The 72089-nt window shown below is 39.5% G+C and overlaps 2 protein-coding genes across 2 annotated transcripts; both read right to left on the minus strand.

Annotated features, from left to right (window-relative positions):
• Positions 1 to 21703: 21703 nt before the first annotated feature.
• Positions 21704 to 36901, minus strand: LOC145446017 (CD320 antigen-like). The gene is made up of 5 exons (XM_080324206.1): positions 36758 to 36901; positions 36228 to 36364; positions 32478 to 32568; positions 30226 to 30356; positions 21704 to 22579 (listed from the first exon to the last, which is right to left on the minus strand). The coding sequence occupies exons 1-5, from the start codon at positions 36832 to 36834 to the stop codon at positions 22410 to 22412; spliced, it is 606 nt and encodes a 201-aa protein (XP_080180332.1). The 5' UTR covers positions 36835 to 36901; the 3' UTR covers positions 21704 to 22409.
• Positions 36902 to 42081: 5180 nt separating this feature from the next.
• On the minus strand, positions 42082 to 51024 carry LOC145445826 (uncharacterized). Its single transcript, XM_080323972.1, has 5 exons — positions 50868 to 51024; positions 50159 to 50249; positions 48620 to 48759; positions 42808 to 42898; positions 42082 to 42408 (listed from the first exon to the last, which is right to left on the minus strand). The coding sequence occupies exons 3-5, from the start codon at positions 48636 to 48638 to the stop codon at positions 42135 to 42137; spliced, it is 384 nt and encodes a 127-aa protein (XP_080180098.1). The 5' UTR covers positions 48639 to 48759; positions 50159 to 50249; positions 50868 to 51024; the 3' UTR covers positions 42082 to 42134.
• Positions 51025 to 72089: the final 21065 nt, after the last annotated feature.

The raw sequence follows: 72089 nt of genomic DNA on the forward strand, positions 1-72089 counted from the left end.
ATTTTATAAGCACTATACTTCGCAACTGCGATTGAAGTGGATTTGGCAAATTACACGCGATTTTGATAAATAGTTTATGTCACATATGTGCGCTATTCAGCGAACTAAGGGAAGTAACTATCAAATAACTCTTAGAGCAGCTCAAACGCAGTGACAAGATCGTTCATCCTATACCCAGAGGTGGTCAACGTGGTCATTGTTGGGAACCGAGTAAAAGTAATGCCTTAATTTATACTCCAGTACAAGTAGCACTAATTACTTCCAGGGCATGTCCAAAGTACTTCAAATGGAAGTAGAAATGAATTTCTGAAAAGTAGTCAAGAAATTCGTTACATGAAGTAGATTTGGTTGAGGGTCACTTAGTTCTAGAAATTGATGCCATGTGACAACTGTAAACATTGTATGTTGCATCTTCCTGATCAACGCGAAAGGTGATGACACCAGAAATAGGTGCAATTTTCAAAAATTATTTTAGTTACCGTGGTACTGGGGCTATTTTGCCCAGTTGTTATGACAACCTCTCGCTTGAAGGGGATGCAATCATGCGCCAAAGCTACTTTCTAGTTGACAAAATCATAAACCTAACAAAAAAGTACTACCTAAAAAGTGTCAAGTAGAAGTGGAAGTAGCCTAAACTCATAATGACGCTAGTACTCGGGTAAAATAGTACTTCGTTGCTGACCCCCTCTGTGTATTGGTTCAACCAACTCAGAAACATCCTCTAAAGACGAGTAACATTGTTTCTTTTGCATTGACTTCGTGATATTCTGAACTTATGATATTATTTGATTCATTGAATTTACAAATAAACTTGCAAAGAAGTGCAATTTAATAATTTTTGTGCATTCGATACCCAGAGCATAAGAAATAATTGAAGAAAAATGCATGTTAACCTTATCAAGTTCAATAACTGCCGAGATTCTTATACATATGTATTTTCCTCTATCTCCATAGCCACTTGTCTTGACATATTCATAGCATCCACGGGAGAGCGCTTGTCTTGCTGTACACAAATGAAATATCATTTTCAAAGCAAACATCAACATCGGGAAAGAATTTCAGGACAGCTAGTTAGTGGTCAGATCATATGCTGACATTTTCTGTAGGCATGAAACCACGCTGCCTTCTAACGCATGACCGAATTTTATGTGGTGATAGTAATTGGCTCCAGGCTGAATTCTTGGCGAGGGCATCATCAATTGCTTAGTTGCCTATGTTCGCCTCTCTTGGGATAATCCATCAGATCATTAATTCGTATACATGTGGTATAGCCATGTCTTGAAACTCAAGATATTTGCACTGTGCCATAGAGTGAAGTAATCCAATCCAGGCAATCAATCAAGTAATCCAGGCCTCGGGACAGTTTGTTGCACCCTCAATTGGAGTTGATGATCATTTTTCTTCGGGTAGTGGCACTTGGCAGCATGACAGAATGATCAATAACTTGTAATATAGGTGTAGAGGTCTAAATATTTTGAATTGTTTAACTGAGAAGCCATACAATAGCATAGGATGTTTAATATATATATGGTATGTAGCACATTGCATGAATTCATAACACATCAACGTACTGACACTGGCAGTCATTGTCCCTAGGCTTAAAAATAGCAGTATCCTATATATATATTGCAATCGATATCAATTATCAAAATGCTGCAATGATTACTAACTACCACTACAATACAACTATAGTATAGTATACTATCCACACCTAACTTAATGCTGCAATAAATATCACGCAGTCAATGTCCTGCAATGTCGAATTTTGTGTCATAAAATCATAGTTGACTACCAAATAACGGCTACAATGTCGATCATTTTGACGCAAGGAGTTTACATAGATCATGAATCAAAGACATCCAACATATTTGAATCCCTGTGCATTTCCATGACACTTGCGTTTTATATAAAACGTTTACAGCCCGAAAACGATAATATACTGTATCCGAAGTACGGCTACGTTAACGACGGATTTCTGCGTAATTCTGACGATATCATTCTATGTGCTTTGTACAGGATTGACATCTAGCATAGGTAAATATCTGATGACTTCTACAACAAATTTCTGAAACGTTTACAACCAGAAATCAACAGTACACTATGCGATATTTAGAACTAAAGCAGGTGCGCGAGAAAGTAGCTTATTGCTACCCAATTTGTGGTTGCTATGCGTATCTAGTCACGTGATCGAAGTCCCGCAAAAGGCCTATCTGACTAAACACGTGTTTCACAACCATTTTCAGAAGACGATTGTTAAAGAAGAAAGTTATTTCGTATTCAAGAAAGCTCGCCAAATTCAAACTCCAGCAGTCGCACTCAACTTCATTTGAGCAAATTTTTGATATTCTTTGAAGATTTAGACTAGTAATTCCGACGTGTAAGTCATTCATTACTTCATAGATTTGGCAGTAGCCTAAAGCTCAGTGCGCCGGGTAGCTGTTAATAATAGCTGGCGAACTGCACTGCTTAAGACAGACTTATATGCAATATAGGTTGCTATGCGGCGGCTATGCCCTGGAATGCAGCCTTAGGCTACCTAAGTAAATTGAAATGTGACCGTGATTAGCAAAAAGGTTGCCTATCTCTGTATTAGATAATGTGCTCTTTTTGACGTGACGATAAGTGTAGGGGGGCGCAAACTTTTTGGCCATCGCCGAGGGTGGTGCATTTCCAAAAAGGTTAAGAACCGCTGCATTAGATAAAGTAAGTCATGAATCTCTGCTATATCATGTAAAAGGCGGAGCCGACATCACACAATGTACCAGTACCGGTACTTCAAAAATTGTTATATTTTTGTTAGCATATTTGTCTTAGTAGTTATTGTCATGTCTAGGTTAGGAACTTTGCTTAACATAGCGACTTACTTTTTTTTTAATGGAACTGCAAGATACTAGTCATACAGAAGTAATAAAGATGGGAAAAAGAAACAATTGGAAGTTTATCCGGTGGTGGAATTAATTCACCTTGTCTTGGGACCACTTGTGCTATATTTGCATTCCTCCTAAAGAAGAATTAGACCCCCAGCAGCAATACTTTTTCATCGTGAATCATGAATGAATATACAGTTGTCCCAATGTCGTTTTTAGAGCGTGAAGAAACTTTTGCGGTATTTTGGCATCGCGTTGCTTTGGGATAGGTATGGATGTACGTTAATTTAGATTATTTTAGAAGCTGGCATGTAATCTGATTTACAAAGGACAGCAAGTAGGGTTGTAGGTACTAGGTAGCCCGTAAAATCACAGTCTCGCTCGTAAATGTACAGGAGAGAATGTAGATTGAATGTACCAGAGGTGACTGTAACATTACAGTCTGGCGTGTAAAGCTAGATGACCGGACGGGTGTAAGATGAGTCACATTGAGTGACGGTAATGTTATATTACTGCCAAGTGGCTGGCCACCCTGCTTCCAGACATTTCGCGGTAAATTTGTTTTGTGTGTATATGCGCAGCAGCTATGAAGGTTGCAAGCGTGTTTGGTTTAACTTATCGTTGTGAATTAGCATTTACGAACATGAACTTCATCATCAACAAGCACGGAACACGCCTCACTAATCTACATCTGGAACACTCACTCAGAGTTGCAGTGTCAAGTTACATACCAGAGTACAACGCACTAGTTCAGGGGCGGGCAACATTCGGCCCGCAAAGAGATTTTGACCGGCCCGCAGAGAGTTTCTACCGTGAAAGTTAAATTCTTATCTGAAAGTACAATAGGATGTTATATTCATTTCGAAATGAACCCGAATATTTTCGGCTGACACTCGTCAGGGGTAATCGTCAGCAGCCAGCAGGGAATTGGAAAGAACATTGTATATCATCATCATCAGTGTATATTGTATATATGTGTGTCCAATAAATCAAAAAATTCGGTGTCCTGAACATAAAATATATACGGAACCTCCAAATTGCAAAGTTTATGTATTAGTTCCTCTGCGGCCACTGCCCCGAAAACTTCAATGACTTCTTTACCTCGATCGTTATCAAAAGTGCATAAGTACAACACCCGCGCGTCCACGTTGTCCAACTATAATCTAGTCGACTAAAAATATCATCGCTTTATCAAATATGCCGGACCTGAAGTGTGGAACAATATCTCGCCGACTATCCGACAGTCGTCAAGCATGTCCACATTCAAGTCGAAATAAAAGCAATTTCTGCTGAATGAATTCTAGTCAGTCCTCACCATTTACCGGACCACGACCTCACATATCGATTTCGCCTTCCGTCACTTGCCACCTGATTTTATCGCCTGCCACTTCATATATCTTCTTAGTTTAATTCAGTGTGCATGCCTCCTATTTACATCACCTAGGCATTGCCCAGTGGGAGTCTGATCTTAAGACTACTCTTAGTCGTTTCAGCATCTTCCTATCATCCATTGTATTGCAGTCTTGTGATGTTTTGAAGTGATGAAATTTTATGAATAAATTTGAACTTGAAATGTTCTTAAAATGGTACATTGAACGCTCTCTTATTTGAGATTACATTCCAAGCAGGTGACATCATATTTTGTGATAAGATTGTTGATATACAATGTTCTTTCCAATTCTCTACTAGTTGCTGACGATTACCTCTGACGAGTGTCAACCGAAAACATCCGGGTACATTTCAATATGAATATACCATTCAATTGTTTATTGAAGTTCTGTACCTCCAAGAAGTTCTTTAATCTGAAAGTATTGACAAATTTTATGCGTCACAGAATGAATCCAAGTTTGCCAACCAGGGAAAGATGGACAATTGGACATGAAACTACTTGCTCTGTTCGCAGTTGGTTAAACACTGCAGTCACGACATCGATGGTTGATGGTTCGAGTCTCGGCTCTGCCATGTTTCTATGTGTCGGAGGTTTATCTGGGCTCCTCATCGCCGATCCCGCTGTAATACAGCGCATTGAAATGCCCAGACGAAGAGAGAGCCGAACTCATGAAAGGAGGCAGCAAATGAGCCGAAAAAAAGACTCAACTTCAAGAAGACATGCCATTATGAAATGTATGAAATTTACTGTGTGGGCGCAAATAACCACGATGTTGCAAGCGCCAATTATATGCGTTAATAAAACAACAACAACAACAACAACAACTTGCTCTGTTCGGGTCTCAAGTGTATATATATTTTCGACCGTGAACATTACCGAGACAAGGCCACGTTCCAATATAACTGATGTTAACGTACAGTCTTTACTAAGGGTTTCTGCATACAACATGCCGCCAGCGTCCAAAGAACTTGTTGACAACTCTGACCGGGTTAAGATGTCCGATTGACTTCAACAGCTACTGTTAATAAATTCAATAAATAAGCTACTGTTTTGGTGTCTATGCTTTAAACCTAATGTTCACATTAAATACGATTTATTCCTTATATATAGGTGGATAAATACGCGAATAATGTATATATTCTGTAATCCGGCATGCCAAGTGCTTCATTTTCCCATAGCCAGCCCGCCGACCGGAGAAGTTACCCGCCCCTGCACTTGTTGATAATGTGTAATGCCAGGCTTTCCAGGGACTGATATAAAAACAGATAACGTAATGTCCGTTCTGAAGTGTGTCAGGATTTATTTTCAAATTTGAGTTGACTGAGAGAGAGAGAGAGTCTTTATTTTCATCGAACCAAAATACATAACAAACGGCAGTGATGGTGGTAGAGAAAATATGCGTGCACAGTATTCGGTATTAGATAGGAATGATCGATAAGACCGTGAAGGTCATCTAGTCTGATCACCCAGCATCAAACAGGTACACTTGACTCTGAACAGTCTGGCTGTAAAAAATGTTTAGTTAAGAAAGGAAAATAGAAAAAGAATTACACAATGGTAGCAAATGATCAATGAAGCAATGTCTGGACGAGGTAGGGCAACAGTGTTAGTGTAACGACAAGAGGTGATCAATTAGGGTTTTTTGAATCTATTATAAGGCAATTCACGGATATGTGGTGGTAATGCATTCCAGATGATAGGTCCCGAGTAGTCGATAGATCTCTTAGTTAGGTTGCTATTGGGTGGGGGTAAGTAGATGTTTCCTTTAGACGAGGATCTCGTGTAATGGGAATGGACATGTTTAGCAGGTATGAAAAAGTCATCAAACACAGGAGGCAGACTATTGGAAAAATATTTGTGAACAACTTTTGATACTTCGAAGCGATATAGTTCATCAACTCGCAAAATTCGATGCTTACCGTAGTAAGGCGATAAATTGGTACGTAAAGGTACAGATGAGATCAGCCGTATCGCACGGTTTTGCAGGGTTCGAATTCTGCACAAAAATGTTGTGCATGCATTTCCCCATACTACGATTCCATATTGCAGATGAGAGTGGAAAAGAGAGAAGTAGATGGTTCGTAGTACTGATCTGGAAACCAAAGATTGGAGACGGGTCATTATTCCCACACACCGAGCTCGTTTTGATATTGTGCATTCAATATGCTGCTTCCAAGACAATTTGGAATCAATGGTGACGCCGAGATATTTTGCTGAGTCACATATTGAGATTTGTTTATGATAGATGTACACAGTGAAATTATGACTGGCATTATTTAAAACGAGCATCTCGGTCTTATCTGCGTTCAAACTTAGTTTGTTTGTTTGGAGCCATCTCGACACTTTTGGGAGTTCCCTATTCACAGATACATGCAAACCATCGACAGTGTTGGAGGTTATGAAGAGGTGAGTAGCATCAGCAAATAGCGTTGTGCGGAAATAAGATGCATTAACAATGTCGTTAATATAAATGAGGAAAAAGTCTGTCCAAGGACTGAGCCTTGTGGCACTCCACAAGTTATATCTCTGGTAGTCGTTCTTAATGTCCCCAGTTTAACAAATTGTTTGCGGTTTGCCAGGTAGCTTTCAAGTAGAGTTGCTGCAATACCCCTGATTCCATAGTGTTCTAGCTTGTATCTTAAGATTCTGTGGTTAACTGAGTCGAAAGCTTCGCGGAGATCGATAAAAATGCTGCAGCCACTTTCTTTTTGCTTGATGGTTTTGTAATAGTCCGTTACAATTGATAGTATTGCATGGTTGGTGTTGTGGTTGGATCTGAATCCATGCTGAGTCGGAGACAGTACTGCATTCAATTCAAAAAAGTTCTTGAGTCGGCAGTCAATCAGTTTCTCAAAAACCGTGGCAAGATTTGGCAAATCAGATATTGCTCGGTAGTTCGAAATTAGCTTTTTACAGTCTTCCTTAAACACTGGCATTACTCTGGCAGTTTTCAGTGCATCTGGGAAAATGCCTAGACGTATCGACTCATTAAAGAAAATGCATATAAAATCACCAATAATATTTAGGACTAGCTTCAGAAAGTGAGTTGGGATGAGATCGGGTCCTACTGCTTTGTTACTTTTCATTTCAGATAATACGATCGCAACTTCTCCTTTACTTGTCGGCTCAAGAAAAATGGATTTCTGAGGGCCAGGACTCAAGTACGAGAGAAAGTCATCGGAGGAGTTTGGTATTGAAGCTGCAAGATCCGGACCAATGTTGCAAAAATACTGATTGAACTTTTCTGCTACTGCAAGCTGGTCTTCGATGATGCTGCCATTCTCGAGTAACTCGATGTCATCAGCACTCTTGGGAGCATTACCTTTAGTTAGGTTGATAATTTCTCCAATGGTTTTTAATGTGTTCTTGGGATCTTTGGAGCACTCTTCAAATTTTTTTTGGAAGTATGCTTTTTTGGCATTTTCTTTCATATGCGTCACTTGGTTTGCATATTTTTTGTATGCTTTTTTGCCTTCGATGGTGCCTTGCAGATAGTAGTGCTTATGCATCCAATCCCTTGTTTTGATCGCAACTAGTATGTCATGACCAATCCAGGGTTTCGATTTCAAGCGCCTTGCATTGCGGTTGACTTTCCTATTTGGGAAAGATGTGTCGAGGGCTGCCCGCAGTTCCTCAATAAATTTTTCAAAATGGCGGTTGTAGTTGTCAATTGTGAGTGGAGGAATTTTTGTAGTTGTTGAAGGTATTGCTGACAATTTCAATATACTCCTCAATACCGCGAGGGTTTAAGGGCGTTCGAGATTCAAATTCTTTAGCACAATGTGGCAGGCCCAATTTCATGTGGCAGATGACGGGATAGTGATCAGTCATACTGTGTTGGAGCACAAAAGGGGACAGGTGATATTGATGAGTGTTGCAGTAGAAGTGATCTAGTAGAGTTGTTGCATAATTCATACCAACATGGTGCGAAGTAATTCATGATTCTTTAAAAATGTTAATTGCTAGCTAGTTGAACTGATATGTTTTGATTTAAAAGACTTTCATCGAAGTCTACCACAACGTGATTCCTGCTCAGTGCTATAAATATCAAAGCGGAAATTCAGTCTGGTAGGGGTAAACGGCGGGAGTGAATGGTAGCCCGTCGCTTCAATCAGTACCCAAAAAGTAGCTATTGGATGCAAAAAGTTTGGTTACCCTTGTCTATAGATTTTCAACGAGTTTCATAGCGAGGAGTGGACGAGATTTCCTAATTATAAGTCTGTGCAAAGTGGCAAGGCTGTTATCCTGTGATAAGGGTAGTAATTTCGTTATCGAAGTCGAGTATGTACTATTTATGGGTGCACGCAACCTATTACCCATCCTAGCCTAGTCTAGCCTAGCCCAACCTAGAGCATAGCAGATTTTTCGCAAAAGCCGGTATCCGTCTATGTAGATTTCGACGGTGCTGCTTTCCAATATGTGCAAGTAACTATCGAATTGTATATCTTGATGACGTCATCTAACGCTGTAGCAAGTTTCAAGATTACCACCAACTCATTAGTATTAACGTATATTAGTAATTAACTACTAGAATAGTAATAATTTCGTTATCACAGTCGGATATCGATAATTGTGATATGCCATCTAGTAAAAGGTAAACTGTTTTGATTGTTGCGTTGCAATTGACCGAAACGGCTAGAAGTAGTCAAGCGTGACGTGGTAATTGGAAAACGGGAGTTGCTGTTCCATAGTCAAATTGGATAATGTCAATGACGATGTTACTGTAGCAAAATGATTTGTAAATATTTTATATTATCTTCGGTCATCTTAGAAGTTGGACGTATAGTTGACATCTTATATTGGTTTGGTATTCGTCAAATAACTGCCCTAAATTTTCATCTCGTATTATTGGGCTCCACAGACAACGTTTTGAGCCCGGGACCAATTTGTCACCACTGAGTCATAATATTATTTGCAGTTTTATATCGGAATGACTAACTCAGGAATCAATTCTGAGAGCCCGTTGTTAGACCAAGCATTTAGTGGTGACGTAAACGAGTCGTCAAAATATTCACCAGCTTGAAAAATGTCGATCGATAGAGCATGAGCATCAGTACCTGCAGTCTTCTGATCCGTCACAATAATCTGAAGCATCAAGGCAACCCGATCCATCGTGACATGTAAACTCTCCTTTGGAACATTTCAATCCTATGGAATTATTCAATTAGACGATTTTCGTAGCTAGGCAATTTTTGTCGAAACAATTTATTTACAAATATTTGAGTTATTCGCTACAATTTGCTATTCCCGGAAACTATAATTTTTATACTAAGCTTGTACTAGAAGCGGTAGTAGTTGTATGAATGATTTATTAAATTCCAAGTTCCTCTAACTTGTAAACTCTCATAACTTTGCTTCTATAAATTTCGTTTATCGTTTACCTCTAGCCAACGGATCGGAATCAGTGGAATTATTGTGCTATTATATTATACCGTTTTCAATTCTTAGTGATGTTATACCCGATAGGTCCCAAATGGCCACTTTACATTTACTATAGCTGCTTTCAAAAAGAAGATATGTAACAGTTTCATATTTACCATCTCTGCACAATCTCTTCCGGTCGTGTTCTAGGTATTGCGGTAGAATGCAAACTTGTGAAAGGCCTGTGGCTTTCTTTCTGCACATCGTCGCATTGTCAAATGTCATATTGTGTGGTTCGTCTGATCCATCGCTGTCAAAAACATTGATACTATAATATAATTCTTTAATTTAATTTTTTCATAAAATAATTTCGACAACGCTACCCTGGAAATATTAAACCATGGACCAAGCACCTCCCTACCCGTAACCTCGACTGAAACTTTTTTGTCAATTGCACGAACAGACCTAGTAAATACGTGCTATTCATGAATATTGACTTCGACGGCAGGAAACAATCATCACGGAAAAATAAAGTCTACTGAAGAGGTACTCATCTATTTGTAGCAAAGGTGCGTTTGCAAAAGTTTAAAATTTGCTTTGGTTAGTTATACCTCTCATGATATAATTTGTAGTCATACAAGTGTATTATAATACCATATAACGATATACAAATTCCTGTAAAGCAGGGCCGGCCAACCCGTGGCCCGCGGGCCACATGTGGCCCGCGAGAAGGTTTTGAGTGGCCCGCGAGGTAATTTCCGAAATTTCTAATCTCATGAAAACTGGATTGCACATATTGTGAACTTGCAAGGACAACGAAAAATTTGATTGGTCTGGTCGCAACACGTGAGATGTGATGACTAAAATATCAGTTTCGACTCATTGACAAATCCATCAACCATTCACATATTGGTATATCTTCGTACACAACAATAAATCAGAATAATTTGCGATAGATTTATCAGAGGTAACAATTTTCTACAAGCTTAGCGCAATATATTGTCACTCGATTTCTTGTTTTAAATATTGTTGCCCTTTTGTGAAAATTGAAGAACGCGTAATGTATCAGATTGAGTCTAACTATATTCACGATTACGAAACAAAGTGTCGTTCAACATATGCGACCTTGCGTTTGCGCTCGCAGTAAGACCGTCGATTATGAAACCTAGGCACGAAATAATTGACGCATGTTGGTCGCAGCTTTCGATATCGATATGTCCATGCGCCGAATAGCCCAGTCCTCGCAAACTTAGCCCAGCGATATACAGCAGGCCCGCAATATAGTCAAGTGATAACATTATTGACCTATAAACTTCAAAAAATTTTCGCGCTTCGCGCGGAAAGTGGCCCGCGCAAACGTTCGCCGATCGAATGTGGCCCTTTGGCTGAAAAGGTTGGCCAGCCCTGCTGTAAAGCGATAGTAGTAGGTGGAATGAGCGAAATGTAGACATATCTATTGGTCTATTCGTCACAGCAATGGGAAATATGGCATTATTCATTCATTGCTATTTCTTTATATTTTGGTTTTGAAGTGATGAGTGCGCTACTTTGCATTTATTCATAGGTTAAATACCGTAATAAATGATCAAACTGAAATACAAAAGAACAGTTGTTTAGACTAGCCCAATCTCAATCACTCCAACAACTCTCAAGAAGTGGGCGCTAATACATACATACACGCACGTCGCACAATGACAACAACAAAAAGACGGGATCGCTCATGCGTTTAAGGAAACTATTACAGAGAGAGAGGTAACAGTAAGAGACAACCACTTCTCCAACTCCCAACAAAATCAACGTCCATTGAGTTAGGAGGTCAAAATATCGCGTGTAGAGAACCTCCAATCAAATACTCCAATGGCGATCGAAGCGGGAATCACCATAACATTTGTGCCCTAATAACGTAGTCATTGTGTCATACTAGAGGGGTAATAGTTCTGCCTGAGCGCTGGGGTCTATCGTTAGACGATGTGGCAACAATACTGTCCTCGATCTGTACTTCAACTGGTTGATGATTTTCTGCACTCGATTCGGCGTATCTCAGCACGTCAGGGTCAACCTCATTTGACAGTCCACTTCTAGCGGGTGGCGAAACGACTTGAGGTGACGTAGCTGTGCCGGGAGACGAGACCATTGGCAGAAAAGATGGGTGCTTTTCGCTCGGGAAGTACGGCTCGATCTTGAACAGAAATTTCCTGTTACGCAGAGTCAATCTAACGGAACCGTCCACTTTCACGAGGTACTGGTCATGGCTCCAACGAAGGGGATACCGACCGTTCTGGTTTTGAATGTGACAGACATCACCTTCATGAAGGGGTGGTTGTGGTTTAGTGCTCAACGACAGAGATTCCAGCTGATTCGCATATCTAGTACGCAACGTGTGCTCGCCACTTTTCCAAACGTTTCGCAATAATGGCCGGATATTGAGCTGGGTGAAAACTGGGACCCATGCTTTGATCGGCAAACCTTCTTTCGAAGTCCTGCCAAATACTATTTCTGCAGGAGAGAGTTCGTTTGCAGGGTCGGGGCAGATCTGAAACTGTAGCAATGCCCGAGTAATTGTATCGGTCCGAATGCTGCCATCCTGCGATTTCTACGCAGCCTCCGCGCGGTCATTTGACATAGAGCGGTAAGTCGACGACAGCTTGTGGCGCATCCCCCCATTTCTGTGCTGTGCGCAGCAAAACTCAAGGCCTCCGTCGCTGCCAAGTTCCTCGGCCGCTCCAAGCATGCCGAAGTAACTTCGAAATTCATCTTTGAGTCCGAGGACTCCAGATGTTTGCCCACCGTGCTTTTCATGGAATATCACTGACCAGTTGCTGAAGCGGTCAGCAACGACTGGATAGTAGGTGCCTGCGGTGGTGCGATAATCGGCAGCAACAGCATGGAAAGGGTCGATCTGTTTGAATGGCTCGGCCGGAGACATGTATTCTTGACTTGGTGCCATTTACCGCAATCGTCACAACGTGCTCGTGTACTTGCTATACACTCAGTCATTCCAGGCCAAAATACTGTGGCCTACGCCTTCTGTGACATGGCGGCAGGCCCTTGGTGTGTTTAATGTAAGGCTTCACAAATAACGCCTCGCAGCGGCGGGGGAATGACAATCCAGTCATTATACATGGCAATGTCGTCTACAATCGAAAGGTTGTCGCGGTACCGCCAATATGATTGCAGTTGAAGAGGCAGTTTGTCCGATTTATCTTGGAATCCTGAGATGGTGTGATTTTTCATCTCACTGAGGACAGGGTCGTAGGTGGTATTTCGATTCACATCGTCCCAGGAGACAACTTCAATCGCATTCAATGATGCTCGGGAGGTGGCCACAATGCTGTTTTCAATCATATTGGTGTCGTCATGGGCAGCTATTATACTATCGCAGTAATCCAATGGCATGTCATCCGCGGGCGTCGAGGGAGCAGGGTGCCTGGACTGTGTTGTGAATATATTTGTAATATCGGCCCAATATTCGGTATTGCCAGTGTGTTACTTTACTTTTAAAAAAAAACTAATGACAGATCACAATTCGTCAGAATAAATGCTGAATTTCAACAAAAATGTGCGTATATATAGTTTTTTTGGCTATAACTCATTTTGTGTTCACAATAGAGAAAACTTTCTTCAGAAGACAGATAGAAACATGATGCTTCCGCAGATTTTGAGCTATATATCATGACTCTACGACCAGCGGTTGCCGAGATGGGCCATTTTACCCCCCCACGCGCAGAAATTGGGGGGTTGTCGGGTGGAAAATTGGGGCAACACCCTGAAGTCACTTTTAATTGAAGTTTTAGATCATTTGTCAGGATTGAGGAAGGCCTTTTTTGATTTAAAAAAAAAAGTCATTTTCACTCCACCCTAGTGTCCGTCTAACCTGTTTACGCACGGTCAAAGAGTGGTAACCATTCCAGGCATCTGCGACAGACCTGTAAGTGTTAGGAGGTATCGAGCGTGTTTGTTTGAAAGGAGGCACAACATGGTGTGTGTTTCTAGAGTAGACGTGGTTCAACGATTGGAAGGCAACAAATCTCCTCGGGCTGCCATCTGCCTTGCGTACCCACATGGTCCTATGACACTAGTTCGTTTGCGTGTACGACACTTTTTCACTCGCCCCTAATTTTACGTCCGCCTCCAACTGCTTCTCAATTACGTCTTTCCAGTGTAGTGGAATGGGAGCCGGTGTGCGGACTGCAGTCGGTGTTGCCGACGGATCGATATGAATGGAAATAGGCGGCCCAGTCATGGTTGGCAACGATCTGTGTTTGCACTTGTTGAATTTGGATGATACATACCTCTCAAGTAACCATTTCTTCATTTCATCAACATTATCCGCACAAGGCTTGAATGGTATACGCTGGGGGCGTGGAGGAGGGGTTGACCTCTGTGGGCAGCTACATAATTGATGCGAGTTACCCTCATGGGTTGACTCTCGTGACGCGTGGAGTGCGGCTTCGCCAATTTGAGGAAAATCAGACCCAATGAGGTTCAACTTATGCATGGAATCTCGACTAAGGTAGAAGAGTGTCGTAGAATCCGTAATGATATCACCAGAACCTGCTCCACCCGGAAGTCTCAGAAACGAAGCGCCCAGGATGCACTCATTATTAGCAGCACTCATCATTTGCAGCAAACATGCGTTTCTTCACCGTGATGCTAGAAACAGTTTCAATCCTATCAAGGATTATTTTGTACCAGTGTCCGACACCGCTTTCACCATCTTGGGCGATATTATGGGACGCTGGATATTGAACTGGGCATAATCGGCTTGCCGGGTGGAGACCAGAGTTGGATCAATTACATTATTTCAGTTCAATTACAATTACAATTACAATTACTTTCATGCATGTTTCAATTACATTACAATTACAATTATTCCATGCTAAAAATAACGAATTACAATTACAATTACAATTACTCCTTGCATGCTTCAATTACATTACAATTACAATTACAATTACAATTGCTGCTGTTGAACATGTAATTGAAAAATCATAAATTCAACCGTGCTTCTTGACAACCGTAGCGTCGTATTTAACAACAATTCAAGTCTAGTTCAGATTGTGTAGTAATAAATGCGTTTATGTGCGTACATAGTATGCTATGTAAGATGTCATTGTGACGTAATATAAGCGTGTTTTGTATGCTCGGTAATTATGGCTCACGTAATTGGAAATGTAAAATGTTATTTACCTAATTTCCTATGGGTTAGGATTAAGGATAGGGTGCAGTATGTCTTTGAAAAAGTATTATAATATATGCACGTGTTGGATTTGCGTATATAGTATATAATTAAAGAAATAATATTATTTTTATCGAGGGACGTAGGAATTAGGATGAGGAGTAAAAACAAAACCGTGCTTTGTCAGATAAGACGTTATATAATATCCAGTGGTCTGGTTAGTTAGCCAGACGAAGTAACGATGCAGCATAGTGATCTGAAATCGTATTGTAGATTGCCAACCCACGGATAGATGCGCAAGATGCGAGTCACGGATGAATGCACCGACAAACGTACTGCAGAGCCGGCTAAAAGCAGCAAACTTTGTAGTCCTAGAGCTGGCGATCCATGCGTACAAATTTGATGAATCTGGTCTTTATCGTAAGCTATTGATGTACTATTTCCGAAAATACAAAATAAAATCTCGTCAGGGCAATGTAGCTGCTCCAAAATAGCCGTTTAAGGCCGACTGTTCTGAAAAGTGAGAGCGCTGCAGCAGCATGACCACAACAATTACCAATTACGCCCAGCGATTGTTCAGAACAATGCCGATTCCCAAACTTTCACGACTATTTTGGGATGGTACCATTGCCTGGAAATATACTTTTATTGCGGAATCAGTGCGACACTAGCTTTCGATTAGGACCATACATATCAAATTTCGACGCTTAGATCGCCAGCTATGGGACTATCAATTCTGCTGCTTTTAGCCGGCTCAGCAGTTCGCTTCTCGGCGTATGCAATCGTGAGTCACGTGTTGCGAATCCATCCGTTGGTTAGTAATCTAAAAATTGTATACAATGGCAGCCGAGGCCAGCATAGCGGTAAAAAAAAAACTTCGCCCGCAAGGGCGCAGTCAAGGGCTTCCGCGAATGGATCCACCAAATTCCTTGTCGACATTTGAAGAGAATGCATTATAAGTCAATTATTTTATGTTGTGCTTGTCAGGTCTCAATAGCAATTTAATGTAATTGAAATTGTAATTGAGCAAAATTGTTGTCAAATACAATTACAATTACACAAAATAAAAATGCTTCAATTACAATTACATTACAATTACATTGAAAAATGTAATTAATTACATTCAATTACAATTACAAATTACAATTGATCCAACTCTGTTGGAGACTAAAAGATCAATGGTCGGTTGGGCCTTGCACTCTTTCAACAACCAACCGTATGTTCCATCGAATATATAGTGGTCTAAAATGGACTTCCGAAGCACGAGACTCGGGTTGTGGCTGGCGCATTGTACGGTTATTGGATTCGACGGTGTTATTGGTACGGTGTGATACTGAGGCGATGTTGCCACCAGAAGTGGAGCCAGTAACTATAGGCGTATCCGATTGTTTGCTTTTCCTTTCAGCAGGCTAGACATTGTTTGAACTCGCGCAACCTCGGCTTACCAAACTTCCCAGGCAAGAATTTATACTTCTTCATGACATTGCCACATCCGATACGTTTTATGACTTGAGAGAGATCGTGCGAAGGCGTGCCAGTTGAAGTGCTGGCTGCGACGCTAGCGTGATGCTGGTTTCTCATCGTGAAGGAGGTGGCTAAGAGAGCCATTTCCTTGTTTTCAATATTCTGGACAGTTTCGTCTAGCGATTTGGTATCGAGATTTGCAACACTGAGGACTTGCTGCTGGACCTCATCATCGGCCAGGCCGGCGATGACAATATGCTTATCAGAAAAGTCGTTGACTTGGGTGCAGTCATGCTTAGTGCAATTCATTTGGAACGGGCAAATTCTTGCAGACGCTTTCACCTTGGCCAGAAATGCACTGAATGGTTGTCCTTGATACTGCTGGGTCGCAAATAGAGCAACGGTACGCATGTTTGTGGCGATTTTGTCAACTGCTAGTGATTCAATAGTTTTCAGCAAATCACCTTCACTGACCTGATTGAAGTCACCGCCTATGTTGAAGAGGTCCTTCGATAAAGATATCTGACAGCATTGCCACAAATGGCACTTGATTAGATTGTCGGCCGTCTCGGTCCCTTTTCTAAAAATCGTCCCATTTTCTGAGGAATATTTTCCATTCCTCGGCAGTGAATCCACACGAAATGGCAGGTCGTTCCATGGCAGGGGGTCTCGAACGCGAGACAGAAGGTCCTGTTATGTGACCTGTAGCATGGATTGTGAGCTGCACGGCGGCGCCCGCCGCGTCTTTGGCTTCACTCTCATAATCGCAGTCTTGTAGTGGGCATGAAAGCTTCGGCATTGTTATTCCCTATTAAGTTTGATCATTTGCAACTTTGTATTTATTCATAGGTTAATTATCGTGATAAATGATCAATCTGAAATACCAAAAAAAAAGTTGCACGGACTAGCCTAATTCCTATCACTCTAACAACTTACAGGACGTGGGCGCTAAAGGCTAATACATACATGAACGCACGTCGCACAATTATGGCGTTTCCATGCACGGCCGCTGGGCCCATTTCCGAGAGACTCAGCCGACGAACGAGAGAATTTTGTTTCGCAAGCACACCCACGTCGGCCCACTCGTCGGCCATCGAGTGAATACTTCGGCTTGGCCGTTCGGCCATGCTTGCGCTGTGTCGTCGATTAGCTAAGTTGCTACTTACAATACACTTTTAGTGTCAAATTAACCATGGCTGCACTCCGGATGGATCTTGGACGCATTGAGAAACCAGGAATATAATTACGATTGCGACGGACGTTAGTCGTGTAGTACGCATATAGCTACGAATTACCCGTCGGCTACCGACAAGACAGCGTAATGGTTAAGCGTCCGGCTTCTTGATCGGTAGGTCGTGGGTTCGATCCCCGGCCGGGTCAGACCAAAGTCCTGATTAGTAAAACTGGTATCCATGGCTTCCCTGCTTGGCGCTCATGCATTACTGGGATAGCATGGAGGGGTGGTGCATGAGTCAGAAAGCCGTAAAGGCTATATCTGCACTTATGTCCAGCGGCATATGCACATCATGCACTCATGATATGCATATGCGCAGATCGTGTGTATGTGTATCATGAGTCGGTGTATATGCCGCAAAAACATCAAGGACAAAAAGAAACTACGTCCTCGTCCGAATATAAAAAAATACCGGCCGATGGGTAGACATGACCACCGTCTTACGAGAATGAATCTTCTTCGCAATCTACTTACATACAATGCTGCCACAATTCGAGGATTTGTGTTCTGGTGCATGGATACAATACAAAATACCGTTTGACCACAAACTTGGTGAACTTATTCACATTCCCCTGGTAAGCAAATCATCAACGGGACACTCGAAGTTCATGCCTGAATCACGACGACGAAACAGTAGTACCGGTAGACTACTGGACAAGTTACTATTCTGCGCTCGAAATTATCGGACCACGATATCCCATATCTATATCCCCCCATACTAAGATATGCCTCCTAATTTTCATTTTTTTTTTCATCTTATTTTATCTTCTGTTAGTTTTAAGCAAGTGGTTCATCATGACCATTTTACATGTTGGATGGATTTAGGCCTTCGTGCTCAATGTCAAAGCGGGTTGTTTGATTAAATGACCGCTACAAGTCATCTGGGCTCATTCCTACCGAGTCATTTATCGCAATGTTGTGATTATTATGAAATTATTACTGAGTAAGCCAAAAACGTCATCGCGATCGCTTCGCCCACCTAGTTCGGCCAAGTCACGGTCGGATTACGCCTGGTCATGGAAACACGGCCGACATGTACAACGCATGCGACATAGCCTTTCGGCCGTCCGTCGGCCGTGCATGGAAACGAAGTAAATGACAACAACAAGACTAGATCGCTTTTGCGTTCAAGGAAACTATTAGAGAGGGAGAGGAGATGTAGTAGTAAGTGATAATCACACAATGAGAGATAGTTGAAGAAAATAATTATTGTTTTCCCCGGTCTCGCAGATTCAAAATCCGTTCACAAAAAAGGGGTTTTCAACTTTTTCTCAATGTTTGCACCAGGGCTGTGGAGTCGGTGGAGTCGAAGTCGGGGTAATTTTCGCTTGATGGAGTCGGAGTCGTGAAAACTATAATAGCTGGAGTCGGAGTCGGTGGGAAAATAATGACTGGAGTCGGAGTCGGAGTTTGTGAGAATGACTATGACTTCGACTCCGACTCCGACTCCAACTTCTCTATCATGAAAACATTTTCTTACAAAGAATTTTCAATAGAATTTATATGTACCACCAATCACTGTTATTATTAACCATACAGATCAGGTGCGGCCAGCCCGTGGCACGCAGGCCAAATTTGGCACACGTGAAGGTTAGGTGTGGCTTGCGAAGTAATTCTCGAAATTATTTATGACATGCAGGTACAATTGCAAGGCCAACCAAAATTTGATTAGCATGACCGCGAAATTTGATGATGACTAAAACAACAGTTCTGACGCATTGACGTATCCAGGGGTCAGCCACATTTATCCCAGATCTTCGTATATGACCATGAAGTAGAATATTTCATAGTAGATTTATTTGACTTGAAATTTTTCTCGGTCCTTCGTATGATTCATTGTCACTAGATTTCTTGCATTCAGTATTTGAGCCCCCTCCTGAAAAATTGTAAATACATATTATTCACAGAATTGAGTTTAACTATATTCGCAATTAGGAGATACGGCTTCGCTTGTGCACTCGCAGCGAGATCGTCGACAAAACATTTGCACATAATGATAGATGCATGTTCATTGATACCGTCGATCATGCTATGTCTAAACGTCGAATAATCCTGTCCTTTTCAAATGAGCCTAGTGGTATACAGATGCGACCCCCAATGTATGTTAGCGACATATTTTTTGATATAGCTATAGCCTAATTCAATTGTTATTTTGCAAAAAAAATTTCGCGATTCGCGCGACCAGGGCCTGGTGGAGCGCACTGCACACTTGCATGACATATTGTTATCAATTTTAGAGCGTATTAATATAAGTCTTGTTTGTAATGTTACCTAATTCGGTTCGCTTCTATCGGCGACTAAAAAAGGTTATCAACATTCCAGTTGCCCGCGCAATGGTTCGTAAATCTCAGGTGGCCCTTTCGCCGAAAAAGTTGCCCACCCCTGATATAGATAAAATTAGACATTACTTGCAAATTACAACTCATTTGCACATGGGAAGAAAATCGCAATATGCGTTTTCGCGATGCAGTCAAAATTGATGCAATTTTTGGAATTATACCATGATACTGTGACAGAGAAAATGCATCAGCTGGTTTTGTAAAATTGTAAAAATGATGTAAATATGACCAAACGATGCTTCCCACTTGACAAAATTAAAAATATTTGTAGTGTAGCTTAGCTGTTTGGGTCGAACAAATGATTAAGAAAGACTGCAAGTCACGAGACATGATCTTTGACTACTTAACTAAATTCCATTTATGACCAATGTCTATTTATTAGTAGTAAGGGTGTTTGTGCTTGTAATCAGGATAGTGTGGAATGACAAAATTAGTAAGTTCAATTTCTTTATTAGTTGCTGAGTCATACACAAGAGCTACACTTGGATTTTTTATCTACATTTTTATTTTACAGGATTGGATATCTGCCATATTTGAATGAATCATACATTTCAGGATATTAGAGAGTCCATGTTATATAAATTTGAATAAGGAAGGATATTTAGCAAATCTTTATTTCTTGTTAATTGCATAGTGGAAAATTCGAGCTGTGCCACAATGCCACAGTTAATCATATGTTTGCATAATGCATATGTTTAATGGTTGTATGATAGTCATTCAACCGACAATGTGGCATATAATTTTCGAAGTAAATTGATAATAATGCTGGAGTCGGAGTCGGGAGTCGGAGTCGGTACGTTTAAAGACTCAGGAGTCGGAGTCGGTATATTGAAAATGTGTGGAGTCGGAGTCGGAGCCGGAGTCGGTGGTAAAATTTACCGACTCCACAGCCCTGGTTTGCACCCACATGCCGACATTCCCTCTTCATATTATTATGAGTATTAAAATACCAACTTTTACTGATGGGGAAATTTTGAACATAACTTGGAAGGTTTCTGACGTGACATCGCGTCCAAAGTCTACCTTCTACATATGATAATAAGTACTAATATTTAACGTTTTGTCACAATGCTGAAAGTGTTGCACAAAATTATTTAAAATTATGCTAAAAATCTACAGATCTATGATATGTGAAAACTACGCAGAATATGACGAAATCGGTCTGGAAAATCTGGCGGCATATGACAGTATGATAAATTTAGCTAAAATCGTGTTAGTGTTTTAAACACGCATATCAGTTGTAATATCAGAAAGACAGAGACAGATTTCTCATTAAAAATAATGTAACTTTTCTTCGTTATTGGCGTTATTGCATTCGGGAATAATTTTCAGATTAGCAATTTACCTGTCTCATTTTTTATTTATTTTACGTTTTAGTGATACGTATGCTGAAAGATATTCAAAACCACTGCATGTCACAGTATCGCTCTCTCTATCTCACACATCATTTTAAACCATCGTCTACATCTAATGTGCGGTAACATACAAATAGAAAGAACAGCTTTACTTGAAAAAAATATAACTTCCCATGAGGTCAAAAACGGAACATATTATACGTTATTTCGGGTTTTCCATTTTGTGGAAAACGATTTTTTGTATTAATCCTGCACGAACCATATTTGACGAATACGTTATAGTTCGTGCTTATCGAAATGTCCGTATTTAGAAGAGCTAGCCATATACTAACACTGTATCACCAAAATACCCTATAATCTCAGAATGGTCCTATATATTCACTAGCTATACACCTACTAACACGACCAGTGACCACTTCGAGTTGCTTGAACGCCATCAGATAAAAGAACAGATTTAATAACACGTATGTGTGTATGTGTGGTATCAAATATCACTTCTTATAGTCGACTATGCAAATTATAATTGAAATCATGGAGCAAATGTTTTCGTTGGGAAAAATATTGGTTTTATCGTGACGACCGCAAAAATAGGCATCGGATCCATACAGCATGATGGTATATTTCAGTATTCGGGTGTATGTAATCCAGGGGTTACAAACTTTTCGGTGCGCGGGCCGGATTCAAACATGTTGATTAATCGTGTGTCGGACTAGTCAAAGGATTCCGAAATGTTACCCCAAAATCCATACCCGAAGAGATTTAACTATATAACCCGAACCATTGAATTTAAATATTTTTAAATCACCATTCGGGATTCTCTTCGCACCGGGGTTCTGGGCCTTGTGTATGTAAGGGCAGCTGCGATCACATTTGTTGGAGTTCTATTATTCGTGTAACTACATTAGTCTCCGTGTACGATGTAGCTAACTTGCAACGGTATTGCTTTGGTGTTTTCGCCTCTGTGAATAATCAGTTTGGCCCATTTGTCCGGAAACCACTGTACTGAGTGTGCGCTTATTTGCTCTATCGAAATATTGTGTCAATTTCAACGACTTGTTCGTATTGGTGACTTGAGTTAAACAAAAAAGTGCCGTGGAATGGTTATAATGTTGCTATGACCATGTACGACATCTGCTCTCTTTGTAACGTCAAAATATTTCTTACTCAAAATGTCAACTTTTGTTGGAAGTGCGGGATATTACAAGGGTTTTGCCAGTTACTCAGAATTGCTTCGCAGGCCGGATGAAAGCGCCTGGCGGGCCGCAGACCTTCTGATACCCCTGATGTAATCGGTACCTGCATTCCTTTCTGCCGTTGCAGAACTCTTTAGCACGAATACACCTCCTCGAAGGGTCGCGACATTCGAATTCCGAAGCGGAACAATTAATCTCTGAAATGAACCATGTAATTAAACCATTCCGTGTGATTATATAATGTATTGCCTCATCGCCGATCTCGCTGTTAACGCAGCGACTTAGTTAGCCGAGCTCCAAAGTCGGCAGCAGAGACCCGAGATCGTATGTAAGAAATCGAGAATGAATGAAAGTGTGGGAGTGCGCGAGCACGACAAGTCGTATTCAAGAGCAAAAGAGAAGATACTCAACTGTACCAAATGCATTGCCATGGCGCACAAAGGCATGAACAGGCGATAAGCGCCAATGTTGTTGTGTGTGATAATAACAATAATATATACCAGTTATAACTGACCGTGAAATCAGGAGCGACCGCCCAGATATGATAATTAAACTAAAAAATAAAAGAGAAGGCTTATTCATTGAACTGGCCGTCCCAGCTGATAATAACATATTACAAAAGGAATCAGAAAAACAATCGAAATACGCAGAGCTCAAAATGGAATGTGAGAAAATGTGGCGATGCAAAATGAACATTAGGGATGGTGGGAACCAATGATGAGCATCGGAGCGGAGTCGGAGTGGATTCGGAGCGGAGTTTTGCCGATTTTGTGGCAGTCGGAGTTTACTACAGATATTTTTTCGGAGAATTTCGGAGTATTGTAACTTTTGTCCCCGATATCTTTGGATAGCTCTGACCAGAACACACTATTGATTATGATTACAAACCAAAACACAGACAGTTGACACCTTGTAAAGTTGTAATATGACGGGTAACATGCAAAAATGATTGCCAAGTGCATAAATATCAGCCATCTGCACTGCAATTGGAGACTTGAGAGTAAACAATACTATGAGGCGAACACATGTACCGTGTTCTACCATGTGTGCCATGTACCATGCTTGCCACTGTTTCGGATGCTTGACAAGATTCATCGGAGTATTTCGGAGTCTGGGATTGAGCTCTTCGGAGTCGGAGGGAGTTTTCCTCGGGCACTAAAGTTGTCGGAGGGATTCGGAGTATCGAAAAGCACTATCCGCTCATCACTGGTGTGAACGTGAGGTTCACGTTCGCGTTCTGTGTGTGAACCTCGGAAATTTAGAGGTTCGCGTTCACAACAAAACCTTGGTAGGTTCTACACTGTGAACCATTTTCATATATTACAATTTTCACTTCATTACAACATCTTTAGTTCATATTTATTGTATTTTCAACTGCGTGCCACTCTATACACGGCGCTGGCAGCATTAAAAATCAACACTTAACGAGCATGCACCTTGACAATCTCAAATGTTTTACTTGCTTTGTTACAAAAGTTTTCTCGAAATATCCAGGTTTCCGTTGGTGAATATTTAGTGACTCTCTGTTGTGAGTTTGAGCCGCATTCAAAAACATCACGAGCAATATACGTAGTCAGCGAATGATGCTTATTCAACCAATCAATGAAATTGATATCGTTTTCTGATGAAAAAAATGTAGCAGGCGTACGGGGTCAATCTTGACTTCATATCTTGACTGCATCAATAAACCAAATCCATGCGATTGAGGGGTTGGCCACTGCTGTATAGTGTATAACTTGTTAATGGGGTAATATTTGTAGCGAGTTTAGAAACCTGTTTTACACTCAGCTCAATATCAATGTAGCGATACTCAGACGCCGAATACATTGTCCGGTCTGGTCTCGACCGTTAGGCCTAAGTTTATCTTCCCTGGTAAGTCCTCGTCAGAATTGTTGGCAAAGCGACGGAAGATATTGATTTTATGGGAGTATTATATCCTTTAATTGCCTCAGTTGATACATTTACGGTATAAAGTTAGTGTTAATCTCATGATTTAACAAACTGGAACAATGTAGATTTCTAGTTATCTATAGAAACTGCGTACCATCCCTACGTCTAATTCAGGGGTCGCCAACTCAAAATAGGTCGCGGGCCACTTTTCCAAATTCCTGGAGGCCGCGGGCCACATGACATCAATATCGATATAAAAGTAGGCAACGCAGTTCAACAACCACGTCTGATAACTCTACGTTATTACAACGCTGTGCTTTCTAACATAGGCGACGGTTATAGTCACCACAAAAGAACTAATATTTTACTGAACAAATACAAATACAACAAAAAGTATCATGATCATCAATGTCATTATATTTTGGACTATGAGCTGTACACGATACCTGACAATGACAACACTCTTTAGCCGCTAAAACAGGGGTGGCCAACATTTTTGTAATTCACGGCCGCATTTCGCGTACTCATGTAGCCTGCGGCCGCATACCGGTGGTTAGTCGTGATAAACTAGCTGGGGCCAAATACCCACGTTACCATGTCCATGTCCATTGCCGGTACACTCCGAACCAATCTATATGCACATATCGGCTTACTATGCGCACCAAATCGTTAGTAGTTATGTTGTAAATAGCCACAGAGAACCAATCTGTAGTCGCGCGAAGCGCGAAAAATTTTTCATGTTCATGAGTGAATTTCGTCAATAAATATTAGTATAGTTTCACATATTACTATAAAATATTTATCCTTTCTCGGCCAATGTGATCAGATTCCCAGATACAGCTGATGCAGGGGGTATCTGCGAAAACTTAGGGTTGTTATTACAAGTGTCGACAGCCGCATAGTTTTCCTTCTACTGCTGCAGATTGGCCACCCATGGATTGAAGAACCAATATTGGGGTTAGCTATACACGGTAGGCCTACTTGCTAGACAACTATCTCCTCGTAAAGCATGGTCTTTTGGAGCGCCCGAAGTCGTTTTGCAGGCGTCTCGGTCTTGGCAGTGGTGGGCCATTGCACGTCAATGCAATATGCCCATTCGTACCAGCAAATTCTTCATCCATGGAATGATATTACCATGCCGAAACCGTATCAACTAGTGAGTAATAGTGATAGTGGGCACATAGAATGGCTCACTTTGAAAAACAACAACATTATGTTTCAACTGAAATCAATTTTAGCGTTTCAACATGATTTACTAAACGTTTTTCTGAATTTTTTTCAAATCAGGTCGCGTGTTGGAGACCCCTGGTCTAATTATTCCGGATAATGACCGTGCCGATTGTCTCCTAGGTTATGGCTTCACTAAACAATTAACGAATTATGTATTCCCACCCGTCATTGCAAAGCGATATTCGTTTCTTAGCGGTACCATACGAATTGGACATGACTTTCATTTCGCGATGATGATAATTCTACCTGTTACAATGACAGTATCGTCATTAGCAGGCGGCTGCTTCATTATGGAGATTGCGGAGATTGATTCATTCACCAACTAGCAGCCTATGTATAACGCATTTTCGCATTTTGATTCAACAGATACACTTGATTGAAAACTCGGGACACCGCGACTAACCATCGCGCGTAACCTCTCCAACTTCATGCGTCACGATTAGCAGTATTTAATCACACGATTAGCATTCTTTCGGATCAGCTAACTTTATTATCTCCACCCTCAGCGACGTTTAAAACACCAATATGTACTTCGGAAATGTGGCATTATGTGGCCCGAGTCGTCGGTAGGTATCGTGTATATTAATATAGGCTATCACATCATTGAAAGATAGGGTTGGAATTAGCAATATGACGTCGACGTCACGTGACGTCATGAGGTTCACGTTCGTGTTCACACAGAACCTTTCAAAAAGGTTCGGGTTCACACGAACCTGAACCTTTCAGAGGTTCACACCATCCCTAATGAACATTGTACCGATAGTAATTCTCGCTACAGGGATCATAAGCAAAAAACTCATGAGACAAATCCAACGGATTCCGGGTAACATTTGATCCGACATGATCCAAAAGATCAAGTTATTGGGCACTGTGCATATTCTTCGGAAGGTCTTGAATGCACCATTGAACTTGCGCGCATGAATCACAGCATAATTTCTGTAACTTTGATTCATCATTTTCCTTCATTTCTACCTCTGCTCTGCAACCCTTGCCAATTCTTTACCTACCGCAATTTTGTAATCCGACCTCTGCATGTATTGCATTGGAATAACAATTTGACTGTATTACTGAAATTTTATAAATTTACCTCACATTCGCTATATTCCTTTGGGGACAGGTTGCTGCCCGGATTATGTGTGTATTTACCAGTATTACTGTCAATAAAGAATACAATCATAGCATAATGTATTAGTTGAAAATCACTGATGATCGATGCCTCGTCGTGAGATTGGACGGCACTCTGCAGAATTTTGGAAAACGTGAAATGTAACTCGTTATTTGGGTGTCGGAACTTGGAAACAGAATAAACAGTAATTTAATCGGCGGTGAATTTATCGGAAATTGCAATATGAATCTTCGTGACAAGCACAAAACGACTAATTATAATAAAATACAAGTGGTCAAGCTTAGCAAAACCATTCACCTCTAGATATCGATCAAGGCGAACATCCGTAATATATCTTTCAGCGTTGGACCAAGTCAGTACTTACGAGTCACAAGTTATACAATGGTTTTGTCATCGCCCATTAATCTCTACGACGGCTACGCATTAGTTTAGCATTGCGAAGATATCATAATATTTTACAAAATTAAACAATTAGCTTTGCGTTGCTGATCAAATTAAATTATCTTGCAGAGCATAAGACATTCGTTTTCATATGCCCCTTAATATGATTAATTACAGTGGTCAACACAATTTTTGTTGTCTTTGATCAGACAATTGATTTTGAATAACTTCTGGACGCAGCATTTATGAATGGCTTCCGTTTTTCGCTATCACGTCAAGTTTTTGTGTTAGGCACCCACCACATTGCTTCGTAGGCCACATAAAAGTACTACATTAATATTTTGGGTTTACTGTATAAAACGCTTTAAAAACCACCAGCAGCCGAAAGTAAATCAATAGACATCAAATAAACATTTACAATGCTTTATTCGGTCGATTCGAATTGATATTGCTTCTGCAGGACAAATAAAGTGCGAGTTTCAAGGTCCCAATTTACCCTAATAACTAGGGCCATTTAAAGTCATTAAAGTCGTATTTTTTTCTCTGCATCAGTAAGTCGTACAATCAATTTTAACGTAAAAACCGCATCCCTATGGGGTATATTATGAAAGTTATAAAGTCATATAAAGTCATATTTTCCTGGTTAGGTCATATTTGAGTTATAAAGTCATATTGTTGTATACTTTAAATAATAAGTGCCAATTGAAGCGGTGAAGCGATTAAGCACTAAGTAAGGCAAACTACAAGGTTAGCCTACATAACATTACAGTCACAGACCTATGAGGTCACACATTGCATTATGTGGTCAGATATTGCATCATGTTGCTACAAAATTTATTTTACTTCTGTGCACTGAAGTGGGGCGTCATTTGAAGTTCAGTCAGGGGGCAGGCAAGCTAAAAAGCTCAGTCTTGGTCTACTTATGTACAAATACATTACAACTAGCAGCGAACTGAAGAATATGACAGTTGAATATATACAGTTCACTTCAAGTTTATTCCTAAGAGACTTAGACACAAAGAGAATATCTGGTTCAGCATGCCAAAAGTGAGAGAATCTAATGCAGCGATAGTCAAAGCTATTGTAAATGAATTTAAGGACTTCAAAATCTCCCCTACAGAGAAAGTGTCCTGTCATATATGCAGTTGCATTGTGAAGCATGAGAAACGTATTTTTGTTGAACAGCATCTTGCAACACTCAAGCATAAGATATGGATTGAAGCAAGAACGACCCCCTCTTCAGCTCTGCAACAAGCATTCTCTGCATCTGCTATGTTGTGTGTGTTTTACTCGTCAGTTCCATGAGTTGGTTACAGTTAAAATACACGATTTTCACATAAAGTCATATAAAGTCATATTTTCCAAAAAATAAAGTCATATTATTGATTTTTTAAGGTCATATAAAAATGGCCCTGCTAATAACCCATAATTTTGTGGGTTGTCTCGTTTGATACTGGAGCAATAGTCATCTAACATATGTAAGCTCCAATCTTCTCTGGTATCTTACCTCGAAGATCTTCAGATATTGTGGGACACTTTCCCCTTGCCCATCGCTGACTATGCAATGTTTTCCGGGAAATTATTTCGATATTTTAGCTTTTGAACCACTTTAATATCAGTAATTGCTGCAAACACTTTTATTTGAGAAAAAAAGATGACTTGACCATGGTGTATAAATATATAGCCAAACGCATATAATATAATGCTAACTTACATCAGTCTCATTTTTCTGCATCGAAATGTGGGTAAAGTTGGTCAAATTGCAGGGCAAATGAGATACCCGACGTTAGAAGCGACATGATGGTAATCTGTAAGCGTCTCTACTTTGACGCAAAGTTATTTCTTTTGAACATAACGATACATGTATCCAACGGAAGCCTCATCGTGTAAGAAGTTAGTGAATGCCGTTCGGTCTATGTTTCGTAAATCCAACCATCAGTTTATGTCACGTGACATTAGTAGTGTTGTTGTTGCACGGCCCAATGCTAGTCTTTTCACGTGGCGAGGAGGCGTTCAGATACCCCTCCAACTTGAGTTGGAATTCTTGAGTCGACCCTGGTCGGATTGGAACCCGCAAAACATTGGTGTCGCAGCTGTGGAAAGTACCACAACCGCAACGCTATCTCGCCACTATTACTGAGTATCGTAAAACAATTATTGAGTCTGATGTTTCATTGACTGGTAAATTAAAAATAGAAATATTCACACAAATCTTTAAATATTAAGTTTTCAAGTGTTCGTATATAATCTGCAGTGCACATATACGGTTGATACTCCACAGCGGAGGTGTCAAACATGCGACCCGCGGGCCGCATCCGGCCCGCCAGACGATTTCAGCCGGTCCGCGAAGCGACTCCGAAAAATGGCTGTATTATGCAGCTCATTTCTGAAAAATGTTGAAATTACTTTCACTAAATAATCCCTCAAGACAGCCTATGTATGGTATGTTCATATGTTCATAAGCCACATTATAAGCATACACATCGGACAGAGTGGTGTTGTGGTTTCACTTTAATGCTAATCAGCAACTAATCGCTGCCATTGCCAGCTAATTCCGAGACGGTAAAATTGCACACTGAGCTCAGCGTTTTGTGGAAAAATCGACCTAAACGTAGTTAGTGACAAAAGTGAAAATCCAAGTTAGTATATGCAGGCTACATGGAGAACATAATTGTTACAAAAAAAATATTTAAAATACCTCTGGTCCCACTTCATTTTCGCTAATGACAGCTCCTCGGCTTCCAGAAAAAACGAATCGCGATATGATAATAATAAATCAAATTTCATCGTCTGCGTTTTCAATTAAATATCGTGTATTCCTCACAACGCATACACACGACTATTGGTAGATTATGACTGAAACAATGCCATTATAGCAATATGCCAACGTATACCATCGTCATAGTCACCGTTTTAGTAATTTATATAAATGTATTCAATCGAACAATTATCGTCGTTTTGCCAATTCCATTAATTACGAATAAAGTTGAAAGAATAGACTCATAGGCTGTATAATTGAGTATTCAAGTGGGCAACACGCCTCACAGGCATGGATTTTGAGACAACATTTTGGAATAATGTAACTGGTCCGGCCTTCGATCGATTTGAAGGTCTGAATCCGGCCCGTAACGCAACTTGAGTTTGACACCCCTGCTCCACAGTGTAAATTTGATGTACTTAATGCTAAACTCCAATGTATACAATTTTCAGACCTACCTGATCTGCACAGATACTTTCGTTTATGTTGGAGTTCAGGTGGAAGAATACATAGTCTGGAATTTCCCGACCGTCTTCTACACAGTGTGCTGTCATCTTCATTTAACGGATATGGCTCGTCAGATCCATCTCTAGCAAGGTTATATAGCAGATTTGGAATGCCGGCACAGGGAAAACTAAATAATAACTGAGATCATGCCTTGCAATGAGTCATGAGTCATGAGACATGAGTCACCCAAGATTGGAGATGGACCGATTTAATGAATATATTATTAAATAAATATTCCAAAGCATATTGCACGATCCCAAAATGGCTTGTAGATCCATCATTCGATCTTGTAATGTTCACCAAGCTATATTTATGTCATGTGTTTATTCCTATACCAACATGTTTATTATTATCCTGTTCTAAACAGTACTGGCTTCTAATTCTCCGATATCAATAAGTGGCATTCTACAACTTTCACATTTTTGCGCAACTCGTTATATTTCAGTAAACTCCGTTTGAAGCCACACTGCCTACTTCTTAATATTAGAATGTGTCTAGTAGGAAGTAATAATAAGTTTACCATATTTTGGAATAGGGGCGCTTTTTTGAAATCAAAAAAGTTTAAAAAGTTCACCGAAATAAAAAAAGGCATATTTTCAAATATTTACGGGAAATATTGTTATGTAGACTATTTCAAAAAAAGCTCATCTTTCCGACTCGACTCCCGATTGACCCACTCGAACTTCCGCATTATAAATATTGCGTCTTCTGCGCCAATTTTCAGTTGACCTTATCCCTTAGCCTTGCTGTCAAAGCTGTAAATGGGAATAATTTCCGAAACGGAGAACATTTAAGTGTCCTTAGACGACATTTTCGATTTCCTGAAAAGGGAGGACATGTTGAAACCGTGTGGATAGTATATAAATACGTTTGCCTTCATTCCCCTTGGCATTGCGATGATAGCCAAACAAAGCAAGCATGTACGACGCTAACAATTTAACAACTTCGAAAATTACACCTGATACTTGTAATTTTGCGTTATTGCTGAATATGCATGTCGTAATTTTGAACACCAGAAAAAAACATTGCTAAACAAAAACCAGATTGAGTCTAACTATGTATTCGCAATTAATAAAGAAAGTGTCGGCCAACATGCGACCTTTCGTTTGATCTGGCGGAAAGGCCGTCGACGATGAAACCTATAGGCACAAAAAGGATTGACGCACGTTGGCCGAAGCTTTCGATATCTATATATCCAGGCGCCGAATAGTCCTTTCCTTGCAAACTGAGCTCAGCGATTTACAGCGGACCCGCAATATCCTGCACTAACAATATGATTGACCTATGAAAATTGAAAAATAGTCGCGCATTGCGCGGCTGGTGGCCCACGCAATATTTCGTCAATTGCATGTGGCCCTTTGGGCGAAAAGGTTGGCCACCCCTGTTTCAACGTGTTCCATATATCAGTTCTTCTATACTCGTAATTGAGTATAATTTTCCACTTTCACTTGTGTAGCAATATTGACTGCTTTGACCCACTCCAACGGGGACTATGATTAGGAAAAGCTCTGTTTAGTCATAAATAAGTAATATAGCAATCTGAAAAAGTGCCAAGTTTTTTGTTATCTCAATCTCATTTTCACACTGGCCTCGTATCATAAGTAGGGCTGGGCACAATGATTCGAGTACTCGAATCTGAATCGAGTATTAATTTTAATGATTTGAGTCGAGTAGCAAAAGTCGATTTTTTCGAGTACTGAAATTATACGCTTATCGCCACTGAAAGTTAATTTATCATCTAGAATTATAGTTTCGATACTATCATCCATTGTTGAAGCCTTGAAACCTCGATTGGCGGTATCGTAGCATATTAAACATATCGTACAAAGCTACAAAGGTTACTGGACATAGCACATTTCCGAAGTCATGGTTATCCCACAACATTGTCACCAAGTGAAATGAAATCGGTATGGTCGAAAAATACCAAAGTATCATTTATGAGATGGATAACAGGCATTATATTCTTTGTGGTGGCATAAACGGTACATATTTGAACTTTGACGCATTACAATCTGTTATGACGTCATAATGAGTGATACTCGATTACTCGACTCGACTCGAAGCATATTACGTGATTCAGAATCGAATCACTCAGGTACTCGATTTTGCCCAGCCCTAATCATAAGGAGCACTGTATATTTTCTCTCAATCATACACTGCATCAGTACAGACCCGTGGAATTGTATTGTCAAGCTACGTGTACCTGCAGTCAATCGATCCATCGCAGAATTGTGCGAAGCGAAGACATCTTGGCCCATCCCGGCATTCGAGCTGCTCATCAGAACATTTAATTCCTTGACAGAAAGAAATTGGGTACACTTTTAACATACTGTCGTTATTACTTAACGGTAATGATTCACAAATGTTTAAGGTTCCAATGAAGACACTATCCTGAAACGGTTTTGAGATTAATTTGGACTGGTTTATATCCGTATTTAATGCACTTTCAAACCAGTGTTGGGATGACTCGAGTCATGACTTGACTCGAGTTAGACTCGAGTCACTTTTCTCGCATGAATTGACTTGACTCGAGTCACTTTGCTAAAATGACTTGACTTGACATGACTCGGCGTATCAGAAATGTGGATTGACTCGTGACTCGGAGCAAAATTCACGAGTCAATTTCAAGTCATCAATTAATCGAGGTCGATAAAAATCACTGTATCTTGCATACGTTCTGATTGTTCGCGAAACAATGGTGTAACCCGTGAGAGCGACCAATCATTCATTCAATGATCGTGCGTTTTACTGAGCCTCTATTGTTCTCTCACAAATAAATTTACCACAAACGAAGTGATCGAACCTTACAGCTTATTGTTGTTGTAAACTAGTAGTAAAGTAATATAATAGAAAATTATCTACCTTAACCAAACTTCTTGTTTTATTGATTTTGAATTCGAATACAGCTTATATACTCCTCAACCATTGGCGCAGGCTCAAATTGTATCATATCAATATGTAAATGGGTAAAGGTTAATGTATTGCATCTTATCAATTCGTTTCTCTATTCTCTATTTCTGTCGATAACTATAAACTGAGACTACGTATATGTGAGCAATAGAGCGCCTTCTTGGGTGTTTATTCAACTCGATATTCGTTCATCGGTTCAAAATCAATGACCACTCAATCTGTATTTCAGACAGCTAGCAAAATGTATTGACGTAATCATGCCTCATACTACAAAAAGGCAACTTGACTTGAATTTTGACTTGACTCGTGACTTGACTTGACTTGACTCAGCTTGACTCGAGTCACCTCCGAAAATCGAGTGACTTGACTTGACTCGAGTGACCTTCGAAAACCGATTGACTTGACTTGACTCGAGTCAAAATGTGCAATGGCTCGAAATGACTCGTGACTCGAAGGTAGTGACTTGATCCCAACACTGTTTCAAACTACGCATTCTATAAACTACATTATGATGATGTTGTGTTAGAGATTGAACTGTCTTTGAATTTCTCATTTTACTTATAATACAAATTACCTTATTTTAAAGTGTTGTAAATATCCTTTGTCTACTTATTGTGAACATTGAAGAGAGAAGTACCTAGCATGTGATGGTGTAATGTTCAACACACCACAAAACCTTTGAAATGTGGCCAAGTTTTAATATAGGCTACTTTGCAGTGTTGGGATGACTCGAGTCAGACTCTAGTTCAATTTTTCTTGTGACTTGATTTGACTCGAGTCACTTTGAAAAATTGACTTGACTGGACTTGACACGGCGCTTCAGAAATGTGGACTGACTCGTGACTCGGAGCAAAATTTACGAGTCGATTCCAAGTCATCAAGTAAACGGTGTCGATTCATGCACTGTATTTTGTGTATGTAGGGAATGTTCGCGATACGCCGGTTTCACTTGTGAGAGCAACCAGTCATTCACTGATTATACATTCCAATGATATTTCATTGTTACATCACAAATAAATTGACCGCAAACGAAATGATCACAGCTTAAGTTGTTCAACTAGTAGTAGTAGTAGTAGTAGTCGATTATTCTAATATCAACATATATCTGTTTATTAGACGACCCTCTGCTTACATTGTACAGCGCTATCACCTTAACCAACCCTCTTGTATGATTTAAATGGAACGAATATTGTATATGCGTTTATACCCTCACGATGTGTAAATGGTTAGTCTATTGTACCATACCATTTAGTTTCAACTTCTCGAGGCATCGTATTCGATCCTCCATTTCGGCCAACCAAGTCACAAGGCTCCGAGTCACAAGTCAATCTCACTTTTATATTTTTGACTCGAGTGAAGTCGAGTCATTTCCAATTCCCACCGAATCAAGTCCGACTCCAAGTCAGCGAACAGAGGATCGAGTCCGAGTCATGGTATTATGACTCGAGTCCGAGTCCAAGTCATTGTGTTGACTGCTCAGTCTCCAGATAAAGTCTTCCTAAACCCACTTTTTAAACTCCGTTTGGTGATATTGAATGGTTCGCATTTATAATATACTGATTTTCCTCACTTTTAGCAGTTTCTGGTCGCATTTTCAAGCACCAGTACCAACAAACGAAATCCCAATAGTGTGTTGGCTTCGAAATTACAATGAAATGTCGGTATTGGCCGTCTGAATCTCGAGTCAATGACTTGCTTCAAGTCATGCGCAATGACTCGAGTCCAAGTCGAGTCAATACACAGATTAACTCGAGTCGAGTCGAGTCATTTCCGTATTTTGTGAAAATGACTCGAGTCGAGTCGAGTCATCTGAAAATCGTGACTCGAGTCATTACAACCCTGCTGTATAGTTACTCACCGTATTTTATTAGCAGTACTGCGTGTGGGTAAGCGATACAACGCATTTTGCATGTATATTAAACGTTTTATTCGTTATTCGATTCAAAATAAATGACCAATTAATCTGTCTTTAACATAGCTAGCAAAATGTAATGACTTTGAATGATCACTCAAATTTCGGAAATTCAATTGGACTTGAATTGTGACTTGATTCATGAATTGACTTGACTTGACTCGAGTCAACTCCAAAAACGGCTGACTCGTCTTGACTCGAGTCACCTCCGAAAATAGATTGACTTGACTTGACTCGAGTCGAAATGTGCATTGAGTCGAGATGACTCGTGACTCTAAAGTAGTGACTTGATCCCAACATTGATACGTTGTGCCGTTTGGGTTTCGGTAAAGTTACCAAAATAAACTGCGAATGACTGCAAATAATCCTTAGTCAATGTCTAGCGCAACTGCCAAGTCTTATCAACAGAACTCACACTACACGATGTAATCTAACTCTGAAATGAGACTGCATGGGAAATTGATTTTATATCGAAAAGTGCGCGACGAAAAACTGCAGAGTATACAACATTATCAGTATCAAGCAAATGGGAGAGTCACCAGCACACCAGCAGATAACAATGGTTTTGAATGATTCCCAACAAATAATTGTTACCGTGGATTTTTCCCAGCAACTTCGTAGGAACAGACAGTTTTATCTAGTGAATGTAAAAAAGTACCCAAAAATATTAACGTTTCGTGCAATATTACGCATTTTATACTGCAATTATTCTTCTGTCACAAATTTTCCAAACATCCACTTTTATAGTCAGAAAGTTTTCCATCGTAGGTCAGATCCCACGTGTTATATAGGCACAAAATAGTCACCTATAAGATTTTTTGTTTCGATTTCACAGCTAAAATTCGAAGTATATCCCTATTTTTGAAGCGTTATTGTGATCGCATTTCGTTCACCAACTGTACAATGTCATCCGTATATATATAGATAGCGTGCACGATAGAATGAGATTCCAATATAGTTCATCCGTCTCCTGAATGAGTTTCATTGCTTTAGTCTACTCAACAATTGCTTGAGCTGTGGATGCGGAACAGGTTATTTCCGGTTGGAAAGAAAACGAGTTATTGTGATGGGTCGAAGTCTTAAATAATACAAATACATAAAAAGGCGATAATGCTTTGTTCATATACTTACTATCACTACAAAGATCGTGTCGTATGTGTCGGAGTGAGAGGGGAAGGATACAAAGTAGTCCCGGTTTCGAATATTTGACTCTTCTACATAAAGTTCCATTATCTCCATACGTCGCATATGGTTCATCGGATCCGTCGCTAGAAAAATATTTATAACGAATGTATTTGTTGATGCCTAGCCTATAAGCGGAGGATTGTGTGTAAAATTTAGCCAACCGCTGCGGTTTGTCAGGAACATATGCAGTTCTGTCTACTCTAAATCGGGCGTCAGGCGCTTGTACTACAATAACTACATCGGTTCCAAAATTCCTGCGAATTTGCTCATCGCCTATTTATTCACTATAATTAGTCCACACAACCAACTAAGTTTGGTTTGTGATCGCGAACCTGTAAATTATCAAGGTTTCGCTTTCCGAACACGAATGCGAGCCGGACGTTCGTAACACCCCCAATGCATACTCGCAATCAAATACATGAATATTTTCAGGAAATGAACTAATATGTTCTCGCTCATCATTCAATCACCAATACCTGCAATCTTTATATCCGTCGCAAAATCTTCTAGGATCAATACACCTCGATCCGTCACTGCACTGGAATTCCTCCATAGAGCAGTGTATTCCTGTAGAAATAATTATTACAACAATTCACTCCATTGCACTAAGTTTGCGTTGAATTACCGGGAATTGAATGATAGCACTACTTGTTGCAATTGTCAACGTTTTTCAATATGATTCAGGTGATCATATACCAGTTAAGCGATTATGACAAGTGGCTTACACTTAAAATCGATCAAGCCGCCTCATGCGCATTGCGCACTATCTTTACCTATGATAGTGAAACACAATGACAAAATAGTTGTATACAAGTCACAAGACAAGCTCACATTATAGTTTTGACTCGAGTCAAGCAACCACCGATCCAAGTGCGAGTCCTAGTCAGGGTGCAAAGTGTCAAGTCCGCATCATGATATTCGGACTCGAGTTCTAGTACTGAACGCCGTGTTCACTGTTCGGTCCCTAGTTAAAGTAACGTTCATCTCACAATTTTACAGTTTTGCTTGAGGTATGTCGACCCTGATGGGTCGCATTCATATTCCAATACTTTTTCTTACTCGCAACATGTTTATTCAAACAGATAAAAGACAGTTTGTTTCCTTACCGGCAGTGAAAGACACAATGTCAATATTGCGGTAACTTTACATTTTTTTCGAAGTTGCCTTGCTCGTATGACACATTATGATGTGCTCAAAGTAGCCAAGACTGCTACGCTAGTAAAAGTAGACGTAGCGACCCAGAATTATACTAAACCACCATTAGAACTAGGAAATTTCGAAGCAGAAAAAACTACATAACCGGGAAATAGAATAAGCTGACTTTGAAAATTATTCAATGAGGTAAATAGTGTTTAAAAGCAGTCGCACACACGCTGCCATTATTCGTAGTCCACACTTGAACTGGGCAAAATCGAGTACCTGAGTGATTCGATTTAGAATCATGTGTTACGATTCGAGTCGAGTATTCAAGTATCACTCATTATGACATCACAACAGAATGGACTATGCCAAAGTTCAAATATGTACCTTTTATGCCACCACAAAGAACATAATGCCTGTTATCCGTTACATTAAAGATACTTTGGTATTGTTTCGACCATACCGACTTAATGACACTTCTTGACAATGGTGTGGGATGATGATGACTTGAGAAATGTGTTATTTCCACTAACGCTCGTATATTTGCACTATTATTTGTCAAAACTACATTTCTCGTTACTAAATTAGCTTTCGGTAGCGAGGAGCGTATAATTTCAGTACTCGAAAAAATCATCTTTTATTACTCGACTCGAATCAATAAAATTGATACTCGATTCAGATTCGAGTACTCGAATCATTGTGCCCAGCCAGACTCCAAACCCGGAAACTGACATATATGGTGATGGTGTCGAGAACTGGTTTGGTTTGTGTTGCTATACATCATACGCAGTAGGTATATATTGTCAACTGCATAAGCAATCGACAGTATAATGTGTTACAAAGAATGCTTTTGGTATCGAACAGTGGAACAGTGGAACTGTTTTCACTCCGGTACCACCTTTCAAAAATGTGTCGGTATGATGACCTCATCCGTATTAATACAAGGCCCGCAGTTAATGAGGCTATGAACACTAGGGGAGATGTGGTACCGATGGATCAAAAATTGGAAAATGATCGCTGGCCCCAAAATGTTCAGCCGAAAACCGGAGATCTTTTGCTGGCTCAGCACTTTGATACAAGCTCTACCTGTCGCGCACATATACATGAATATCCGTCTTTTCAAAAAATATTTATGGACGTTTAAAATTAGTTGCTCGAACGTGTCATTGGTCCCCACCCGGTGGGTCCGATGGCACACGACCCGGGGACCTATGACACATATACCCAAAAAATCTCAGATGTGACAACTTTTCTTGCTCAGTATTATAATCTAAGCTGCAGCAAGCCAAAGAAAAATGTTTGGTCGCAACCGTCAAAAAATAGAATAAATATTAACTCAAATGTTGTCATAAAATCACGTTTCGATTTAGGCTCGGACTTATAAATTTGAGGGTACATACATATTGCCCGAAAATCGGCAGTGTGACTTCCAAATACCTCGTTATAGCGATAAAACATCATATGCAATTATTACATAAAGATTTTCTGTACGTAGTCATGTTTCATTTGTTTCATGATTAGTATGCTTGATTATTTTGCTTGATTTGGCTATTGTATCATCGGTCCCCACCCTACGAATTTTATACATGAATCGGAAAAATTCCACTCAAGGAAAGAACTGAAAAAAATAATAGGTGCCATTATATGGCCTGATACAAGCACTACACTTCACAATAAAAATGATTGCTGGTTTGTTCGTGTTAAAGGTTACAAAGAAAAATGTACATGTCGATCTAAATTTAGTTTACACCCCCCAAAACAAAAAACATCTGTGAGAGACCCCATAGCTCGCGCACGTCGAATTTTTTTGTATGAGAGGAAAGATTTTGCCAGCATGCAATTGTAGACAAGTTCACGGAGTGTAATCATGGAATTATCATGGAGAATTTTCAAAGTATTTTCGGTCCCAGTGATCCATCGGTATCACATCCCCCCTACGTATAAGTTTGTATCGGATACTACCGCATTACCGCATTGCGCGATTAAGAAGTCAAGTGAGAATATGGTAGATCGTATCATGATTCCAAACTTTTTGCTGATATCTATTTACTGTGATGAAACTATCGTATGGGATACCATATATGTGGCAAGACACTGCCCAAAGGAACATTGTAAACGCTGGATAAATAATATTGACCGATACTTCCGTGGAAAAGATTTTGATCACTCCATATATATGGCGTGCTAAAGACCGTCTGCGAATACAACCCCTGGTATTTTGGTCTCTCTCTGAACAGAATGAAACGCTCTGCTTGTCCGATATAATAGTATTTCCCTTTACTATAGTGCAGCTACCAACAACTAAGCATGTGTTGGATGGTGCGGACCACCGGATGAATACCACTGCTCACGAATACTCGTGTTACAACTATGAACCCAAAATTTCATATTAAGATATGCCATTGCGACAAAACAAAATTTTGGAGTTTATTACCCCACCACCCGATCTTGTTATGAGTAGGGCTGGCCACGATGATCGAGCAGCCTACTCGAATCAGAATCGAGTACTAATTCGCATAATACATTGTCCGGTCTGGCATGGACCGTTAAGGCGTAAGCTTATATTCCCTTGCAAGTCCTCGTCGAAATTCTTGTCAAAGCGACGAAAGATATTGATTTTATGGGATTATTATATCATTTGATTGCCCAGTTGATACGTTTGGCGACGTTCAAAACGTCAATATGTTATTTCAGCATTGTGGTATTATGTGGCCCGAGTCGCCGCTAGATATAGTGTACAATTGTACATTAATATAGGCTATCACTTAACTGAAATATATGACGTCACGTGACGTCATGAGGTTCACGTTCGCGTTCACACAGAACCTTTGAAAAAGGTTCGTGTTCACACGAAACTGAACCATTCAGAGGTTCACACCATACCTGAAGTTTTCCACTTTCCCTTGTGTAGCAATATTGACTACATTGACCCACTCTAACGGGGACTCTGATTAGGAAAAGCTCTCTTTAGTCATAAATAAGTAATATGGCAATATAAAAAATTCCCAAGTTTTTTGTTACTTGAATTTCATTTTCACACTTGCCTCGTATCATAAGGAGCACTGTATATTTTCTCTCAATCACACACTGCATCTGTACAGACCCGTGGAATTGTATTGTCAAGCTATACGTGTACCTGCAGTCATTCGATCCATCGCAGAATTGTGCGACGAGAAGACACTTTGACCCATCCCGACATTCGTCATCAAGTAAACGGTGTCGATTCATTCACTGTATTTTGTGTATGTTCGGTTTGTTCGCGATACGCCGGTGTCACTTGTGAGGGCAACCAGTCATTCACTGATTGTACATTTCACTGATATTTCATTGTTGCATCACAAATAAATTGACCGCAAACGAAATGATCACAGCTTACGTTGTAGTAGTAGCAGTAGTAGTAGTAGTAGATTATTGTAATAGCAACGTATCTATGTTTATTAGACGACTCTGTGCTTACATTGTACAGCACTATCACCTTTACCATCCCTCTTGTTTGATTTAAATGGAACGAATATAGTATATGCGTTTATATTCTCACGGATGTGTATATGGTTAGTGTATTGTACCATACCAATTTGTTTAAACTTTTCGAGGCTTCGTATTCGATCCTCCATTTCGGCTGGTAGTAACAGAATGTAGCATGTAGCTGTATAGCTACTCACCGTATTTTATTAGCAGTACTGCGTGTGGGTAAGCGATACAACGCATTTTGCATGTATATTTAACTTTATATTCGTTATTCGATTCAAGCTAAATGGCCAATTAATCTGTCTTTAACACAGATAGCAAAATGTAACGACTTTGAATGATCACTCAAATTTCGGAAATTCAATTTGACTTGAATTGTGACTTGATTCATGAATTGACTTGACTTGACTCGAGTCAACTCCAAAAAACGGCTGACTCGACTTGTCTCGAGTCACCTCCAAAAATAGATTGACTTGACTAGACTCGAGTCAAAATGTGCACTGAGTCGAGATGACTAGTTACTCGTGACTCGCAACATTGATACGTTGTGCCGTTTCGGTTTCGGTAAAGTGACCAAAATAAACTGTGAATGACTGCAAATAATCCTTAGTCAATATCTAGCGCAACTACCAAGTCTTATCAACAGAACTCACACTACACGATGTAATGTAACTCTGAAACGAGACTGCATGAGAAATTGTTATTATATCGAGAAGTGCGCGACGAAAAACTGCAGAGTATACAACATTATCAGTATCAAGGAAATGGGTGAGTCACCAGCACACCATCAGATAACAATGGTATTGAATGATACCCAGCAAATAATTATTACCGTGGATTTTTCCAAGCAAATTCGTAAAAACGGACAGTTTTATCCGGAGAATGTAAAAAAGTACCCAAAGATATTAACGTTTCGTGCAATATTACGCAATTTATAGTGGAATTATTCTTCTGTCACAAGTTTTCAAAACATCCGCGTTTATAGTCAGAAAGTTTTCCATTGCTAGGTCAGATTTCACGTGTTATAGGCACAAAATACTTGCCTATAAGATTTTTTGTTTCTATTTCATAGTTAAAATTCGAAGTATATCCCTATTTTTTGAAGCCTTATTGTGATCGTATTTCGTTCGCCAATGGTACAATGTCAACTGTATTTATTAGGCCTATATATCTAGATAGCGTGCACAATAGAATGAGATTCCAATATAGTTCATCCGTCTCCTGAATGAGTTTCATTACTTTAGTCTACTTACCAATTGCTCGAGCTGTGGATGCTGAACAGATTATTTTCGGTGGGAAAGAAAACAAGTTATTGTGATGGGTCGAAGTCTTAAATAATACAAATACATAAAAAGGCGATAATGTTTTGCTCATATACTTACTATCACTACAAAGATCGTGTCGTATGTGTCGGAGTGAGAGGGGAAGGATACAAAGTAGTCCCGGTCCAAAACCGTTGACTCTTCTACATAAAGTTCCATTATCTCCATACGTCGCATATGGTTCATCGGATCCGTCGCTTGAAAAATATTTATAACGTATGTATTTGTTGATGCCTAGCCTATAAGCAGAGGATTGTGTATAAATTGAGCCAACCGCTGCGGTTCGTCGGGAGCATATGCAGTTCTTCTAACTGTCTACTCTAACCCTAGCGTCAGGCGCTTGTACTACAATAACTGCATCGATTCCCAAATTCCTGCGAATTTACTCATCGCCCATTTATTCACTATAATTAGCCCACACAACCAACTAAGCTCGGTTGGTGAGCGCGAACCTATAAATTATCAAGGTTTCGCTTACCGAACACGAATGCGATCCGGACGTTCGTAACACCCCCAATGCATATTCGCAATCAAATACATGAATATTTTCAGGAAATGAACTAATATGTTCTCGCTCATCATTTAATCACCAATACCTGCAACCTTTATATCCGTCGCAAAATCGTTCAGCATCAATACACCTCGATCCGTCGCTGCACTGGAACTCCTCCTTAGAGCAGTGTATACCTATGGAAATAATTATTATAACAATTCACTTCATTGCACTAAGTTTGTGTGGAATTAACGGGAATTGAATGATAGCACTACTGGTTGAAATTGTCAACGTTTTTCAATATGATTCAGGTGATCATATCTACCAGTTAAGCAATAATGACAAGTGGCTTACAGTTAAAATCGATCAAGCCTCCTCATGCGCATTGCGCACTATCTTTACCTATGATAGTGAAACACAATGACAAAATAGTTGTATACAAGTTACAAGTCACAAGACAATCTCACATTATAGTTTTGACTCGAGTCAAGCCACCACCAATCCGAATGCGAGTCCTAGTCAGGGTGCAAAGTGTCAAGTCTGCATCATAATATTGGGACTCGAGTTGTAGTACTAATCGCCGTGTTCACTGGTCGGTCCCGAGTTAAAGTAATTTTCATCTCAGGATTTTACAGTTTTGCTTGAGATATGTTGACCCAGATGGGTCGCATTCATATTCTCAAACTTTTTCTTACTCGCAACATGTTTATTCAAACAGATAAAAGACAGTTTGTTTCCTTACCGGCAGTGAAAGACACAATGTCAATATTGCGGTAACTTTACATTTTTTTCGAAGTTGCCTTGCCCGTATGACACATTATGATGTGCTCAAAGTAGCCAAGACTGCTACTCTAGTAAAAGTAGACGTAGCGACCCAGAATTATACTCAACCACCATTAGAACTAGGACATTTCGAAGCAGAAAAAACTACATAACCGGGAAGTAGAATAAGCTGACTTTGAAAATTATTCAATGAGGTAAATAGTGTTTAAAAGCAGTCGCACACACGCTGCCATTATTCGTAGTCCACACTTGAACTGGGCTAAATCGAGTACCTGAATGATTCGATTCAGAATCATGTATTACGCTTCGAGTCGAGTCGAGTATTCGCGTATCACTCATGATGACATCACAACAGAAGGGACTATGCCAAAGTTCAAATATGTGCCTTTTATGCCACCACAAAGAACATAATTCCTGTTATCCGTTACATGAAAGATACTTTGGTATTTATTAGACCATATCGACTTCATGACACTTCTTGACAATGGTGGGGGATGATGGTGACTTGAGAAAAGTGGTATTTCCAGTAACGTTCGTATATTTGAACTACTATTTGTCAAAACTATATTTCTCGTTAGTAAATGAAGTTTCGGTTGCGAGGAGCGTATAATTTCAGTACTCGAAAAAATCGTCTTTTATCACTCGACTCGGATCATTAAAATTGATACTCGATTCAGATTCGAGTACTCCAATCATTGTGCCCAGCCAGACTCCAAACCCGGAAACTGACTTATATGCTGATGGTGTCGGGAACTGGTTTGGTTTGTGTTGCTATACATCATACGCAGGAGGTATATATTGTCAACTGCATAAGCAATCGACAGTATAATGTGTTACAAAAAAGCTTTTGGTATCGAACAGTGGAACAGTGGGACTGTTTTCACTCCGGTACCACCTTAAAAAATGTGTCGGTATGATGACCTCATTCGTATTGATACAAGGCCCGCAGTTAATGAGGCTATGAGCAATACGTATAAGTTTGTATCGGACACTACCGCATTACCGCATCGCGCGATTAAGAAGTCAAGTGAGAATATGGTGGATCGTATAATGATTCCAAACTTTTTTGCTGATATCTATTTACTGTGATGAAACTATTGCATGGGATACCATATATGTGGCAAGACACTGCCCAAAGGAACAGCGTAAACGCTGGATAAATAATATTGACCGATACTTCCATGGAAAAGATTTTGATCACTCCATATATATGGCGTGCTAAAGACCGTCTGCGAATACAACCCCTGGTATTTTGGTCTCTCTCTGAACAGAATGAAGGGCTCTGCTTGTCCGATATAATAGTATTTCCCTTTACTATCAGAGGTGGTCAAAGTAGTCAAGAAAGCTACTCAAGTACAAGTAAAAGTAGGGGAGATGTGGTACCGATGGATCAATAATTGGAAAATGATCGCTGGCCCTAAAATGTTCCGCCGAAAACAGCAGGTCTTTTGCTGGCTCAGCACTTTGATACAAGCTCTACCTATCGCGCACATATACATGAACATCCGTCTTTTCAAAAAATATTCATGGACGTTCAAAATTTGTTGCTCGAACGTGTCATCGGTTCTCACCCGGTGTGTCCAATGGCACACGACCCGGAGACCTATGACACATATACCCTAAATACCTCAGATGTGACAACTTTTTTGCTCAGTATTATAATCTAAGCTACAGTAAGCCAAAGAAGAATGTTTGATCACAACCGTCAAGAAATAGAATAAATATTAACTCAAATGTTGTCATAAAATCCCGTTTCGATTAAGGCTCGGACTTATAAATTTGAGGGTACATACATATTGCCCGAAAAGTGACAGTGTGACTTCCAAACACCTCGTTATAGCGATAAAACATCATATGCAATTATTACATAAAGATTTTCTGTACGTAGGCATGTTTCATTTGTTTCATGATTAGTATGCTTGATTATTTTGCTTGATTTGGCTATTGTATCATCGGTCCCCACCCTACGAATTTTATACATGAATCGAAAAAAATACCACTCAAGGAAAGTACTGAAAAAAATAATAGGTGCCATTATATAGCCTGATACAAGCCCTGCACTTCACAATAAAAATAATTGCAGGTTTGTTCGTGTTGTAGGTTACAAAGAAAAATGTATATGTCGATATAAATTTACTTTACACCCCCCAAAACAAAAAAAAACATCTGTGAGAGACCCCATAGCTCGCGCACGTCGAATTTTTTTGTATGTGAGGAAAGATTTCGCCAGCAACCAATTGTGGACAAGTTCACGGAGTGTAATCATGGAATTATCATAGAGAATTTTCAAAGCATTTTCGGTCACAGTGATCAGTCGGTACCACATCTCCTCTACTTCTTTCATGAACAACCTAAATTTAGAAGTAGAATTGACTGACTTTAAAAGTACTCAAGTAAGTAAGTAGTTGTGAAAACGATCCTGATTGGATGGATTATAAAAAAAGTACAAATTGAGCTATGTGATAGGTGACGAGCTTGATTCATATTGATGCATACCAGCAGGTATCCAAATGATAGTATTGATAAGGAAATGCGATACTAATCTTCTGTTTACTCGAACAACGCGTCATGGAAAATAGCATGGTATGGCGCCACCCCCTATAAGGCCCGTAGTTTAATCGAAGAGCAATATGGAGAAGTTGTATAGGATACGGTGTAAACACTTTGCGCGATTAGTAAACGTTAATAAAAAATATGTTGGACCGTAAAATTGCCATATTGTGTAGCTTTAATTCCAGAAATTAAAGGCATTACTGCACTTGCTTTTATACTTCAACATGTATGTTATTCCGACAAAAGAACTGATATTAATTATAACTCAAAGTATATAATATTGGGAATTGAAAGTGAAATATAAATACTACTTCTAAAAGCAGAATATGTATTTCATGTTTTTAGTCCAGAAAGTTTCAAAGGTGGTATGCTAAAACAGCTCTAAAACTAAAAAAAAGTCAAAGTCCACTCTTCCAGATTAGGACATGCCATGGACATATATATGCTAGATTACGATATGACAAAAAAATGCTAGATTGCGAAACATCAGTTTCAAACGTTATAATGAGCCATATATACTGTGATGAATTATTTCATATGGGCGAAGGGCGACAATGAGTTATGAACGGAACCACGCCAACCCGCCACCTAAATTATATTCACAGATACTTTCGTGAAATCATACTGGTTACTCCGTATCCACTGCGTGCGAAGCGCGACGAAAATTCTGTGCTTTTCTAAACTTTTATGAAAATTAAATGTTAATACTGCGTGAAAACAGTTCCGAAATTCCTCAGGCTATCTTCCTGATTGGAAGATTGAACTACTTCTGCTTGACAAACTGAAAACAGCGAAAAGTAAGTAAGTAGATCACAAAATATTAAGAAGTAGAAGTAGAAGTAGCGAAAATCAGATCTACTTGAGTAAGTACCAGAAGTAGAAGAAAAATACTTGAGTACTTCGAAAAAGTAGAAGTACTTCGTTACTGACCACCTTTGTTTTATATAGCGCAACTACCAACAAGTAAGCATATGTTTTATGGTGCAGACCACTGGATAAACACCACTGCTCACGAGTACTCGTGCTACAACTATGAACTCAAAATTTCATATTAAGATATGCCATTGTGACAAAACAAAATTTTGGAGTTTATTACCCCACTACCCGATTTTCTTATGAGTAGGGCTGGCCACAATGATCGAGTACTCGAATCAGAATCGAGTACTAGTTCCAATGATTCGGGTCGAGTAGTAAAAAACGATTTTTCCGAGTACTGAAATTATACACTTCTCGCCACTGAAAGTTAATTTACTAACGAGAATTATAGTTTCAATACTATTTTCCATTCTGGAAGCCTTGAAACTTTGATTGGCCGTATCGCAGCATACGGAACATAGTCCAAAACTACTACCATTACTGGAAATGTCATATTCCGAAGCCATGATCATCCCACAACATTGTCAGAAAGTACAATGAAAACCCTATGGTCGAGAAAATACCAAAGTGTCTTCAATGCAATGAATAACTGGCATTATATTCATTGCAGTAGCATAAAAGGTACATATTTGATATGTGACATATTACATTATGTTATGACTTAATAATGATTGATACTCGAATACTCGACTCGACTCGAAGCATAATACGTCATTCAGAATCGAATCACTCAGATACTCGATTCTGCCCAGCCCCAGTTAGGCGATGTCACTGCTGTAAGCTAAATTAATATCGATTTAGCGACTCGAGCAAAGTCAGGTAAAAATTGTTGGTACATATAATTAGGGCTGGGCAAATTTGAGTACCTGAGTGATTCGATTCTGAATCACGTATTTTGCTTCGAGTCGAGTCGAGTATTCGAGTATCACTCATTATGACGTCATAACAAAATTCATTTTGCCAAAGTTCAAATATGTACCTTTTATGCGATCAAGAGCAATATAATGCCTGTTATCCATCACACTGAAAATACTTAGGTATTTTTCGACCATACCGATTCCATCACACTTTGTGATTTTGATGTAGGACGATCATGACTTCGGAAATGTGTTGTTTCTAGCAACGTTCTTCGCTTTCAATTTTTATTTTGTACGCTGCGATACGGCCAAATAAGATTTTAAGGCTACCACAGTGGAAACTAGTTTCGTAGCTTTGATTCTCGTTGATAAATTTAATTTCAGCGGCGAAGAGCGTATAATTTCAGTAGTCGTAAAATTAGTATTTCACTACTCGACTCGAATCATTGAAATTAATACTCGCTTCAGATTCGAGTACTACATATAATGTGCTGCTACGTTGCTACAGCAACGTTGAGTACATTATTTTCTAGTAGTCTAGTATCACGAACTGTAATATTTTCATGAGCTCAACGCACTCGGAAGTGAGGTTGATGGATGTTACGGAGAGACGGCCAGTTCGTTTTATGAATTTCCTGATTTCCCCGTTCTCAATGGGAGTTGCCGAGTTCTTTGAAACTATTTTGAGCAAAATCTAGCAGGTCCCATTTTAACTTCACCTTTTCGTCTAACCGCGAAAGTCACACGCACGATACATGCAGTGATCGCGGACAGTGAAAAGAACCAATTTGGTAGAAGGTCATGTTCTGTCATTTCAAATGAAACTTTAATATCTTTCATATTTACCGATCCTGCACAATTTCATCCTTTCATGTTCCAGATGCAGCGGTAGAATACAAAGTGATGCACCACGTGTAGACTTCCCTCTGCATAGTGTCTGATTGCTATTGTCAAAAGTGGCATATTGTGTCTCGTCCGACCCATCGCTGTCAATAGAAATTGTGTTATGCAAGATTGATTATTAGTCGATTCGTTGGAGTAATCTCATATAGTCATGTCGTGGAATAAGGCTAGATAAACGACTTGTGCCGCTCTCATCAGACTTCAAACAGGATATGATCATGGACTCTGTGGCATTGTTTATAATTAGGAAACGGTGGACGGACTTTTAGTTGAGTGCAATAGATACTGTGTACACGAAATTCTAAAAGAGCCGCCCAGCAGGTATAAATCTTTTTGTACCAGACAACTTGTCGTCAGAGCAGGAGAAACTATAGGAGGTACTCTTTTTATGATGGTGCGAAAGGATCTTAAAATCGGAGGACCAGTTCCCTTTCTAATGAATAAACAACAACTTATCTAGAGTTTGAACTTCCTATGACTCGCTGCATTAGAGCGGTAGTAAGATCGTAAATTCAACACAAAATAAAGATAAACGACTAACATGCTGAACGTTTTAAATTAGTAGTGTTGCATCCAGGGTTGAATTTAAAACAAATATCAATGTAAAACAAACATGTTTAAAACAAAGCCATTGTTTGAAACATGTTTTTATTCTTTTTGTTGTTGTTGTTGTTGTTTATTTTCGGCCATGACGTCACGAATATTCAATTGTGGCGTCATAGTGGATTACCATTGACAATTGAAAGTATATGGTGAATATAGCTCCTTTGACGAAATATCTGTACTATTGCTGTTGAACCGACTATTTTTAGGGTGCCAACCATCTCATATCGATATGCGTCGGCTATATCTGGTAGCAATTGTCCGCAGGCTCATACAACATGTTTTTTTGGAAAGTATTTACACAATTATGGCATAATTTTGCAACTTGAAAAAACACAATTGTTTTTTTAAAGGAGCCTTTGTTTAAAACACCGTTTGTTTAAAATGCAACCCTGGTTTCATCACATGATATCACAGATTCGTGTGACGTCTGTGTTTGCAGTTAACGTATTATTAATTTGGCGCTCAGAAAATCACAGCCATTCAGATGTCTACGCCAGCTTTGCTCGGTTAAGCATAATTGCACTCCATTGTTTTAGGTGAAAATTTATAGAATGATTGTGTAGTATTTTCAAGTAGCTGTAAGTTGAATATAATATTAAATTCTCAGAACAATCACAATTGCACTGAACGTACAGAATATTTGTTATGTCACCATCAAAAGAATGTTACAATTCAGTCCTTGGTATCGACACTTACATGAATCAAGATACGTTCCCCACTTGAGAACTGAAAATTATTGATGCAAAACGCATAGTCTATTTTCGCGAAGTTCTATTCCCTGATCCTAAATGAACTAGCTAGGAAATATATCTGATTGCAAATTTACCGCTTGCATGAGTGAACAATATAGTTTAGTAGGTCGCCAGGTATGGTTACCTGCAATCTCTATCTCCGTCGCAAAAGTATGAAGCTGGTATACAGCCAGATCCATCGCTGCATTCGAAATCTTCTTCGGCACATTTCAATTCTAGAGAAGTATTGAATAGATAAATTAAATCGTCTATTTTTTTCTACATGTAACGGACGGCCGAAATCTTATCACTACGGACTCTTGGGATTTCGTTATAACTGTATGTAAATAGCAACTGTTTGCTTCCATACTAGCGTATGCGCTTTAAAGGAAAATTAACCGTCTGTTACTAAGCTTGTCATACTGTTCAACGAATAGTTATGGCTAATATGAGGACTCTAAATATGTGTATTTCAGTGGATTGTCAGGGTTTAAATATCTACTATCGCGTTCGATTCCTGCCTGTCGTTCTCAATTAAACTCAGCCACAGCCGAGGGTAATCGGGTGTCGAATGTTATTTAAAAATCACTTCAATTTCATTATTACGGGATACGGGAAATTAAGCCCGAACGAAGGACGTCACCCCGATGGCTGAGATCCACATGTTCGCGGTGGCGATTAGTCATGAAATTAAATTTAAATAGCCCTTAACTCTTGAAAAGAGGCACCCGAAAAGTCTTCGAGTTAATAAATATTAATATACAATGGATATTGTATTGAAATTAAATATGCACCATAAACATTTCGTGTGAACCATATCACGTAGAAGGGATTAGATGTTTGTTCATAATTACCAGCTTTGCATAACGTATTTCGGCGTTTTTGTAGCTCGGGCGGGAGGATACAAAGAACGTGTGGATATTTCGATCTTCTGCACAACCTGCCATCGTTAGAATCATGTTCTGACGCATATCGCTCGTCGGATCCGTCTCTGACAAAAAATGCCTTAGATTATATTTCATATTCTGACGCACATGGTTGATCGCGTTGGGTCCTCGGAACGTAATGGACAATTCTTGACCACCCGGCATCAGTAAACGATATGTCTCGTGTATTAAGTTTCATCTCGCGTTAGCCCTGTCCCAAAGTTTCTGTCAAACTGATCTCTTTTCTTCAGTATCCATTAGGCCAGCGGTGGGCAATTATTTTCCTCCGCGGGTCAAATGAGAAAAATAAATACGTTGGCGGGTCGAATGAAAAGTCTTAGCTATATCCTCTAGCGTTTTTTAATTTTATTTCCAAATTACATTGGTAATAAATGCGGCTCAGTAAATGTTTTGATATTAGGTAATGAGAAAGTGACGGTTCATTGAAAGATATCTATTTGCTGGACAGGATTCGAAACAATGTTAAACATGATACATTTTAGCTCTCTTCCACGTTTTTCTAGTAAGACTCTTAAACAGTGGTTCTCAAACTTTTTTGGGCACGCCTCCCTTCCGGTTAGTGAACAATTTCGCGACCCCTTATCATGATATCACAAAATATTAAAAGGGCAAGCAGAATGTTTGCAATCCCAACGGATAGTTAGATGGCATGAAAGATTATGGCTGTTAAAGAGAGAATTGTGACATATCAAAGTCGGACAATACACAGAGCAGCAACTATAAGCTGAGGGTAAAAAATATTTGCACAACCCTTCTGATGCTTTCACGTCCCCCAGTTCGAGAACCACTGCAGTGAAATGTTTATGCAATAGTATTCAGCTTATTTTCTTGGCTTCTGCCTTCCTGGCAGTGTGGAGCTCAAATATAGCCTTTATATTGAGCGATGCTTTTAGTTTTTCTGAACTTCGCCCTCCCTTGACCGAGTGCTTCGTGGTTTTGTTATAATACTGACTCAGGTATGCGACTATTTATTGCTCCAAATCCTAAACCTAACTGCGGAAGTCTGTAAACCTCGGTTGATCGTATCGTATCTTCTTTGAGTTTTAGTTTTCAGCTTTCTTTTTTTGACATGCCCGTTAATCATTTATGCGTGATAGATATGATAAATAGTAATATAGATAGTAATCGCGAGCACTGGTTGACTTGTTTTACGAATTAGGGATTTGCTGACCACATTTGAACCACATACCGTATAATGCGTAATGTGACAATGGCATCAAGGTAGGTTTGAACTAAACTATATGGAAAAAGTGATTTCTTGTGACTTAAATTGCTACTCATCCTTTGCCACATTGCCTTTATTTTAAGTCTGGATTACGCATGCCAAGTATGTAGGCAGCGTAATCGTGGCATATTAATGTACAGGCTTCAAAGTAAACGAATTTCCTGTTCATTTGATACAGCCTTTGATTTTAGTCATTCAAACAGCAAACGTTATGTTTTGAATTCCAAGCAACCTTTCGCGGGCCGCACAGAATATAGCTTCGCGGGTCGCACTTTGCCCAGGTTTGCATTAGGCTCACCATCAAATGCAACATTTTCAACGTATTATACTCAGCTATATGTTCAGAGAAAATGATCATCAGGGGGTGTCATTAATGACTCATTTATACTTTTTGAAGTACTCAAGTAGATTTTGCGAGCTTGCACCATACTGACTTATATTGTTTCATTTCCAATTCCAGGTAACGAAAAAGCAGACGAATTAGCCCGAGTAGGCTCGTCAACGCAAGATCAATCGAGCCAAACTCCAATCATTACCGCGCCAGACGCCAAAGCCGCGATGAAGGGAGTTACCCAGGATATCTGGCAATGCGAATACTCTGCCGATGAACGGGGATCCCACTACACTGTAAAAAATAAAAACCTCGATTTACCGCGAAATGTTTGGAAGCACGGTAGCCAGACATTTCGTGGTAATTTAACATTACCGTTAGTCAATGTAAATTGAACTTACATTCGTCCGGTAATCTCACTTTACACGCCAGACTGTAATGTTACAGTCACCTCAGGTATATCCAATCTACATTTTATCCTGTATATTTGCCACTCAGACTGTAATTTTACCGCCTACCTACATGCTGTCTGTGTAAATCAGGATTACATACCAGCTTGTAAATTCACGTACATCCCATACCTATCGCAAGACAACCTGATGCTAAAATATCGCAAAAGCTTCTTCACAGCCCCAAAACGAGATTGGAACAAACTGTATATTCATTCATGATTCACGATGAGAAGATTATCGATGGAAAAGTATTGCTGCTGGAGGTCTAATTCTTCTTTAGGAGACATGCAGTAACACGAGTGGTCTCCCACCATCGGCCAAACTTCCAATTGTTTCTCTTTCTCGTCCTCATTCCTTCTGTGTAGCTAGTATCTTGCAGCTCCACTAAAAAGAATTCATGCGTAAGTCGCTATAATAAGCAAAGTTCCTAACCTAGACATGACATTATAAAGACTACTAAGACAAAGAGGGTAACAAAAATATAACAATTTTTGAAGTACCGGTACTGATACATTGTGTGGTGACGGCTCCGCCTTTTACATGATATAGCAGAGATTCATGACCTACTTCACCATGCACTTTATTGCATGCTGTTATTTCTTGACCCCCGATCAGGATTGTCCAGCGTATCGGTAGTGGAAATATATTGAAATCGCCCAAATGTACCATAAAAAAATTCTTCCGTGAGGAGCACACGATTCTGATTCCTGGTCAGATTTAGAAGGGCGCTACTATATTAAAATCGAAAAATTAGGTTATGTTGAATTGCGTGGAGCGCGAAGAAAATTTCAAAAATAATTAAAATCTTTAAAAAAATTGAGAGTGAATTAGTAATTTCAATTTGCATGTCGACGGATGCTAACACATACTAATTGAATTAGGTGTTGGCGGCCGCACAAATTCCCATCTCCGGCAGCAGGTTGCCCATCCCTGATCTTATGTCTTACGCCATTGAATCCGTATTCCAGTCTTCAACATTTTTGACAAATTTCCCCAAACTTGTTTGAAAATAGCAAAAAAAACATTGGCCAGGACATCAATTTGTTTCAAGGTAGGTTGCACTGAGACTAACCATAATGCTGGTAGTGTCTACAGAGAACAAGGCATCGTTCTGTACTGCCATGCCCAATTTGATCAGTTTTGGAATTGAATTGAATTAAATTGTGTTGATATAGGGTAGCTTAATTGAGGGCGAAACCGAGCAACCTATATTGCATCGAAGTCTGTTTTACGCAGTGCAGTTCGCCAGCTATTAACAACAGCTTTCCAGCGCAACGAGCTTTAGGCTACTGCCAAAGCTATGAAGTAATGAATGACTTACACGTGGGAATTCCTCTAAATCTTCAAAGAACATCACAAATTTGCTTAAATGAAGTTGAGCGCGACTGCTGGAGTTTGAATTTGGCGAGCTTTCTTGAATACGAAATAAGTTTCATCTTCAACAATCGTCTTCTGAAAATGGTTGTGAACACATGTTTAGTCAGAATTCATACAGACTTTGTCAATTTCTCGCGTTCCCCAGGTTGAGAACCACTGATCTTATGTATTGAAGCAAAAGGTTCCGCATTTGAGGTGGCATGTGTACCAAACAAATCTAGCAGTGGATGGAAACATGTCTATGCTATGGCCCAAAATGACATAAACATACCAACAGTTTCAACTACTCCGCGGCAGAGTATGTGGTGTCACAGGTCAGTATATAGGTCGACTAACATCCCAAAATAGAACAGAGAATGCGGCGAATGAAATATTTCAATCATGAAATCAAAGTCATCCCGGTGGTGTGCACAGTCGTAGATATTCAAGGTAACGAATACTATATAGTACTGTACCTTTTACGATGCGTATCCCAATCAGCATTCCTAGGAATCTTCAACGATCGTGTCCACTTTCTTCAAGCACAAGCTTCGCTCCACCCTTTGATCAAATCTCTATAATGGCCAGACGACGATACGCCACTCCAACGATTTCAAAATAAGTGGTATTCATCCGCTGACATGCCACTAATAATATTTACTGGCCACTGCGTTATAATCTTTGATTTAGGTCGTTTTTTTTTACAGAAACATTTATCATTACATGTAGTCCCTTTCTTTCCCATCTAATTGAGTATAAATTGATATTTATTCCATGTGATGTCACTACTTACCGTACTTACGTAACCAGACGCTGCTTGTGATGTCACAGTGGTGCGTTGGTTGTTTACTACGAATCTCAGAAAAATCAGTAACGGTAACCTTAAGTAAGCTATTACAGGTCGCCTTGTTCGCCATTAACAACTGGTCAACTTAGCATGCGGCGCTGATATTTCTAGTTTCCCGAACAATATTATACATCCTAAACTGATATTCCAACTCATCAGTCATATCCGTGACAACGAATGTAACCAGCGAGACCGGCCGATAGCCACAGCCTTATAATATAATATAGTGGCTATATCTACGATTGTCAGTTGTTTCTTTTACCCTACTATGTACTATACTGAAATTGGTACTAGGGCCAACAATTTCCGTATGACAGACCCCAGTCTCGCGAACGAGGTTGAATCAGGTCAAATCACCACGAGAATGATATCAGTAACATTCAGTTCCACGTATACATTGGCTGCAGAGATTCTCAAGCTAATCAATTTTGCCAATAGCCTGGTAAACTTCAGAAACGAGTAACTGTCAGTAATTCTGCGAAGAAATTCTGGTAACTTGACTTTAGAGCTAAATTGAGGTAATATTACATATCAAAATGTAAAATGACAAGCTACGCACAGTTATTGACAGCTACCGGTAATTCGTTGCAAAATTTACGGAGATTTCCCAGTAAATCTACCAGATTTTTTACAGTGTACAAGCAATTCCACAGCACACTCACCACAGGACCCAAGAAAAACGGCAGTCGCCATATCGAACGCCTGATATTTCGACTGCGGTCGGGACATTGTGGAGTAGCTTCCCATTTATTCAGAATCGGCTGCTCGGACTCTCCGATGTGCGAAGAATGCGATGTCATCGAAACAGTCGAACACTTTTTGATATCGTGCATTAAATACGACTTTCATCGATCATTTTTAACAACCTATTGCAATCATGTACCGTTCACCATACGCAACCTACTTTCGTCATCGCAATTGTCTACCGCCGTCGCTGAGTTCGTGATAAGTTGTAATATGTTCATTTAGTTACTGCTTGATTTGAGTTTCCTAACGGCCGTGGCGCACAAGGCCATAAATGGCGAAAAGTACCACTCATGTTTGTGATAATAATAATATTAATATGTGAATAAAGAATATAATAATAATGCACCACTGGACTAAAATTACACTTGTGAATCGCAGCATAATTTCTGTAATTTCGATTCTTCATCTTCAATCATCTCTACCTCTGCTCTGTAACCCTTGCAAATTCTTCATCTGCTGCAATTCTGTAATCTGACTTCTCTGTGTATTGCATATAGGAATAACAATTTGAATGTATTACTGAAATTTTAAAAATTTACTCCAATCTCGCCATTTTCCTTTGGGGGCAGGTTGCTCCCCGGATTATGTGTGTATCTACCAGTTTTACTGTGAATAAAGAATATATTAATATTAATAATATTGTTTCATTTCAAGCTATTTACTTTTTACAAATTGGATTATGAACCGCAAGATAGTTTCGTGATAAGTTTGCCTCACTCTAATATGTGAAATCCCCATAAGAAATAACAGTCATACAAAATGCCGAATATATTTCATCGGCGAACTATGTCTCTCGATACCTTTACCGTACTGCATGAGCCTTGAGTCTCATTTGCTTGTATCATATGCTTCAATGTAAAACAGGAGCACTATAATGCTGAGCAAACTAACGGCAAGAATATTTATGGGAAGAAATTATTAAACTTCGTTAATGGTCGGACCGCTATAGAAATTACAATGTAGCCTAGTTATAGAAATCATAGTGATATAATTTATTTTCAATTGCCACTGTCTAAATACTCATTTGAATTTTGATTTACTTTTGAAGGCCATGCAGACATTAGTATTTACTGGATCAACATCTGGATTAGAGTAGAAGTAAGAATCCTGCAAAACTATTTTTAAATTATTTTTCGTACCGAATAATCATAATTCGCTCGATTGCAATATAAGTCTAATTGGAATCGATATGTGTGCGATTTCCCCTTGCATAATTTTCCCAACTGGAATCCCCTTCTCATATTCATAACTAAAAGATCCTAATACACACATACTTTCTGCAGTGTAGCTTAGTAGCACCGTGTTGTAGGCCTACTAATACTTTTTAAACATTAAGAAAGGTCACAGGGCCTCGTATGTACCATGAATAGTCAGGTGAACTCAATTTAAGGCTTTATGCCAGCGGTAACAAACTCTTCCCAGGTCGCAAGCCGGATTCAAATTGCCGGCATGACCAGTCAAATGATTCCAAAATTATTCGCAAACAACGGAATTTGCAAAAATGTTATAGCTGGACCGCTGAATACAGTTGTTAAATACTGGATAAAATATGGCCTCTAACGACGATACAAGTTAGCATATTTCTATACCCAGTTGATTCATTCGTGATGTGGCGTTTGTCCTGCGTATGCGTTATGCGTACCCTATAGACTTGGAAGTTTGTATTTGATACATTATTGAAAATCACCATTCGGTTTTCTCTGCGAGCCGGTGACCTTTTGAGTCAGAAGTAGCACACCAGTGCGACCGCATAGATTTGAATTTGGTCTATATTCTTTGTGTAGCGATTATATTATCCATTTCACCTGTATATAACGGTTTAGGATTGGCATTCTCGATTCACTGAATACCAACATTTAGGCTCAATGAGCACCTTTTTGCCTTCTCTGATTTAGGTATATAAATGCCAGTGACTTGTTTTTAATTGTGACTAACCGCAACACTGATCTCGGAAGTATGCGTTGTGACCTATTCACACATTCGACATATGCCGAATATAGGTGGATTATTGTTTTATTAAACTCAAAATCTCAACATTTGTTAGGAATGTGCTGGATAAAAAGAGCAGTTGTCCATCCACTCGAAACTCGAAATTGCTTCGCGGGTCGGATGAAATCGTCTGTCGCGCCTAATGTTTGACACCCCTGCTATAGGCCGCTCATCACCCGTGCTAAGCGCTATGATTCGCGTACTTACATCCGAATTAAGCATTACTTGTTCTTATTCGAGCCCCTTTTCCATTATCAACGAGAACTATGTTTTCGAAACTTTCCCTCAACGTCGCTATATCCCAAAACAACGAATTGTCGCACCGCAGCATCCAAACTTGTAATGCAAGCTAAGCACGTCGGTGGATAAGATATTTCTATCACATATCTGATGAACCTATATTATTGCAACAAAGCACAATTGAATAGGTATGATGAATAAAATTATTTTGATTGTGTTTTTAAAAATTCATACACACATATATATATATTCACGCATATTTCCATATCATCCATAATGTAATGAGGTGATGAGTAGAGTGATGCTCTATTGCTTAATTCGGAATCGTAACCGGCAAGTAATCTAATTTGCACAACCCTATGTCACCTGCAATGTCGCACTCTGTCGCAGTAATACATGATGTGAAAGCATTGACTTTGGTTTCTGCATTCGAAATGACGTTCCCCACATCTTCGTCCTGAAATCTTGTTATGTGAATACCAATAGCTCCGAATTTCGAAGAATCATATTCTAATCTCGAATAACAGACCAAAATTGTGACAATTTGTAAGCTCCGTGTTCCGCGCGGCCTGGTCAGGGGCTGCCGTATCGGAGAATATGTTTAAAGCAAACAGACAAAATATAAATACACGTACACATTTATAGGAAGGATTAGGGCAACTGTATATATAGTAACAGATAATCACACAATGTTGGATTTCTAGAACTATAGTGAGCGATTATCACACATGCAATAACACTTACCTTGTACGCTTGCAACAGCTATGACTAAGGCGAAGTCCAAAAAATACATAGACGACATCACTGTGTGAAACGAACGCTGGTGACGTCACAGAGAGGTTATAGGAGACGAAAAACCCAGAAGATGGGGCTTGGTCAGAAAAATATCTATAGACCGTAATACAACTGGCGGTTAAGAGGTTGTTACAATCTGTAATAATTTCTTCGTTGTTATACCGTAAAAGCACATCTAGATGTTGAAATGCACATTTGTTGATAGTAGCGTTAGCCAATGCTTCGTTATTATATTTCCAATAACCAATGTTTATTGCGTACTTAAAATTTGATAAAGAGCTTATGTTATCTGCATGCAATATTTGACAAAATGTTTGGTGGTATAGTATAGTCAGAGGTAATGCTAGTCTAATTCACTACGGGAGAATACGTCCAAATCCGCAGTTTACAAAACGTGTGTAGTGGATTTCACCTTTAAGTTAACATTAGCTAATTCGCCCACTTCGAAGAGCTTTTGATTATTTCCTTCTACGGAAATTGTTCAAATACAATATGAAACAGTATGACCTCTTGAATTATCAATCCACGTTACCTTACACGTCAGGGGAATGTTTGCTCAAAAGTAAGGTTTTGGAAATTTGTTCATAGCTTTCGATTAAAATTTCCCAATTATGCTGCCGACGCCAGGTATGATACTTGACTGTCATAGATAATCGGAACACCGGTTACCTACGAAATTGCACCTGAATATTTCAGACAGATCACATACTATGCCATGAGTAATAAGATAAATTTAAATTTTTTCTATACATACGCGATATACGATGATTCAGTGCAAAACATGATCTTAATAATCCCACACAAAATAATAGAACTGTGTGCGACGTTCTAAAACTTCGCAATCAATCGTTTCTGCATTGAACACTACCTTAAAACATATCAAAAATCATATCTGAATGATTCCTCAAATAATCCTACCTAAATATAGCCGGACTGGCTCAGTGAAACCGAAACTCCAGCATCAGATGGAAATCTTGAGAAAATAGCTTACCCCTTGCCATTATAAATAAATTAAATACAAATAAATGAGAAGGCATAAATCAAATCCGGCCACTTCTGGCAACGCGCTAATATTGAAATATGTAGGGCCTGCGCAAGATCTAATGGTTCGCGATTCCAGACGCATTTATTTCAAATTCATACCTAACAAAGGCGTAAACATCTCCCTTTGCTTTGAGGATGTGACCATTGATAAAAATTAATCAGTGATCAAGTTACAATACATTGAACAAGGGCAGGAATTTTGTGGGACATGAATTCGAGTTTTCCACAAAGCACTATTCTATTCACAAAATCGTTTAGAAACCAAGCAAGACGCATAGACGCATAGCTTGCATTTTACCAATAACAATGGACCATTGCAGTGGCATTGACCAGCTACGGAACCTATGCGAATTAGCACAATACATGGCTTGATATTCCAGATGTCAAACTATTGAAAGAACGGAAGAAGTGTTATAGTACAATACACGGATGCTATATTTCCAAACAGTAACATTCGTGAATGCAATCTATAGACCAGTGGTTCTCAACCTTTTTGGCCTCGCGGACCCCTTTTGACCGTCACGGACCCTCGCGGACCCCCTCAAGTTTTAGTACAATTTTAGCTCTGTTATGATGCAACCTTCATCTGTCTTGTGAAAATATGAACTGTAGGCTTGTGATAAACAGCAAAATAATGATTTTTCTTGAAGATAACATCATACTATTTATGTAGAAATTGGTGGACTTTTATTATTTCAAAGCTAATATTGCAGCGGTATTTCTTGAAGTACGTGGTCGTGTCTTGAAAATCCACGGCTTTGTTTTGATATGAACGAGGAGTGCCGAAAACCATTTCCGCAAAGATAGATGGAGGCTAATGCAATATTAACGCATAACGCTTCCGACGATACTTTTGGTGTGATCGCAACATTTATGGCACCAAAATGAAGAAACACATATTTTATGAACACATCACGTCCAGCATCTAGCGCAGGGACGGGAAACATACGGACCGCTGGCCTAATTCGGCCTGCAACGGCATTTTCATCGGCCCGCAGAGAGTTTCTACCGTCAAAGTGAAATCCTAATCTAAAAGTATAGACAAATTTTATGCTCCAAAGAATGGATCCAAGTTTTCCTACCAGAGAAAGACTGTCATGAAACGATTTGTTCTGTTCGGGTATACATATATATTTACGAGCAAACATTTTCGACCATGAACAATTGAACATTAACAAGACAAGGCTGCATACCAATATAACTTGTGATATGAATTTCTGGGTTGGAGTGTAATGCTTTGATAGCAACGAAACACTCCTTGTTCATGAAAAAATCAGCCTTGTCGATAGGGAATCCGCAATAAGAATGCTCAAAATCTGATTGCCGAGCTCTAAGAGCAGGTTTATCATTGTCCGATTTATGACGAGTGTCAGCCGAAAGTATTCGGGTCCATATCAATATGAATATGCTATTCAATTGTATATTAAACTTCTGTACCTCCAAGAAGCTGTTCCCTGCATTGCGACAAATTATGGAAATACTTCGGAAATTTTTATTTCAAACGACTGTTCAAACGACTGCTAACTTCATATCGAAAAGGTTCCGCAGACATTACGAAGTCACCCTGATTGACGTTACTATCTCCATATTTTTATTTTTTCCACAAACCCCAACAAAACAACATTTTGATGATATGAGTCATGAGGTTTCAGCAGTTGTGGTGCGAAACTGCTTCATGCTTTCTCAAATTAAAAAATAGAATAAAAATTAGGTTATCAACCATTCTAAAACTTTAGAGGTCTCGCGGACCCCCTGAAATTGCTTCGCGGACCCCCAGGGGTCCGCGGACCCCTGGTTGAGAACCGCTGCTATAGACTATACACCAACTTCTCATTGATTTCATAAAGCTCATATCTTAAGTTTGAATTTGACTAAGGGTGCCTATATATGCTACATATGGACCAACAGCTAAAACAAATACAATTTAAATTTAGTAACTTAACGATCCACTTCTGTCTATTCCACCCTATAATTATATTGATTTTAACAGGACGTCAGCGTGATATCTTTTACATGCTGTAAAATAAACGAACATGGACAATGTATCGTAATCTAAACAGCATGAAACAAAGTGGCGAAATGGCGAAGTGGTATGATCTACAGTTTCAGAACCGATGGGTGAGGTCGAAAAAGGTCGACTCCCTAAATCCTACCATGTGTAGGCTTATCTGGGCTCCTCCTCGCCGTCTTATCCGCGTCAGTGGCGTCTTATAAGATGCCTAGCACATACAGAATCACATTAAAAAATATCGGCCTGCTGTAAATAGCCATTGTAGTAGAAAACGCAGTAATTACCATTAAAAACAACAAGAACCACACCAAACATTAACTGATATTGTTAATTTATCTACTTGAAGCTTTATAATACAGACTGTCATCGGTGACGAACTAACAGTTACCATTGCGAACCGCGACCTCTTCTACGTAAGCCACAGGACGCCACGTATCACCACAATTACAGTTACATACAGATCGTGGGTAATTCCCTGAAGGAAATGAGGGCCAAGGTTGGCGTATCATCAAGAATCGTATGAGTAAGATGTGTGTCTTGACCTGCGGCAAACTGGCAGCACTTTTCATGTGATCACACAAAAAATCATATTTGAAATTTCCAAGTCAGCTTTACTTTCTTTTTTGCATTGTAATATAAGTGTTACTTGTGTACTCGAGTTTATTACTCGGATGGAATTCGAACATACCAGGTACTCGATCTGGTCCAGGCTTAATTATGACATTAAATCAAACCAAATTGGTAAATATTCACGGTAGTTATTTACAAACCAGAGCTAAATCGACGAAAGTAGTACTATATAGTTTGAAATTTTTAGATAAAAGCGTTGACATAAATAAGGGTTGGTGATCAAAATACTTATCAGTGCTGGATTCACAACTACTAAACCGTTGTGTCTTCGATGAGTAAAATAATGGTATTTGGTAAAATGTTCATTTCGAATCTTCAGTTCTGTTTTCCAGTGCTACGCTGTTCATCAAGTTTTCATAAAATACATTTTCGCATGAGGCATATGCGCATGAGGCATATGCATTTACGCTGGTATCTGATTTCTATAGAACTATTAATTAGTGGCAATCGCTATTTCCTCGTGTGACTTGCTTTTATGCGTAATCGAGTGTTCCGCGATCTGCCCCAACTAATGTCTATCTGTTATCTGAAATCAATCATATTTACGAGCGATGGCAGTTGCTTGGGTTCAGCAGCATTGGATTCGCATTGGAGCTTCGTTGTATTTAATAACAATTTCCTACAACGGCATACAGATACAACTAAACAATAAAACGTATGGCTCGTGATATCTAAGGGATGAATAGAATTTCCTATGCGTTGCTGTTGTTACTGTTCGTGGTATTCATCAGGGCATGGTATGGTATGGAATGGGAATTTTCCATACTCCATACCCGCTCAATCGCTCCATACCATACTTGACAATTTTCCATACCATAGCAACATTCTTCCATATCATATTTGATACTTTTTTCATACCTCCGCAACTAGCCCAATTTCTCAAGCGATATTCTATGATAATGTGTAGAAATGTTCCGGCGTTTATATTCTAATTATTTTAGATGAAATTATTGACTTAAACAGGCCTGATGCACCAAACCAATAGTATCCTCCGTTTACTTATATCATATGTCGGCAGCGATGTAGGTTGCCTAATCATCGAAGACAGGACATATAGCCTAATATATAGGCCTACACACGGGATTATTTGGGAATCACAACAGAATCTTACGACATGTAAATCTAGTGTGGTAACGTACTGCTAGCTGAAACATAATCTACAACATTACATGGAACAAAGGTATCGTCAAATTATAAAATAGCTTCCAAATCTTTTATCTTCACTCAACACAACCTGACATCGATATTTCCGCCTTTTAAAGTCGCTCCTCAAATAAAATTTGGTGAGGCTTTGGTTTGTCAAGACTTTGCTATTGGGGAAAGTTAAGACCCGGCGAATTGAACAGCACGCAATAAGATTAATGAGCAATGAACTGGTAACCGTAAACGCAATATTGGGCCTCCGTAAAATGTGTATGTCAGGTAAACCGACAGAAAAATGGTAAGGATTTGCAATTTTTCCAAATGTATCAAGGTAGCATCAATTTACTTGCGTAAATGCCGAATATAATGCATGGGTCGGATAAACTTCCTGGTATTGATGAACTTATGTGTATGGTAGATATAAGCCGCCATAAGCTACACTTTAGCACGCTACCATTACTCGAACATAAAAAAATGTGATCTTTCATCAATAACTAGTCCGGCTACGCTATCAATTAGCGATTACACGATCTCCCGTGAGTACATGTTCATAACCATATAAACTCTTATCATAATGAATCAGGTGGTTTAAACCACACCATTTCGCATACGAATGAATATCAACCTAAATGAGGAAGATCGCGTGCCGCTGTCCACAATCGGTTCTCGTTTTTTATAGAAGAAACCACATTTCACGTCAAAATTTAGGATTCATGACGTCATGGCTACAAGAACCAATGAAAAACAATGAAAGCATGTTTTAAACAAGGGTAATTGATTCAAATGCAATCCTACACTATTATACTTACTCAAATGATACATTTTTGAATATTCTTAGTTGACTGCACAGTAGAAAATTGTTTGGGGATATGCTTCCATTTCGGTTTTGAGTAAAAATGTAATACAGACTGGACGAAATGCATTCAAGTAAGTAGGATGACAATATTCTGTGATGAGACATAGTTTAATTAATTTGGATATGACCGCGGATATCCGTGCGGCCGCAATTAAGATTTGCCTGTGACAAGCTACCGTGTAATGTATCAACAAAAATTGCATAATTTCGTTCATTCACAATTCATTTTGCCTTGGTCACAAATATGCACCCTGCAGTTACATCTGGTTAACTGCTAGAAGTATCCGACCCCTCGATCAAATCTACCGTTTCAACCTACCTATTTGATTACTTTTCTGATCGTCATTTTCGACATCCACTTGATATAGTCGTCATATACCTAGTAAATCGCGACTTCTGCCTGTAATTGAGTGTAATTGAGCGTCAGTTCTACTTCTACGTGATTACAAACGACCACTACTTCGAACATGTCTGGCCGGAGGGCGGCAATAGATGACAGATAATGAAACGTGGCGCTGGTCATAGCTGCCATAGGGAAATATTATCCTTTGCATCACATAAGCTCGAATTTTTATGTTGTTGAAAATCTGTACCAACCGGGATGTATCAGCATGAACGCAGCTTTCTGCAACTTCCGCATTGACCACGTAGGAGTACAATTCGTGGCTCATGACCTATAGCAGTGGTCGGGAACCTTTTTTGTCCGAAGATCCATATCGGCCCTATATTTTCCATCTTAACTCCCAAAGAGCCAGGCATGCAAATATGCTGCTACGTCACAATTAAAAATCCGCGACGTCATGGTAGCACTAATTCGAACTCACTACATGGGATTTGTCGAGTGCGCCACATTTTCCCCGAAAATACTGGTATTTTTACTATTCGAAAATATAGCTCGAAACGAGAGTTAAGGTTCAGACGGGCCAAGAATCACTATTCTTGACGCAATCCATCGAAAATAGCTTAGAATTTATTGCAACTGATGATTATCAAATGTAGTTGTCACACTAATTTCGAGAATTTAAATACTGTTCGACTTCTCAATTCCCGGCGGTATCATAACGTTGCACCGCACGGCTACATTTTATCGCCGGTACTACAGAGCTATACTTGCCAATCAAGGACGTGGATAGCTATGGCGTTGTTTGTAATTCGAGTTTGTAATTGTGAATGTCACGTCCACGGCAGTTTATTTCGCACCGTAGATCAGGATGACAATGTGTATTCGAAAACTGCATTGTGATATGGGTTTTACCAGCATGTCTGCTATGCTGTTAGATTATAATTAACAACGAGTCGCACAATCCAAGATTTCGAGTCTGGTATATAAAATTCGCGACAGATATTGGTCGCCGGCGCGACAGTAACTTAAATTTGAGGATATTCAAAAGCAGGGGCGGGCAACTTCTCCAGTCGGCGGGCCGGATATAGGAAAATTAAGTACTTGGCGGGCCGGATTGCAGAATCGATACATTTTTCGCCCATTTATCCACATATACAAGGAATAAATCGTATTTAATGAATATATTTTAACGACAGCAATGTCACTTCACAGCCATTTCTCGGCCATAATGACGAAGACAATGCGGATTTGAGAATAGCGTTGTCATACAGGCGACACCATGTCTGGTTCTCTCTGATCAATCAACACACGGTGCAATCCTTAATTAAGATTTCAAGGGGTTCGATAAGTCCAGTACCCCAAATTTACAAAGATACCAATTCATTAGGGTTGAGTAGGTGACGCCGCCGGTGACGGGATAGCGTCGTTGTTCAAGTGCGTGGCTTAATTAATCTCGATATTGAATTCATGCGGCCTGCGTCCCCTACGAAATTTTGATAGTGGCCAGTGACCCGTTTTGAGTTGGCAACCACTGGCATAAGCGGTGTCTCACAAAAGCCGAGAAGTGTGCCGTGCTACATGTCGGCAGTTACGGAATCAAAAATAAGAAACATCAGCCTGGTGTAAGTGACCATTGTAGTCGACAAACACCATGATTACCACAAACGACATTAGGGTTGAGTACATCGTAAATGCCGATAATGTATTCTCGCTTCGACGAACTTACGTGTATAATCTCCACTCTCGCACGCTGCGCAATGCGCATACACGTATGCATATAATAACATACAGTCACCAAAATTGGACCTAGCAAGCAAGTAGTGGGGAATCTCGGCAGACCGGGGCCGCGGGCCACATTATCATGTAAGATGGAAAGCAGGCCGCGGGCCGTATGTTGCCCACCCCTGTTCAAAAGGGTGGGTCTGAGCCCCTAAACTGAAGACGGCATTATCTTTGCCTCCCAAGGACGTGCATAATTGTTTATACGGCCACGAGGATAATTATTCTGGACGTGATGGAAATTTACTAACAAGTCGCCGGAATATTGATCAATTCAGTACAAAATTAAATATTTGTCAAAGCGCCATATTTTATACCCAAAAGAGCCATATATTGCTCGCGAGCCATATGTTCCCGACCACAACCTATAGATTGAGTACATGCATTCGGCATCAGACCGTATGCAATCACAACAACCCTTACTAAGATTAAGAACAGATACATCATGTCGTCGAATAGATGTTATGCTGAAAATATATTCCACCTGGAATGTAGCAGCTTGAAAGAAGCTCCCTGCCACGTCCATATTGATCATGTTGAAGTACAGTTTGTAACTCCGGATTAGCTTGAGAATACATACTTGCATCCTGTTTGCAGTTGTAATATCCTGTAATGAGACAAGGCTTATTTCAGTCGGATATGACTGCTGGTGCGGATATACGTGCATATACGTTTTGTCTGCATTTTATTTGATTAATGTGGTTCATCAATTGATCAATGAGCCGCAGCAGTAGCATAGGTAGATTGTATAGAAAGGAAAATAAATTGCCACGCAAATCAGACTCGAATAACCACGGACTGGATGACTCAAAACATGTTCGACTTTCATCCATCCAGCATTTCCAGACTGGGACTGTGATCTCTACGCAAAGTTGATATATCTTAGCGTACTAACGGCGTCAAGCGATACTAGAAATATTTCTCAGAATTGCAAATATAGATATAGTAAAAGCAGTACTTTGAGCTTACCTTCTGCGGTATGGTATTCATATTAAAATCCAGAACTCTGGTGAGGCTGAATCACACGAAGTACGAAAAAATCTCAACCTGAATATATAAAATACGAGCCCAAACTGTATGCTATACTTTATGTTGATTTACGAAATAATTTTTGGGCCCCTGCGGTCATCGAGTTTGATTTCGAAAATAAATCTGAATAAATTAGGGCGATCACGTGCCGCTGTCCACAATCGATTCTCGCTAATTAGAGGCACTGATAATACGAATTCCTGAATTGCAAATGAACTAATAAATATTAGAGATACGATCGGCATTTCATACAGACGTTTTATAAACGAGGATAATAATATAAATAATTATTTTTCCAAGTGAATCCATTCCGAACCAGAGGCCCCTAAATTCCCCACGAGTGGAAAACACCTGCATTCGATTTTATCTTAAAATATAATTTTACTACAATAATTTTGCGACAGCTGATCAAATGTCCATTTTCCCAGTCAATCTGTGTATCACACTCATTAGCTTCATTAGCCAACATAAGCGTGTTCACTGTTCACAGTCCATGATATCAGAGATAATCAGATTTCATGAAGATGCACTGCGTGTTGTAGGCCGGCATGCCATAACGTCGCTCCAAGACAAGCTATATATTTTTGAAATACAATGATGATTATGTCAAATAGACATTGCGTGATAATCATCCTCCCAAAGCGCAGAAAATTATTCCCAAGTTCAATAAATTGGTAATAATGTTCATATAACTTCTATATTCTCAGAGTCTACAATTTTAAAACTCTATTGGTTGTGTACGTAGTGGAAGTTCGATTAGCGAAATACAGTTTGTAACGCGATAGCGTTCGAATGTCATTCGTTTTTATATTTAGATTGGAATATTGATCATTAATGCTATTTTCAACTTGGCTCTATGTGCTCGTTGCGCAACTTTGTTGTGTTCGAATAGATGACGACCAGGATGGGTGAGTCATGAATCACAATTTGAGATTTGAACATTGAACATAGACAGTGAACGATTTTCTTTAGTATGCAATAAATTTGACAAATCGAAAGTAGGATCATTGCCATGGTTCTGGCAAAACTGTCAAAGTATGGGAAAAGTATGGAAGTATGAAAAAAATGTTCCATACCATACCATACCATACTTGCACTCTTCCATATTCCATACCATACCATACTTCAATACCATATCATGCCCTGGTATTCTTGGCGTTTGACGAGTAATATGGTAACTTCCAGCAGACCAATTTCCTTCATTTTTTATTCTATAGCTTCCGACTTCTAGCACGGCCCACATCTAGGCTTATTTCAAGATACATAATACACGGATGGCATGGCGAGGAGAAGCCTAGATAAACCTTCAACACTTAGGTAGGAACTCTTAGAGTCGACCTCGATCGGCCTCGAACCTGCAACCGATAGGCGTTGCAGCTGTGGAATATACCACTACGCTATCATCATATCATCATACAACTACGCTTCAGATGTGGCAATCAATTGTAGCAGGGGTGTCCAAACTGCGACTCTTTGAGCCTTTGATTAAGGCTCATTAATGACTGCACATGGATATCCCCTTATTGCTGAGAAGTTGAAACTGAATATAAGACAATGCATCATATCATGCATTAACAATGGGCGTATTGTATCCGTATTATTTCTTACCTTACCGTTTACGAAAGGATGGAAAAATTACTGGACGCCGGCTATACGGGCCGTCATGGTGATATTGAACTGTCAAATCGAGATCACGTAAGCATTCCTACGTGAATGTGGAACATAATGATGAACAGGGAACTTAATACTTAATCCCGGTAGCATGTTACATTAACTGCGAACGGACAATGGTGCATAGGGTAGTATGAATGAATATATATAAATTCTTAATGAGTTGCGAGCTAAACAACTGAGCTTTGTAAAGGCTCGAAATGAATAAAAAGCTGGTGTTTAGCTTGCAATTCGTTTTAGTTGTCTGGAATTCGGCATTGGTGTGTTGTTCTAAAACTTCCCCGTCCAGTCATTGTATCATTTGATATCTATTCTGCTACGAAACATGAAACAATGTAGTGAGTCATTTTGCAAATGCAACAAGACTGGTTGATCTTGCCACGAGGTATATTGTTACTGATAAAATGCAAGCCATGCGACTTTGCTTCATAATCCATAGAAATGAATAATGAATGCATAATAATGCTTGGTTTGCAAACACTTTTTGAATCGAATACGACTCAGCAGGATACTTGCATCCTTTTTCTGCAAAGCAAAATCCCTGCCCCGCTTCAATATGCATCCGTAACTAATCATCCCATTTTAAAATAATGGGACAGTGGCGGTTCGTCACACATAGTGCCTCTTTAACTGATGCGAGTTCACTCGAGAGATTTTCCTAAAACGACTTGAGTTTACTCGGATTCGTCAATGGACTTGTGACTCGGAGTCAAATTTTAAAGTCAATTTTCAGGTCATCAAATATTTAACCTCGCAGGGCATTCGAAACTTTTCCACCGCATTGAAGATGATCACGTCATCAATACCAATCCCATGACTATAGGCTATAGCAGTCGTTCTTATATTTAACTTCAGACCCCCTCTACTCCTACCCCCACACCAGGCGGTGATTGGAATTTTAAAGGGGGCAAAAACACTCAGGTAGTGTTAATGCGGCCACTATATGACGTTACGGGGAGCTGTAGAAAATGGGTTAGCTGCAGAGATTATGCGGTGGTTCTAAATCTCATACCGATATATCGTCCCGAAGTAGACTTCTAATTTTATACATCCTTGAATTATTCTTGCAAATGGAGGTTTGGTAAAATCTGTTATATCTCGTGATTATTCGTCGCGCTTCACGCGAAATATACCAACGCTTGATTTACTAGGTTTCCACAAGCGCAACGGCTACAATAATTATTGTAAAATGTGGTTACGCGTTTATTTCGCGTACTTTCATATCGATAAGTATTTCTCAGTACATATCCATCTTTCCAGGTTGAGATTTTTCGATTAAATGTTAAGAAGTTTTGTAATTTAGGTATTGTTCCAAGCAGCACACTGCGTGTTTCAATCGGAGAAAGTGACCCTATACGACTTTTGATAGTGCACGCAAGATCTTAGTCACTTTCGCATAATATTCGTCCTATTTGCATAGTATACATATATAATACTTCAAAGCTTTTTGGCCAAAGCCATAACCCAAAAATCATTGTATTTGAGAGCTACAAAATGAAACTTTCCATTTATTTGTTCACCGTAGCATGCAAAATGATATCATTAAGTGTAGTGACGCTCTAGCTCACATGCCCGTTATACAACACGCGTTGTTTGTTTGGTCGGTTAGCTTGCAGTAGGATATAGGTGTGGTGCTGATGAATCAAAACTTACAAAATTATATCTGTTACCCAAACCGTCAGCCTAGAATAGCATATCTTTGACTGGTTTAACACTTTGGGGCAAGGTCTACCTATGGCTGATGAACATGACCATTTTCCAAAAATATTTATGAACGTTAAAAATTTGTTGCTTAAACATATCCTCAATGGGACATACGCTCAAAAACCTAATTATCCCAGCTTTTCTTGCTGTGTACTATATTCTAAGGCACAGAAATCCAAAGAAGAATGTTTGGTCGCCACTTTCAAAAAATAGAATAAATAATAAATTAAATGTTGACAGAAAATGATGTTTCGATTTAGGCTGACACTTACACATATGAGAGTTCGTTTAAATTGCCGTAGACCGACATTCGACTTCGAATTAGCCTGGTATAGCAATAAACAGCACAGGTAAATATGACATACAGCCTCTCTTTATATATGCGTTTTTTTTTTATTGATTTGGCTACGGTGTATCATTGATCCTCACTCTATAAATTTTGAAATTGAATTGTGGAAGTCCTCTCAGGGATGGTATTGAATAAAAAAAAACATGTTCCGTTATATAGCATCATACAAGTCCTAAACTTCACATTGTTATTGTTGGTTTGTTCGTGATGGAGGTTACAAAGAAACATATACACGTCGAAGGAAATTTTTTGACACCCCACAAAACAGAAATGTCTGTCACAGACTCCTCGTTCGCGTAAATCGGACGTAGTTGCATGTGAGGAAAAATGCTACTCGATGCAGTTATAAAAACAAATTCACAAAGTGTAATCATAGAGCTATAACAAAAATATTTCAAGTATTTCCGGTCCCAATATCTCATCGGTCCCGCATGTCCCCTCCGTGCATGTTAAAACATTGGTGCTAACGACGATAAAAGGTGGCATTGCTTTAGTCGTAATCTGTAGTTGGCCATGTGTGTGCGTTGAGAGGTATACACGAAATGTAACTGAAAACGTTGACGTCGGATTTCGTTTTATCATTATCAC

The sequence above is a fragment of the Botryllus schlosseri genome, chromosome 1 (genome assembly GCF_051294905.1).
Source record: "Botryllus schlosseri isolate E-star chromosome 1, Bs_hap1, whole genome shotgun sequence".
Taxonomy (NCBI): domain Eukaryota; kingdom Metazoa; phylum Chordata; class Ascidiacea; order Stolidobranchia; family Styelidae; genus Botryllus; species Botryllus schlosseri.

Excerpts from the sequence above, each read along its gene's own strand:
- LOC145446017 (XM_080324206.1), bottom strand. The coding sequence starts at position 36,834 with ATGGAGGAATTCCAGTGCAGTGACGGATCGAGGTGTATTGATCCTAGA. Across the intron at positions 32,569-36,227 it reads ACACGATCTTTGTAGTGATA|GAATTAAATGTTCTGATGAG; the intron begins GTAAGTATATGA and ends CTTTCTGTCAAG. Across the intron at positions 22,580-30,225 it reads AAAGTATCTGTGCAGATCAG|AGATTAATTGTTCCGCTTCG; the intron begins GTAGGTCTGAAA and ends GGTTCATTTCAG.
- LOC145445826 (XM_080323972.1), bottom strand. Across the intron at positions 42,409-42,807 it reads GACGGATATAAAGGTTGCAG|CGACGGATCCGATGAACCAT; the intron begins GTATTGGTGATT and ends ATATTTTTCAAG.